This window comes from Cheilinus undulatus, linkage group 19, assembly GCF_018320785.1.
Source record: "Cheilinus undulatus linkage group 19, ASM1832078v1, whole genome shotgun sequence".
Lineage (NCBI taxonomy): Eukaryota > Metazoa > Chordata > Actinopteri > Labriformes > Labridae > Cheilinus > Cheilinus undulatus.
Genome location: NC_054883.1, coordinates 12,246,439 through 12,313,693, shown reverse-complemented (window position 1 = coordinate 12,313,693; position 67,255 = coordinate 12,246,439). Strand labels below are relative to the sequence as shown.

The 67,255-nt window shown below is 39.3% G+C and overlaps 3 protein-coding genes across 3 annotated transcripts; 1 reads left to right on the top strand and 2 right to left on the bottom strand.

Annotated features, from left to right (window-relative positions):
• Positions 1-11,939: 11,939 nt before the first annotated feature.
• On the bottom strand, positions 11,940-19,447 carry LOC121527664 (chymotrypsin-like elastase family member 2A). The gene is made up of 8 exons (XM_041814693.1): positions 19,414-19,447; positions 19,204-19,298; positions 18,967-19,073; positions 18,743-18,871; positions 17,418-17,554; positions 15,314-15,459; positions 12,298-12,447; positions 11,940-11,951 (listed from the first exon to the last, which is right to left on the bottom strand). The coding sequence occupies exons 1-8, from the start codon at positions 19,445-19,447 to the stop codon at positions 11,940-11,942; spliced, it is 810 nt and encodes a 269-aa protein (XP_041670627.1).
• A 2,702-nt stretch (positions 19,448-22,149) lies between these two features.
• Positions 22,150-25,560, bottom strand: LOC121527331 (chymotrypsin-like elastase family member 2A). Its single transcript, XM_041814262.1, has 8 exons — positions 25,488-25,560; positions 25,277-25,371; positions 25,027-25,133; positions 24,803-24,931; positions 24,375-24,511; positions 22,984-23,129; positions 22,324-22,473; positions 22,150-22,234 (listed from the first exon to the last, which is right to left on the bottom strand). Exons 1-8 carry the CDS (start codon positions 25,519-25,521, stop codon positions 22,223-22,225), a joined length of 810 nt encoding a protein of 269 aa, XP_041670196.1. The 5' UTR covers positions 25,522-25,560; the 3' UTR covers positions 22,150-22,222.
• Positions 25,561-29,097: 3,537 nt separating this feature from the next.
• On the top strand, positions 29,098-37,215 carry LOC121527356 (Golgi reassembly-stacking protein 1-like). The gene is made up of 9 exons (XM_041814292.1): positions 29,098-29,281; positions 30,067-30,147; positions 30,735-30,938; positions 31,255-31,341; positions 31,439-31,569; positions 31,658-31,796; positions 31,897-32,014; positions 32,121-32,243; positions 36,233-37,215. Exons 1-9 carry the CDS (start codon positions 29,216-29,218, stop codon positions 36,496-36,498), a joined length of 1,215 nt encoding a protein of 404 aa, XP_041670226.1. The 5' UTR covers positions 29,098-29,215; the 3' UTR covers positions 36,499-37,215.
• The last annotated feature ends 30,040 nt before the right edge of the window (positions 37,216-67,255 follow it).

Below are 67,255 nucleotides of genomic sequence, written 5' to 3'. Positions count from 1 at the left end.
AATGTGATATTATTCCAGTGGTATTGCATAAAAACATTCATGGTAAGCAATCTATTCATTCTTTTTGCTTGCCGACACAACTAGTTTTTTTTTAATCAGAATTGGACCACTGCAATGTAAAACATCAACATTTTTATGCTTGTTTTCTACTTTTTGTGTACTCAAATGATCTTTTATTCTTAATTGCAGAGGTGGGTATACATAATGAAGCATGCAGCTGGGCTTTAACCTTGCAAAGCCTGTTTCTGTGTTTCTCACTGGCTAATCCATCTAGCGGTGCAGTTGTGGCAGAAGACATTAGCGTGGATGCTGCTAAAGCACCAGTTTTATCAGAACTTGACATTTCTTCATTAAAAGAAGAACAAAGAACAGCCGTGAGTTTTCTTTTCAAGAACGCCAAAAGTTGTGTACTGACATGTCTACAGTCGCCATTGTTCGTGTTATGCAGTTCTCATAGAGTTTATTCCTTGGTAGCGGCTACGTCACATGTTTTGTTGCTCTGATTGGCCCATAAAGATGTGACAGACATAACATTCATCCAATCACCCTCCAAGTTTTCTTGAAAGGCTTTTACCTATCCCAATCGCTGTCTATAAGCGGTTCACCAGATGTATGTGTGAAACACATCTATCTGGCGTGTCAGGTTAGCTGGGCTTATCATCAACAAAGGTGTTAACTTCAGTTGCAAATAATCAGTGAATTCTGTTATCAATTACCTAATGTTAATCTTGTCATCATTAACTGGTATATTTTAGAAACACATCTTTGTAAGACTGTTCTCAAGATCACTGTCTACACAACACTGAATCACTTTACATGATACAACACCTAAACAAGAGTTGTGCATCTAATATTGCATGCATATGTGATTATGCAGGCAACAGTAAGTTTATTTGTTTTGGAAACATTTCTCAACACTCCCTCCTCTCTATTTACGTAAAATGGTTCAGTCCACCTGCTCCATCAGACAGGCTGCAGAGCGCTTACTTTTCACAGACAGCGAGTGGAAGTGGAGACAGCAGGATGCCTCAAAAGTCAGGGAGCAAAAAAAGAAAAGAAAAAAGCTCAGACAGGAGAAAGAAGCAAAGGTTCGACATTATGTCACTCAGTTCTTTCATAGGCAAGGCGGGTTTGTTAGTGGTTCATGTGATGGAAAGTTCTGGTACATTAGCCTGTTGTCTATTCCTAACTTTGTACATACTTTATAGCTAGCTCACTGCTCATATTCAATCAGTTAAAAAATGACTCATGTTCTCAACAGACACATCAAGAGGAGCAGCAACAGCAGCAGCAGCAGCTGTCTGTCAGCCCCCCGCCCCATCTGAACAAGCCCAAGTACCCCTGAGGAAGGAGGTGAGCAGCTGTGTGTTAAATTAATCGATTATTATGGAGAAAAACATTAAAGAATAAAAAATCCTTTAGTCCTTTAAAAAAGCCTTTAGTCTGTATTTATTTCAGAACGAATTTAATGGTTTAAAGCATCAGCAATCTCTGAAATATAACGTTTGGTCAGTGGTTTGTGACTGATCTTGTTCTATAGATGACAATCTTCAAATTACAATAAATCATGAAAGACAATTGGCTATTTTGTTTTTGATGGTGTTTTTTTGCTGAGATTTTATTTGTTTCGCCACAGATTATAACTGCATTTCATTTTAATGGAAGAGGTTATTTTGTATTTAAAACATCCTGTACAAAATATTCCACTTAAAACAATAAGTTTTCATGGCGTGTCACCTCTGTTTGCATTGTTTTTAACAGGCACCTGCACAGTCACCTAGCTATATTTTTTTCCAGGTAATTAAGTCTTTAAACGTACTTTTTGATGCCCCAAACACTTGTCACGTGACAAGATACGTGTTGGTCTGCGCACACATAGTACCAACAGTCTCCATTATGTCCTCAAAAAATATTCTCCAATATATTCATCTTGTTCTGTAACTTCAGCAAGTCTTAAAAGTTCTCTTGTCAACTGTGCTGCCGCCATGTTTCTCCTCGAGCAAGATTCCTTCTGCACCTGCGCACAACGACATTCCTACTGCACACATTTTTTTCTGTGCTTATTTCCTTTGTTTTTAAAGCGACATTATAACGCGCATTTAATGTAGGCAGTTAAAGCAACGACAAAGTAGTGTTTAATGTGCGCAGTAAAAGCAACAATAAAGTTGCTAAAAAGCTATGGTAATTTACTGATCACAATGTTGAATTAATGTGCTTTATAAAAGAAACTTTTTTTTATGATTTTATTTATTTATCTTTATATTTCTACTTTTATTAGCCTTTTCTTTTATGGATTTATTTTTTGATTAATATTGCTTTATATAGCCACATTATTTATTTTTTATTATATTTATAAGCACATTTCTTCTTCTTTTTTGAAATTATTTTATTCATTTGTCTTTATATATCAGCTTTTAGTATCCTTTTCTTTTATGGATTCATTTTTTGACTAATGTTGCTTTATATAGCAACATTATTTAGTTTTTTATTTTATATATATTCGTCTTTATATTTCCACTTTTATTTGCTTATTCTTTTATAGATTTATTTTTGTAATTTGGCACTCTCACTACTCCATAATTTAGAGCCCCTTAGCAACAGGATCCTTGGGAATTCCAGAATCAAAGCCAGAAAAGTGGGCAGGGCTTTGAAATGGTCTTTGGATGTCACATATCAAAGCACATAACTGCTAATTTAGGAGTCTTTAGTCTGTTAAAAGAATTTAGTCAGTTACTACTAACACCTGCTGGCAGGTCAGACAATTCAGACACCCACAATCTGTCTAGAATTTTTCAGTTACTCAGAAACCCAAAATAGTTTGCTGTAGAACCAACCATGTGGAAAAATATTTTTGCATGTTGTTGCTGTTGCCTGGGGCAAACAAGTTTTTTTGGTATTGAGGTATTTGGGAATACCATGAATAGAGCTGATGGAGAGAATAATTCTGAACCACCAGCTCCAGCTATTGTGACCACTAGCTTAGCCAGAGCCCAAAGAGTAGCAGGACATAGTTCAAGTTTACCCCAAAGATCACCAGAGGTTGTTGTGGATTTCTCAAGGGCCACCACGCTTGCTGGGAATTCTTTAGACCAACAAGTGGAGATCTTTTCGGATGACCAGGACCAATCTGTTCACGATAGATCTGATGAAGAGAAAAATCCATTTTTTGATGATGAGGTGGCTGTAGAGGATCAGCCGCTCAAAGATGAAGGGAATGGGAATCAAGTGTTTGTGGAAAGAGCTGAAGAGGTCACCAGCATGCTTGCTGGGAACTCTTTAGACCAACAAGTGGAGATCTCTTCGGATGACTGGGACCTATCTGTTCACGATAGCTCTGATGAAAAGATCAATCCATTTTTTGATGATGAGGTGGATGAAGAGGATCAGCCGTTTGACGATGAAGGGAATAGGAATCAAGTGTTTGTGGAACGACCTGAAGAGGTCACCAGCATTCTTCCTGGGAACCCTTTAGACCAACAAGTGGAGATCTTTTTGGATGACTGGGACCTATCTGTTCAGGATAGCTCTGATGAAGAGATCAATCCATTTTTTGATGAGGAGGTGGATGAAGAGGATCAGCTGTTCAAAGATGAAGGAAATGGGAATCAAGTTTTTGTGGAAAGAGCTGAAGAATTCACCATCATGCTTGCTGGGAACTCTTTAGACCAACAAGTGGAGATCTTTTTGGATGACTGGGACCTATCTGTTCAGGATAGCTCTGATGAAGAGATCAATCAATTTTTTGATGAGGAGGTGGATGAAGAGGATCAGCTGTCTGCAGACGAAGGGAATGGGAATCAAGTTTTCAGCAGCTCTTCTCTATGTTGTTCAGAGGCCTTAGGTAAATCCAAAGACTTTGATGTGAAAAATAGTTACATCTTGTGCAGCAGCACAAGACACTACCTTTTGGAGGATTTCACTGGTGAGGGGAGTTTTGGCAAAGTTGCCAAGTGTGTGGATTTAAATTCATCACAGGCAGTGGCGCTCAAGATCCTCAAAACCAAAGACAGTGAAATCATCAATAGGGAGATTGCCATGCTGCAGAAAGTGAGCATTCTGGATCCAGACAGTAAGAATGTGGTGAGATTTCTAGAACATTTTGAGCACAAGGGACACACTTGTCTTGCTTTTGAAAGGCTGGATAGAAGTCTAAATCAACTCCTGGTGGACAGACGTCTGAGACCTCTTTCTATGAAAGAGATAAGGCCCATCGCAATGCAGTTATTGACAGCCCTTGATGCCCTTAAAGATATTGGTATCATCCATACTGACCTGAAAGGAGACAACATAATGCTTGTTAACCATGCAACTGAGCCCTTCAGGGTCAAATTAATCGACTTTGGCCTGGCCTTGTTTACATCTGAAGTGAAACAAGGAATGTGTGTTCAGCCACTGGGTTACAGAGCACCTGAGGTAATCCTGGGTCTCCCCATCTCTGAGGCCATAGATATGTGGAGTCTTGGCTGTGTGCTCATCCTCTTGAGCTTTGGGAACCACCCATTCTCCATAGGTGGAGAGTATGAAATGCTGAGGGACATTTTTAAATGTCTTGGCCAGCCAGCTGACTACCTCCTCGATACTGGGGACTACACCAGAAATTTCTTCAAGAGGAACAAGTTGCGGACAAGCCCCGGGTGGTCGATGAAGACGCCAGGAAAATACCAGCAAGATACCGGCCGTGATTTACCACTGAGCTGTGAGACATCTTTTAAAGGCCTTGAGAGTCTGATTTTACACTTTCCCAAAATACAAGAAGCAACAGAACTGGAGGATGAATGGATGTTTTTGAGCTTCCTTGAATGTCTTCTGGAGATGGATCCTAAGAAAAGGATCACTCCAGAAGAGGCTCTCAAGCATCCCTTTATTACAATGTCTCACTTGCGGTCTCTAGTTACCAACACCATAATGTATACTCAAGAGTCCTTGGCCTTCATGCAGGTCATCCCTATGGATAATGGCAATTATTGTTCTCCTAATGTAGCATATAAAGAAAATCAATTTTTTGTGGACAACAATGAAGCAATGTTTCAACCTGGTGTGGTTGAAAAAGTACCAGAAGTATTCAGGCAAGGTTCAGCTTCATCCAGCAGTTTATCAGAGCCCACTGTATGTTGCCCAAAGGCTTTAGGTAGATCCAGAAACCTAGAGTTAAAAAAAGGTGATATCCTGTACAGCAGCACAAGATTCTACCTTACTGAAGATTTCACTGGTGAGGGGAGTTTTGGCAAAGTTGCCAAGTGTGTGGATTTAAATTCATCACAGGCAGTGGCGCTCAAGATCCTCAAAACTAAGGACGATAATGTTATCAAAAGGGAGATTGGCATGCTGAAAATTGTGAGCATCCTGGACCCAGACAGAAGGAACGTGGTGAGATTTCTTGAGGATTTTGAGTTCAGGGGACACACTTGTCTTGCTTTTGAAAGGCTGGATAGAAGTCTGCATGACTTTCTCAACGAGAGACGCAGGACACTCTCTGTAAAAGAGATAAGGCCCATCGCAGCGCAAATATTGATAGCTCTTGGTGCCTTAAAAGACATTGGTATCATTCATGCTGACTTGAAACCAGATAATGTAATGCTGGTTAACCACATGAATGAGCCCTTCAGGGTCAAATTAATCGACTTTGGCCTGGCCTTGTCTACATCTGAAGTGAAACAAGGAATGTATGTTCAGCCACTGGGTTACAGAGCACCTGAGGTAATCCTGGGTCTCCCCATCTCTGAGGCCATAGATATGTGGAGTCTTGGCTGTGTGCTCATCTTCTTGAGCTTTGGGAACCACCCATTCTCCATAGGTGGAGAGTATGAAATGCTGAGGGACATTGTTAAATGTCTTGGCCAGCCGGCTGACGACCTTCTCGATGCTGGGGGCTACACCAGAAATTTCTTCACGAGGAACAAGTTGTGGACAAGCCCCGGGTGGTCGATGAAGACACCAAGAAGATACCAGCGAGATACCAGCCGTGATTTACCACTGAACTGTGAGACATCTTTTAAAGGCCTTGAGAGTCTGATTTTACAATTTCCCAACATTCAAGAAGCAACAGAACTAGAGGATGAAAGGATGTTTGTGAGCTTCCTTGAATGTCTTCTGGAGATGGATCCTAAGAAAAGGATCACTCCAGAAGAGGCTCTCAAGCATCCCTTTATTACAATGTCTCACTTGGAGTCTCTGATGACCACCACCTCGATGTATACTCAAGAGTCCTTGGCCTTCATGCAGGTCATCCCTATGGATAATGGCAATCATTGTTCTAATGTAGCATATGAAAAAGATCAAATTTTTGTGGACAACAATGAAGCAATGCTTCAACCTGGTGTGGTTGAAAAAGTACCAGAAGTATTCAGACAAGGTTCAGCTTCATCCAGCAGTTTATCAGAGCCCACTGTATGTTGCCCAAAGGCTTTAGGTAGATCCAGAAACCTAGAGTTAAAAAAAGGTGATATCCTGTACAGCAGCACAAGATTCTACCTTATTGAAGATTTCACTGGTGAGGGGAGTTTTGGCAAAGTTGCCAAGTGTGTGGATTTAAATTCATCACAGGCAGTGGCGCTCAAGATCCTCAAAACTAAGGACCGTGACGTTATCAATAGGGAGATTGACATGCTGGAAATTGTGAACATCCTGGACCCAGACAAAATGAATGTGGTGAGATTTCTAGAACATTTTGAGTTCAGGGGACACACTTGTCTTGCTTTTGAAAGGCTGGATAGAAGTCTGCATGACTTTCTCAACGAGAGACGCAGGACACTCTCTGTAAAAGAGATAAGGCCCATCGCAATGCAAATATTGATGGCTCTTGATGCCTTAAAAGACATTGGTATCATTCATGCTGACTTGAAACCAGATAATGTGATGCTGGTTAACCACATGAATGAGCCCTTCAGGGTCAGATTAATCGACTTTGGCCTGGCCTTGTTTACATCTGAAGTGAAACAAGGAATGTGTGTTCAGCCACTGGGTTACAGAGCACCTGAGGTAATCCTGGGTCTCCCCATCTCTGAGGCCATAGATATGTGGAGTCTTGGCTGTGTGCTCATCTTCTTGGGCTTTGGGAACCACCCATTCTCCATAGGTGGAGAGTATGAAATGCTGAGGGACATTGTTAAATGTCTTGGCCAGCCAGCTGACTACCTCCTCGATGCTGGGGACTACACCAGAAATTTCTTCAACAGGGACAAATTGCAGACAAGCCCCGGGTGGTCGATGAAGACGCCAAGAAAATACCAACGAGATACCGGCTGTGATTTACCACTGAGCTGTGAGACATCTTTTAAAGGCCTTGAGAGTCTGATTTTACACTTTTCCAACACTCAGGAAGTAACAGAACTGGAGGATGAATGGATGTTTTTGAACTTCCTTGAATGTCTTCTGGAGATGGATCCTAAGAAAAGGATCACTCCGGGAGAGGCTCTCAAGCATCCCTTTATTACAATGTCTCACTTGGAGTCTCTGAAGACCATCAGCAGGTATGCTAATGAGTCTTTGGACATAATGAAGGTCATCCCAAATTAATGATGACAATCAGTCAACCTCCACTCAGCTTGAGCCCTTGAGAATCAGGGACTTCTTTTAACAGCCAGTCTTTTTTTAATAAATAAATAAAAAATAAAATAAAATAAAATAAAAAGGATTCTTGTGACTATGTTCTCTACAAGGCACAAATAGAGTGGTGCAGTAATTTTGTAAGAAAAACCTGGAAGTTGGTGTTGCACAGGTTCCTTCAGGATGAGATTTTTCAATGTTTTCTATACAAGCTTTTTTTTTAATATAGACAGCATAGTATTTGATTCATAAATATAATTGATGAATGTAAAATGCTAATGGTATGCTATATTAAACTATACAGATGTCATCACCTACATGTCTTGTGCAAAGACACCAGTGAAAGGCAGGCCCAGTTGCCGAGCTTTGCTTGATGACGTGTAATGGTCCTGAAAAACGCTGTATTCCTAGTTAGCTGCCCTTCAGAAACTGCCTTTATTAAGCTGCAATAAGATATAAAATTCAAAAGTAGGACACTTTTCAGATGTATTTTATGTCATAGAAAAAAATAAAAATGATATCTCCTGAGCTTGTGTTCACCACCAATGTCATTTCAGGCATTTTACAAAAAAAGAAAAAAAACATTTGAAAATCTCATAGATGTCTAGATGAGGCAGATGGAAGTGCTAGCTAACTTTCAGGTTTTAGGACTCGTTTTTGCACCACTCTAATGATATTTCAATAAAAATGCATCCAATTAATACGAAAATGTGTTCCTCCTTGGTTTTACTATGAGCATATTATTGAATGATGTCAGAGCTCCCAAATTAAGGGTGATTGTTTTTCTCCTCTAAAAATTTTGTTGTGATAAAAGTATGAGCTTATTTGCCATGATACCCATTTTTATTGTCCTACAAATTTACAGTATATAAATCCCTTTTCTTGGGGTCTCACAACCAAAAGAAAACAAAATAGGGTAGGAATCAAAGCAGCTATTCTCTTCTGTCAGTGTCAGCCAGAGGTGGTGTTAACCAAATATTCTCCGTCACTGACAGATTTTTTAAAGGATGACAGAGAAATTTGAAGGCTGTCCGTCATTTTGACAGACTGGAATCATGAGGATGACCCTGCATTTCAGCACACACACAGACAGATGCATAGACCTTTTCCATTTTGCAAACATGGACTATCAAGGAGGTCATTTAATCTATTCAAAAAACTTGTAGCCAGTGGGTTCTATCACTGACCTCAACGCTGTAAATCACCGATCATTAACTGGTGGCCCGGGGGCCATATCAGGCCCCCCAAAGGTTCCTGTCCGGCCCCCAGAAGATTGTTAGATTCAGAAAGGGAGGAAAAGAAGTTGTTGTGGTTTTAAGAGTACCCCTTGGTGTTAAATGTCTGCAGCTGTTAAATCAATCCCACAAACAACTAATATTGGAATAACTTTAGAATGACTTAACATTTAATCTGTTTTTTGCTGAAATTTACTGTCATAATTAGTAGATATTTAAAAAGTGTTAAGGTTGGCAGAAGTGCTGCAGAAATGGCCAGATACAGTGGTGAAAAGGGGTTAGAGATTAGCAGTGGTAAAATGGGTTTGGAGTGGCAAAAATGGACAAAAATTGGCAGAAAAAGTGGTGAAAAGAGGTTAAAATGTGGCAAAAATTGACTAAAGAGAAAAAAGGGGCAAAGGTATCAAAAATTGGTTACAAATGACAAAAAATGTGCAAAAAAAGTAATGAAAAGGGTTTAAAAAGCGAGAAAAGAAAGGTGGCAAAGTGGAGAAAAGAGTGGCACAAAAGGGACATAACATGCAGGAAAAGTGGTTTAAATGGGTTAAAGAACGGCAAAAAATGTGTTATAGAGGCAAAAAGTAGCTAAAATGTGTTGAAAGTGGCAAAAATGGTTTTAAAAATGCAAAAGAGGTTGAAAAAAATTAACGAAAAGGGGTTCAGAAAGTGGCAAAAATTGAAGAAAAGTGGCAAAAATTGATAAAATTGGCACAAAGGGGATAAAACAGGCAAGAAATTTGGTGTCAAAAGGGGTTAAAATCTCGCAAAAAAAATTGGTTAAAGAGGCAAAAAGAGAATGAAAGGGTCAAAAATGAGTTAATACTAGTACTATATCACAACTGTGGAAGGCCCATTCTCTGGGATTTTCAGGGGGCCAGCCAATTCTGTTGTCAGGCTCCTTGGTGTATGCTGCATTATAGATAATAGGGATAAATCTCACAGATAATTCCTAAAAATGTCCTGCATTTTTGAAAGAAAATACAAACACTACCACACTGTTCCATATTTTCATCCCTCACCTCCTACTCTGCCACTGATTGGTTAATACTTACAACATAGAGCCAATCAGAGGCCAAGTAAGGCGGGTCTTCTCTTCACAAAACGTGGAGCGGGAGACAGAGGTGACAGCTTATTATCATTATTATTATTATTTTTTCATTATTATTGGTTGAACACGGGCAGTCACTCTGGTCCACACTCCAACACAGTAGGTGGCGGCAATGCACCTTAGAGCTGGTTGCCACCTGCCATCAAAAAAAAAAAAAAAAAAAAAAACAAGAAGAAGAAGAAGCGGTGACAGCTTCAAACACTCGTAGCGCAGAAGCCTTTACATATATACGGAAGTGAGGGGGAAAATGGAGTACTTGGTTGGACAGCAGCAGTGAAAAGTGAGTAAAATTCCAAATGCAGTGTGTGCTAACAAGTGTTTTCTGCAGCACATTTACCTGGCAGACATAAAACCATGCTTCCAGAGAGCGACACAGACACAGGGTCAAAAAGAGCCAAACTGTGATGTTGCAGTTCTTTATTCCCACAAATCTCCTGAGGCTGATACAGTAAACACACCATTTTAAGACTGTTTCCATGGGAGTTCCATTCATGGGACATCATGAATCTTTGACAAACTTTATAAAATCATGAGTTTCTATCTGTCAGCCTGTGAAATCTGTCACCCTGGTATGATACAAGTTTAAACAGATATTTCTCTGTATTTTCCATAATAATGTAAAAGTTTAAGATATTCAAAGGATTGATTTGGATCTCTACATTCAAATTTTTAGAAATTTAATTATATTTCTTTTTCTTAGTTTATAAAAGGGACAGATACATATTTTTGTTCAAACTATTCTCACTTTGCTGTTTTAATTTCTGGTTTAAGGGGGAAATAGTGAAGACTGTTGCTTGTAAGTAACCCTACATTGAGTGCTACTGAGCTAAAGGCAATGGAACTGCCCCAGAGCTCTTTTTCTTTCTTTTTTTTTTTTTTTGGTCAGACAGGGGGAGTAATTGTGGATACCATGTCCACGGGATACGTTTGAGCAAGGTTACAATCCTCGGTCTGTCCCTTACGTTCAGCTGACTTTTTGAATGAAGGCTTTTAGCACATTTACTCACAAACTGTGGTCCTCTGGCTCAGATATGGTTTCTGCATTTACCCAAAAGGAAATGCGGATTTTGTTATTGTCATGTAATTATTCAAGTGCAATGAAACTCATAAACCGTGGTAAGCTTTAATGGGTGTGGTGTAATGGTTGAAAGGGCTACCGTGTAAAATGTAGCTGAATGCTTCCTTCGGCTAATTGTGGTGTCAAACTCTGAACAAGCAAAGTGTACAAATAAATAACTGTTACACTGTTTTTCTTCATGAAAACCAATCAGATAGGACTTTAATAAAAGAGTGAATGAAGTGCTTTTTGCAAGGAGGACGTCTTATTTCTTACACAACAACCACTTACGCATTCGGCTGAAAGTCGCCAGTTAACACAGTAACTTTTTAAACCACAACACCATACACGATGAAGTTGCTATATAAGCTATATAAACTGTTGTTGCAAAATTTAGCAATGTAGTTTAATGCTGGGACTGGAAGTTTAAAGCGTAATTTGTAAACCTGCATATCAAACTCATAGCAGTGGTACAAGACTGTCACTTCTAGGACCCCCAAATTTTGGATGGTGTAATACTTTTCTGTATGTCATCAATTTAAATCACAAATGTCTCACTCATTTCAGATTCAAGAGCACTCCCCAGCTCTAAAAGCTGGTCTGGAGTCATTCTTTGACTTCTTCTTCCCATAGGAAATACCCGCCTTGTGAGTAGACTCCCATGATCCTTTAGTCAAGGCTGATCTAATGTAACCAACCAAGTGTTAAAACAGAAATTCCAGATGGGCCTGTGACTATGGCTCATGTTTTGCCACAAATGACTAATCTAGTCAGCAGGTAGATATGTTTTTTGTTGTTTTTGATTTTCTCTTATTCTAGCTACTGAGTTCACATCAATGCCTCATTACCAGTGAAAGCTTTTCACCCTTAAATCTGTTTGGCCTTTGGGTTGAAAGCATCCATAGTATTTCCATTCACTGCTTTTGCAGTTTGCAAGATCAAAACATGATTTCTTGAAATCCTTTTCTACTTTTTCTGCTATATGACCTATTCTTTAGCTGTGACCCTGTTTACAAAGAAGCATGAGGACAAAAGCCACCCACTGAGCAACACATTTCTGAGAAACTAAAAGGGTGGTTGGAAGGACATCAGAGTCCAGCATGCTGGTGTTTAAGCTACACATGAGGCACTATCACCACCTTTCGGTTGACTTAGGAGTTACATGAAGACTTCAATGAAAGAATTACAGCAGAGAATGAGATGATTTTAATTTAATTTCACGGCTTCCATCAGACAGTGGGGAAAACATTTAAAGATTTGATCAGGAAACCTTAAAAACAGAGAAATCAAAGTCAGGCAAAATGAAGCAGGCAGATAAAATAAGACATTTTCAAAATCTGGTCTAGACTCACAGAGTAGATCCAGTCCATGAAGAAGGAGACACTGGTGAAGACGGTGGGTTTCTTGTATTGGTTGCACATTCCAGCTGGACCGTAGCTGACAACGCCGTGGACCCTCCAGGCTCCGCCAGTGTAGCAGTTGAGGGGTCCTCCAGAGTCGCCCTGTTAAAGGAAGAGGAGACACGGGAGGAGTTACAAGAGTCCAGACTAATATAACAAAGAAGACATAACCTCTGCTCAGCCTCTTTTCTCTCTTTTCCAGAGATCTGCTGGGTGCCAATAAGGATTTAATAAACTGCTGCAAAAGAAAACCTGTAATACTGAACATCAGTACATATATGATTTACCTGAAGAAAAGATCACTGCCAGTTTTCTCCACAACAGCCCTGCTTGAATGTGATATTACTAAAGTGGCATTGCATAAAAACAGTAATGGTAAGCAAGCTATTCTTTTTTCCTGCCAACACAACTAGTTTTTTTAATCAGAATTGGACCACTGCAATGTAACACATCAACATTTTTCTGCTTGTTTTCTACTTTTTGTGTACTCAAATGATCTTTTATTCTTAATTACAGAGATGGGTATACATAATGAAGCATGCAGCTGGGCTTTAACCTTGCCAGGCCTGTTACTGTGTTTCTCACTGGCTAATCCATCTAGCAAAGCTCCTGTCTTGAACCGTTTGGGCCCGGTTAGAAAGTGACAGGTCCAATCAGCGACGAGGGGCAGTACTTTTGGGCGCGGCGGAGTTGTGACTTAAACAAGCAGCAACAAGAGGCTGGTTATGGCGGAAGACATTAGCGTGGATGCTGCTAAAGTGCCAGTTTTATCAGAACTTGACGACATTTCTTTGTTAAAAGAAGAACACAGAACAGCAGTGAGTTTGTTTTCTTTTCAAAAACGCCAAAAGTCGTGTACTGACATATCTACAGTCGCCATGGTTTGCGTATGCAGTTCTCTATGGAGTTTACTCCTCAGTAGCGGCTACATCACATTTTGTTGCTCTGATTAGTCCGTAAAGATGTGACAGAACGTTCATGCAATCACACTCTTGAGTTTTTTTTTTTTTTTAAGGCTCTGCCCTATCCCAATCGCTGTCCATGAGTGGTTTACTGACATGATGATGCATGAAACACATCTCTCTGGTGTGTCAGGTCAGCTGGGCTTACCAGCAACAAAGATGTTAACTTCAGTTGCAAATAATCAGTAAATTCTGTTATTGATTATTGGATGTTAATCTTGTTGTCAAAATTAAATGGTATATTTTAGAAAAACATCTTTGTCCAGGTCTATCCTCAAAATTTGTTTTCTTATGTGTTTTCTAAAACTGAAAAAAATACTTCTGTTAATTGTATGGCTAGAAATGTATCAGCAACATGGAAAAAAATGAAGAGTCTTTTAAGGGAATCTATAACACTGCCAAAGCATACTTCATTGTGGAATAATCCTTGGATAACTCTTCAGAATAAAGTGTTAAACTGGTCTACATGGAGGGAGAGAGGTATAGAAACGGTGGAGGATTTAATGAATGGTAATAAATTTATTTCCTGGACTGACTTTAAAAGCAAAAATGGTCTGTCCAATGGGGATTTTTTCAGGTACATGCAGCTGAGGAGTTTATTTCAAAGTTTTGACCTTGAATCTTTGGGACAACACAGTGAGTTAGAGGAAGTTATATTCAAGTCTGAAACATGTAACAAACTGACAAGTAAAGTCTATAAAATCTTGCAGAAATCTTATTTGGTTGACGCTTTGTTGAAATCCAGAATGTGTTTATGGAACCAGGATTTAGGAAGGGAGGATATAAATTCCAAGTGGGAACAATGTTGGAACATAAATGATATTACAGTCAATGAAAATCTACGTTTGATTCAATATAAAATAATGTATAGAATTTTTTTGTACCAGAGATAAAATGCATAAGTATGATGGGAAGGTTTCAAAGAACTGCTTAAAGTGTGGAACTGCAGGTTCTTTGTTCCATGCATTCTGGCAATGTGGTAAAATTCAGACAATATGGTCGGAAATAGAGAATTGGCTATCAGAGGTCCTCGGTACGAAGCTTAATTTCCACCCATCACTTTGTATCTTACAAGACGTTTCAAACAATAGTGTGCAATTTCCACAAAAATGGATCATTCTCCTTTCCTCGTTGATATTAAAGAGAATTATTTTAAAACAATGGAAATCTACATATCCTCCATCCCTTAATCACTGGAAAAATGAATTGTCTTATTATTTGAATATGGAAAAGCTTATTGCCATTGAAAAAACAAAGTGACTCAATTTGAGAACATATGGGGAAAAATAATACAAGTGCTGAACTCATAAAGTTATACATTTAACAAATAAGTAGTCTGTGTCTTACTAGTATAGCATTTCGGTACTCCCTGTGGGTGAATGAATTGTCTGTGCTGATGATGGAGTATTTATTTATTTATTTTTAGTTTATTTATTTATTTTTAGTAGGTTGAATCAATAGCAATGCCTGATATATGGAAATTTATATGAGTTGTTCAGAGAGATTAGTATATTAATTTGTTGGATTATAGGGATTATAGTGATTAAAGTTATGATAAAGGACATGAAAGGAGGAAGTTGAGCTTTTTTGTTTTTCATGTGGGTCTGTTGTATTTCTGTGTTGCATATTTACTTATTTTTGTGTAATGGTTTTGTTGGTTCTTTTTTTTGTGTGTGTGTTGTTTTGTTTTGTTTTTGTTTGTTTGTTTCCTTTCTTGTTTGGGTTGTTTTTATGATAATTATATATTTCTGTTGTCGTCTGTGTAATTTTTGTTGCTTGGAAAAGAAAATAAAATTATAAAAAAAAAAAAAAAGAAAAACATCTTTGTAAGACTGTTCTTGAGATCACTGTCTACACAACTCTGAATCACTTTAAATGATACAACACCTAAACAAGAGTTGTGCATCTAATATTTTATGCATATGTGATTATGCAGGATTCTAGGCAAACTGGTTTCAGGACAAAGCTTCCAGCATGAAGCAGATATAAACATTTGTTTGCTGTACCTGGCAACCTGCAATGACTCCATCCCCTCCAGCACACACCATGGATTCAAGAACGTGGCTTCCCCACCACTCAGGCTGAGAGCAGACTGAATGCTCCACCACATTGATGGGAGCCACCTGGAGGATGTCAGGAGTGCTTCCATGAACTGTGAAAAAAATGATGACTGAAACTTTGTCTTGTATCAAGAGCATGAACATGGATATTAAACAAAAACATAAAGATACACCAGTATCGGGAAGCATTGAGATGTCAAGTAGCAAGCATACTGCTTTGATCTAGTTACCTTTATGTCAGGATACAAATCATGCACAATCTGTTTTCACATGATCTTGCTACCTAGTCAAACTATCTTGTTCTATTTGTTTCTAGTTAGTATTCTGGATGATCCTGCAGTTCCTGAAGGTCAACTGCAGCAACATTTCACTAGACGAAATAAGTAATGGAGCTAAGACCAGTCCAGGGTGTACCCCGCCTGACCCCAGCCCTCCATGACCCCCAACGGGATAAGCGGTATAGAAAATATATGGATGGATGGATGGAAAGGAAAACTATTTTATGAAACACAAAAACAATTGGTGTGAGAAGAAAGAACAAAATATCTGTTTTTGCATTTATGAAAATATTTCTACACTTTAAAAATGTTTCTGCATTTGTTTAAACATTTTTGCAATTTGTTGAATTTTGCAGTCATTAAATATGTTTGCACTTTAATGCTACAAAATCCACGTATTTGAAATGTAGTGACTTTTTAGAAAACGTTTTGTAAAGTATTTTTTTCTGTCATGCAATATTTTCAACATTCAGTGGATTGTTTTTTTTTTCATTTCTTGAAATGTTTTGCAAGAAACCTCAATCTGCCTTTTATAAATATATTTGCATTTCATCAAATGTTTCCTTTATCTTTCATGAAATATTTCTGCAATTCATTACTTTTTGCGCTTCAAATATTTCTGTTTTGAGAAAAATGTTTGTATATTATTAAATTTTTTGTGCTTAGTTAGATGTTTTGTTTCATGAAATATTTTTTTAAACACATTTTTTTTTAATTTCTTTCTTTAATTTAGTGCAGTGTTTATGCAGCTGACTCTAAGAGACGTGACAGAATGCTACACTGATACTGAATGCAAAAGTCAGTTCACTTTTAATTTAACTTTTGTTTAATAATTGCAGCGTTAAAATGCCCAAATTTAAGCTTCTTTGCCTTGAAAATAGAGATGCTGCTAAGCCTTTGCAGGTGGTGTTAGCATTCCAAGTTATTCTCAATACCTGCGCCCAGATAGACATCCTTGAAATTTCAGTACCTGTGCTGTTCATTACCAAGGGGGCTGGGCCTGACGCAGAGACCATATGAGGCCCTTTACTATTTAGCTACAAGTAATCACTGCATAAACTAAATATTTTAAGGCATCTTTTTTTGTCAATTAAGCCAGAGAACTGCAGGACATACCCTCATCTAAAATATAAATACCCAACAGTGCTTGCTATTATTATTTAAACTCCCCTCGTCTGAAAATTATAACATGTCTGTAGGTCAGGTATAGCTTATAAACATAAACGATGTGCCTGTTGATGTGATATCTGCTCTTCTGACACAATTATACATATTTGTTATTGCTTTACATTTAGCTACACAACGATCCAGCAATTTGTTGTTTCAGTAAGTCCATAGGAATCTACTGAATTATAATTTGCATTATAAGAAGACATTTGGGGCTTTTTGAGGGATTTGACCTTGCTGTTGGGGTCAGGGATGCTCTTAAGGGACTTTTTGGGATAATCAAAATCTATCCTGATGCTATCTTTCCCTCTTGGTAGGTTATTTACAACAAAAATAATGCCATAATTAATGAAAGTAATTTTAGATGTATATTTCATTATTTGATGCACGCCTGTACAACTGTATCTTGGGGTTCCTTGAAGCATCAGAGCCCAGGCAATCGCCTACCTCTGTCTAATGGCAAAATTACCTGTGTTCATAACTACAGAGAGGAACTTCCTCTATGACCACTAATTATTTCTTTAGAAGTGCTCATGTGCAGCTCAGCTGCAGAGATTGCATTGGAATAACAGTGTGAGTATCTGTATGTGTGTGAGCTTTCTCACAGTCCAAAAGACCCCAGCCGGTGATGTAACAGGTGAAGTCATGAGGTAGAATCTGTCCAGGGGCGGGCATGTCAGCGATAGCCACGTAGCCGTTGTCATACACAGGCTCAGAAAGTCTCAGGATAGCAATGTCATTTCTAGAAGATAGCACAAGTCAGTCAAAATAATCTGATCATCTCAAAAACAAAACAAACAACAAACTCATAAACATTTACATGATATTACCACTTTTCAAACATTACAGACAAAGCAACATTTCATAGATGAAACAGAGAAAAAGTGAAAGGTCTAATCCTTGATTTAGACCCATGTTTGAAGTAGTTACACGAAAGGATAGCAGTTACCAACAGTGTAACTGTCTGCACCACTAGCTACGTAATTAACGTGACTACAAATGTAGCAAAGTAAACATTAGCAACATAAGCTTTTGCAAACTTAATTAAAGCTCACATAGTGTGTTGATAATGTAGATATATAGCTTACATAGCTGCTTGCGAACTTAGCTTTAGCTACGAGAGCTATGTAGCACCTTTACCTGTAGCTAAATGAGCTTTAGTAAGCAAAGCTTTAGCAAGTGAAGCTTTGGCTATAGATTTTAGCTACATAGAAAACTAGATATGTAGATTATATAGCGTCTTTGTGAGCTGTGTTAGCTATGTAGTTCCGTTATCCAGATAGCTAAGCTTACGTGAGCTTTAGCAAATGTAGCTAAAGCTAACTTTGCTATGTGGAAAATGTAGATACATAACTGTCAGCTAAGCTGTAGCTATTGTAGCTATGAAGCTACAATAGCTACATAGCTTATGCAGCTAATGGGGCTAATTAAGCTACATTTCTGTGTTAGAATGTTTTCATGGAAGACAAGCTTTTTTCCTGTTAACAGACTGTATGCTTGGTTTTAAACAGCAGTGTTAACAGTTATCAGGTTTTGTTGGTCAGGTTTTGAACTTTTGGTAAGCCACCTTATCGCTAAATGGAAGTTTAATAACGATTTTTTTTTTTTAGAAAGCTTTAGCTGGTATTTCCATTCTCAGATGAATGGCTTGTGAGAGTGACTGTCAGAGATTAACGTTCTTCAGCCAGACTGTAACATTTTTATGAAAGATGAACTGTTCTGACTTAAAGATAAGAGAGGAATGTAGTACAAATTCCCTATTTTTGTACTTGTTCCTTCACTCTCAACTTGTACAACAGGATTGCTTAACATAAGTGCAGATAACCCTTCATATGCTTCTGCTAGTACTGTGTATTTTTTTTTTTTTATCTGTTTCTCTTATAAAATGGGCTTTTATTAATAGAAGTGGTCTGACTTGCTGTCATGTTACCCATCAGCTAGGTCTCCAGTCCATCCAGGGTGGATGTTTATCCTGTCAACAATGATGAACTGCTCACTTCCATCATATTCGTACAGGTTATATTCACCAGCAACCACACGGTACGCACTTGGAGTCAGACTGAGTGAGAATTAGAGAAAAAAGAGACAATTTGTTCACAAGACCAAATCAAAGGGTGTATATACATGTCAATAGACTGTGATAAGTGAGCAAACCTGAGGATACAGTGAGCTGCTGTCATGACATAGAGAGCGTCGATGATGGTGCCTCCACAGATGTGGTAGTAAGAGCCGTCATTGGGTGCATCATATTGGAGAGAGACCTGAAAGGAAACAGACACCAAACACACACTGATAATGAAAGTTTTGCACAATGGGGAACGTTAAAAACCAGTTCTAAATTGTCAATGAAACCAGTGTGACACAACTATGAAGTAGAGCTTAGTATTTTACCTGCCATTTCCAGGTGTAGGGAATAGCATTGCTGCCTCCAATGATCCTCTCATTGTTCACTCTGTGGTTGAAGGGTGTTTCAGCCCAAATGAGCCCTTCATTTTATGCAAACATGAACAAAGAGCATAGTGATAACATAGAGTTATATCCACTTTCAGCTTTGAAAGATTCTATAATAGATTGCTTTGGTATATTTCTCTAAGAACTTACCAATGCAGGACAAAAATGCCACAAGCCCAATCATCCTGAAGCAGTAAGGAGCATTGGCAGCTTGCTTTTAACTGTTTATATACCTCTGAGACTGGAAGACCTTCAGGAAAATGTTAGGCAACCATTATGTTACTGCTAACATCAGCAACTCAGGTGGATAACTCCTGAATGGATTGCAGACCATTCCAGACCATGTTGTCATGATGAACAGGCAATACCTTGAGGAAGTCTTTCTTCCTAGGTAGTCTGCAATCACAGTCTTTCAAAATCCATTTACGTAGTCCTTGAGTCATTGTGTTTGTAATTCAGTTTTAATATGCATAAAGGGACTTTGAAACTGCAGTTCATATTTGTTATCATGGTGGGAAAGAGCAGGTGTATTCACATGCAGGCAAATTCAAAGAGAACATCTGTAAAGAGGGGAACTCAAACACAATTCTGCCTTCAGATAAGAGTTGAACCTGATCAACAACTGGAACAGAATGTTCCACAGCCAGCTCCCAGTATCTTATTTTGTAATGTGTAAATCTGTTACCTCCTTAAAAGATTATAATATGCGTCTAAAAGTATGCAGAAATTTGTTTTGCTGTGATGATGTATTTTGGTGTAATTGTGAATGAATTATGAAGTTGTGGGTGACTTAAAACATACTTGAGATACTTGTTCTGTCAATGTATTTCAGTGTTGCATGTTAATTTAGCATGATTTATTATTATTATTTGTATGGCACATTTTAAAACAACCAGATATAGTCAGATTTAGCCGGAGCAATTTGACTTAATAAGTAAAATTGACTTAATAAAATCGAATAACATTTTAGGGTTAGGGACGGTTTTAACCTTTGATTAGGATACCAAATGGTTAAAAGTTAAAAACCTGACATGCAAAACCTAATTTCTAACCATTTAATAAAGGCGAGGAAACAGTCTGCTTACAGGTAAAAAGCTTGTCTTCCATGAGCACATTCTAATGCAACAAACCTTGAAAGCGTAGCTCTGTTAGCTGCGTGAAATATGTAGCTAAAGCTAAGCTCACAAAGAATCTACATTCCCTAAATATCTAAGTTAGCTTTAGCAATGTTTTCTAAAACTCACAACTCAAAAATCTTGCCAAAGCTAACTCAGCTATAGATAATGTAGCTCATAGAGCAGCTACGTAAACTACATAGATCTTTGCTTATCCCTGAAGCCTGCTGCCACTCTCCCTCTGCTACTTGTATCTGCTTCCAGTAATAACTTCTTTCATCTCTCTACCCCCCTGACATTGAGTGCTACGGAGCAAAAGGCAATGGGGCTGCCACAGAGCTGTTTGTTTGTTTGTTTGTTTGTTTTTTTGTTTGTGTTTTTGTCAAACAGGGAAGTAATTGTGGATACCATGTCCACGGGGTGCATTTGAGCAAGGTTACAAACCTCGGCCTGTCCTTAATGTTCAGCTAACTTTTTGAATAAAGGTTTAGCATATTTAACAGTGGTCCTCTGGCTCAGAAATCGTTTCTGCTTTTATCCAAAAGGAAATGTGGATGTTTGTTTGTTATTGTCGTGTAATTATTCAAGTGCAATGAAACTGATAAACCTTGGTAAATTTTAATGGGTGTGGTGTTGTGGTTGAAAGGGCTACCGTGTAAATTGTAGTTGAATGCTTCCGTAATTGTGGTGTCAGATGCTGAACAAGCAAAGCGCACAAATGAATAACTGTTATTTCTACACCGTTTGTCTCCATGAAAATGCATCAGATAGGACTTTAATAAAAGAGTGAACAAAGTGCTATTCGCAAGGAGAATCTCTACATCTTATTTCTTACACGACAGCCACTGACGCATTCAGCTGAAAGTCACCAGCTAACAAGGTAACTTTTTAAACCATAACACCATCCACGATGAGGTTGCATGCCAAAGCTATTTATATAAACTGTTGTCACAAAATTTGGCACTGTTGTTTAATGCTGTGACTAGAAGTTTGCAGTGCAGTGGTGCAGGACTCTCGCTTTGAGGACCCCCAAATTTTGGATAGTGTAATACCTTTATCTGACACAGGGGGCGATAAAGTATTTAACATTTTTTTTGCATGTCAAATCAATCTAAATCACAAATGTCTCACTCATTTCAGATTCAAGAGCACTCCCCGGCTCTAAAAGCTGGTCTGGAGTCATTCTTTGACTTCATTCTCTCCATAGGAAATACCCGCCTTGTGAGTAGACTCCCATGATCCTTTAGTCAAGGCTGATCTAATGTAACCAACCAAGTGTTAAAACAGAAATTCCAGATGGGCCTGTGACTATAGCTCACATTTTGCCACAAATGACAAATCTAGTCAGCAGGTAGATATGTTTTTTTGTTGTTTTTAATTTTCTCTCATTCTAGCTACTGAGTTCACATCAATGCCTCATTACCGGTGAAAGCTTTTCACCTTTTAATCTGTTTGGCCTTTGGGTTGAAAGCATCCATAGTATTTCCATTCACTGCTTTTGCAGCTTGCAAGAGTAAAACATGATTTCTTGAAATCCTTTTCTACTTTTTCTGCTATATGACCCATTCTTTAGCTGTGACCCTGTTTACAAAGAAGCATGAGGACAAAAGCCACCCAGTGAGCAACACATTTCTGAGAAAGTAAAAGGGTGGTAGGAAGGATATCAGAGTCCAACAGGCTGGTGTTTAAGCTACACATGAGCCACTATCACCACCTTCTGGTTGACTTAGGGGTTACATGCAGACTTAAATGAAAGTACTACAGCAGAGAATGAGATGCATTTTGATTTTATTTCACTGCTTCCATTGGACAGTGAGGGGGAAACATGTTTCCATCTGATGATTTTATCTGGAAATCTTTAAAAAACAATCAGAGAAGTCAAAGTCAGTTAAAATGAAGCAGGTAGATAAAATACAACATTTTCAAAATCTAGTCAAAGACTCACAGAGAAGATCCAGTCCATGAAGAAGGAAACTCTGGTGAAGACGGTGGGTTTCATGTATTGGTTGCATCCTCCAGCTGGACCATAGCTGACAACGCCGTGGACCCTCCAGGCTCCGCCAGTGAAGCAGTTGAGGGGTCCTCCAGAGTCGCCCTGTTAAAGGAAGAGGAGACACAGGAGGAGTTACAAGAGTCCAGACTAATATAACAAAGAAGACATTACCTCTACTCAGCCTCTTTTTTCTCCAGCCGTTCTGACATCTTTTACAGACTTTTTTTTTTCACGGCTGACATCATGCATAATGCAACTGACTTTAGTCAACACAAGTGACATGAAGGGAAACCTTGCACACCCACAGTAGTGTTATATTTTGTCCAACTTGTTCTACTCTGCAATAGCACATGTGTTATTCCCATTGTAATTATCAAATCACTTTGTCGGAAGTAACTACATTGTCATACTTTGTAAGACTGTTCTTGAGATCATTGTCTACACAGCTCTGAATAGTTTTGAGGGACATAAAACCTAAACAAGAGATGCACCTCTGAGGGTGTCAAACCGTTGAATGCATAAATATGCATGTGTGATTATGCAGGATTCTAGGCAAACTGGTTTCAGGACAAAGCTTCCAGCATGAAGCAGATAAACATTTGTTTGCTGTACCTGGCAACCTGAAATGACTCCATCACCTCCGGCACACACCATGGATTCACGAGCGAGGATGCCCCACCACTCAGGCTTAGAGCAGACTGAATGCTCAACCACGTTGATGGGAGCCTCCTGGAGGATGTCGGGAGCGCTTCCATAATCTGTGAAGTTCATGAATAAACAGATACCAAAATCAGCAAAAAACTACACGGGATAAACAATGAAACTGAAATCTTATTAAGCATCTGAAAGTTCCAGGCTACAAAAGGATGGGGTTTCTTTTTTTGTCCTCATCCTGGCAGTCTGTACCTGAGCCCCAATCAAGACCACATACTCAGACTACAGGGAGCGCTGTGAGCTAGACTTTATATGTGTACCTGTCCGTCAAGTAAGAATTAATGCAAATCTGTTTTCACATGATCTTGCTACCTAATCAGTGTTGCTCTATTTGTTCTAAATTTGTATTTTTGGATCATTTCTATGGTGGCCCTGAAGGTCCTCTGCAAAAACATCTACTACTACTTCTACTACTGTGCAATTTCTATGATTGTGTCATTCGTGTGGTGAGGCAGAGACCTTATGAGGCCCTTCCCAATTTAGCCAAAAGCGATCATAACAGGAACAAAGTATTCTGAAGCATTTTTTTTCAGGTAACAAAGTCAGAGAGCTGCAGGGCAAACTCAAATGTGAAAGTGAGCTGAGTGGAAGTTCAAACAGGAAGACTGTTTCTACTCATCCAGTCATCCATATCCATTCTTTCTCTCTTCCTGCTCTGATGATCAGCCTACAAGTGGCGCTCACTCTGTTAAGTACTCAGCTTGTCAGATTCTACCTCATTTGACTCATCATCATGCGTGTCATATTTTAAATCTCAGCCTGTCATTTCAGTGTGGATGCTGCAATCCTTCTCCACCCCAGCTACCTCCATTCAGTTCATCGGCATCAATTCCAGATCCTCACAGCTATTCTGCTCAACTAATTCTGCATAACTCAGTCTCTTCTTTAAAGCCACCTGATTGGTTCCTGGCTTAGCTTCTCAGAAGTGTACTCCTCAACTGATCCTGCATCCCTCATGAACACCACCACCAGTGTATAGCCACATAGTGGTCTGGGCCTTGCTGTTGGGGTCAGGATCCTCTTCAGGGACTTTTTGGGATCATCAGAATCTATTGTGATGCTACTTTTTTCCTCTTGGTGGATTATTAACAACAAAAATATATGCCTTAATCAATGAAAGTAATTGTAGATGCATACTTCATTGTTTGATGTGTACCTATAATAATTGTCTCTTTAGAAGCACTCATGTGCATCTCAGCTGCAGAGAGTGTCACAGGAAGAGCACTATTAAATGTGCATCAATAGTGTGTATTTATAAATACAGTGTTTGTAAGAGTGAGCTTTCTCACGGTCCATAAGACCCCAGCCGGTGATGTAACAGGTGAAGTCATGAGGCAGCGTCTCTTCAGGGTAGGGCAGTTCGGCGATAGCCACGTATCCGTTGTCATACACGGGCTCAGAAAGTTTTAGGATAGCAATGTCATTTCTAGAAGATAACACAAGACAATTAAAAGAGTCAGATCATCTCAAAAAATAGGAGGATTCTCTTGTCACTTAAAGGACAACACATAGACTAAAAGGGGGAGAAAAACACACAAAAAACTCTGTTCTCTTATTTTTCTGCAAGTCCTTTCACTTTCAGCTTGTACAACAAACCTGGTAAATATAAACACAAGCAGCCCTTTATCTGCATCTGCTAATAATGTTGTGCTATTGTATTATTTCTACATTTTTGTACTATTGATTGTTAAAAGTGGTCTGCCTTCTGTCATATTACCCATTGCCCAGGTCTCCAGTCCATCCAGGATGCACGTCGATCCTCTCCACGCCAATGAACTGCTCACTGCCATCATACTCGAACAGGTTGTACTCACCAACGGCCACACGGTATGATTTGGGATTGGTGCTGAGTGAGAGGAAAGTAGAGAAAAAATAGAGACGTTAGTTTGTTCACAAACTGGTTTCACAAGACCAAACCAAAGGTGTTGAAAGTGAGCAAACCCGAGGATGCAGTGAGCTGCTGTCATGACATGGAGACCATCGATGATGGTGCCTCCACAGATGTGGCCGTAATAGCCCTCATTGTATGAGTCATACTGGAGGGAAATCTGAAAGAAAACAGACACCAAACACACACTGATAATACACACAGATTTTACGCACTAAATGTTCAAAATCCTGTCTAAAATAAAAAAGGTAATTTAATGTGAAGCCAACATCAATGGAGCAAAAGTAGTGCGTAGCATTTTACCTGCCATTTCCACTTGTTGCGTGGGGCATTGCTGCCTCCAATGACTCTCCCATTGGTCACTCTGTGGTTAAAGGGCACTTCAGCCCAAATGAGCCCTTCATTTCATGAAAATATGAACAAAAAGCAGAGTGATGACATTGTTTATTAACCACTTTCAACACTCATAATAGGCTCTAAAAGATTGCATTAATAAATTTCCCTAAAAACTTACCAATGCAGGACAGAAAAGCCACAAGCCCAATCATCTTGGAGGAGTTCGGCGCAGTCTCCAGTTTGCTTTTAACTGTTTATATACCTTTGAAATTGGAAGACTTTCAGAAAATGTTGGGCAACCATTGTGGTACCTGCCAACATCAGGAACTGATGGAGAGAACTCCTGAGTGGATTCCAGACCACGTCATGTTGTATGAGGAGGTCTTTATTCATAATTAATCTGCAACCACAACCTTTCTAAAGTCATATGTAGTTTTATATCATTTATGAATAATGCTAGCAATTTATTTTTTAATTGCCAAAAAGAGATTTTGAAACAGGAGCTCATGTTTGTTATCATGGTGGGAAAGAGCAGGTGCATCCATGCGCAGGCAACTTCAACTCTAGCATCTGTAAAGAGAGGAACTCAAACACAATTTTCCCTTCAGATAAGAGTTTGAACTGATCAACAACTCGTGGAAATAACAGAATGTTCCACACCCGGCACCAATTATTCTATTTTGTGATGTGTCTAAATATGAAGCTGTGGTAAAAGATGATTATAGAAGGTCTTTTTATATGAGACTTTGCTGTATCCTTGCCATATCTACTTAAAATGTCTATTTCTTAGAGTGATGATGTATTGTGGTAAATTAATTAAGAAATTGTGGATTATTTTAAGTTAGAAAAGGATTTAACAGCTGACTGAACAAACAAGAGTTTGTCCACATGGTGTCCACATGTTCATCAGTGTAAACTGCATGCTAATGTAGGATCATTTAAATCAAGCCTCATTGCACATTTTTTGCAGTTTCATGTGTAATGTGTACAAGAATAATTATCTTTTTGTTGGTGTGATTATGAATTTTTAGGGTATGTAGTTTTACTATTGTCACTAACTGGAGCTTGCATATAACAAGTCTGGGTTTGTTGAACGTGGCATTGCTGTTTGGACTGTGATGGCCATGTGATAGGATAAGTAAGATAAAGAATGTCTCAGTGTTGGCATGGTGGGTTGTGGGAGCTGGCTTGGACAGAACTGGATCTGGGACGCTGGGGTTCCCAGTGAAATGTTGGCGTCTTGCTGCCCATCGGTCACAGTTAACAAGGGTTTCGAGACATCTTTGCTTTCCCTTTGTAGAGCACAAGTATCTTGCGTTTACTTCAGACGGACAAGGCATAATAAAAAAAATGAAGAAATTTAAATGATGGTGATCACTTACAAACATAATAACACTGAACAAAGTAAATAAAGACTGAATGAATTTCAAATCATACACTGCACTGCAATTTTACTCCATTCTTCTTTGCAGAACTGCTCGAGCTCTGTCAGGTTACCCTTTTCAAATCCAGCCTCAAATTGTCTTTTGGACTGAGGTCTGGTCTTTGACTTAACTACTCCAGAACATTCACCTTGTTTGTCTTTAAACCATTTCTGTGTAGCTTTTGCTGTATGTTTTGGGTCATTGCCTTGCTGAAAAATAAATGTTCTCCCAAGCTGTATTTCTCGCAGACTGAATAAGATTGTCCTCCAAGATTTTCCTCTATTTTGCCACATTCATTTTACCCTTTACCTTCACAGGCCTCCCAGGGCCAGCTGCTGAGAAGCATCCCAACAGCATGATGCTGCCACTGCCGTTCTTCAGCACGGGGATGATGTGTTTGGTGTTTGCTAAACATAGCATCTTCTCCGATGACCAAAAGCACCATTTTAGTCTCATCAGACTATAAACTTTCTTCCATTTGACCATGGAGTCTCCCGTATGCATTTTGGCAAACTCTTGTTGAGATTTAATCTGAGTTTTCTTCATCAGTGGCTTTCTCTTTGCAACTCTCCCATAAAGCTTTGGCTAGGCAACAGTTGTTGTATGCAGAGTTTCTGACTTTTAGGTACCACGTATATAAATTCTACATTTTGTTTCAGAAATATGTGACCAACTGACATCTACGGGTTGAAACCTGGCTACTGCAACTACATTTTTCTAACGGCTGATCTGGTGTCAGGTGTGTTTGTTGTACCAGTTTTCATCACAACAAAGCTTAATAGTTACTGTTTATTTTGTTCCCTACGACTTACTTCAGTAGTAACAGCAGACAGCCTAAATCCATAGGTAACAGTGAGCTCAAATAATCAGAGACATTGCTGGGACACTATTGGACTGTGGGTAGTGTATTTCTGTCCCCCAAGATTATGAATAAACCATGTTTTACTCAAAACGAGGTTGATAGCATGAACTTATGTCTTTAACATGAGCACATGCCATCATTTCACACTCAGGATAAGTTGATGATTTGACTATGTGGCTAATAATCCAATTCATTCAAAGAGCATAGGCTGTATGATGTTGTGGCTGATGGGGACAGTGCAAAGGAATGAGTGGGAATGTCTTACCCCTCCCACCTCTCAGCGCCGTTCATCTTCAAAAGGCTTTTTTTTTTTCTGTTCCAGGGTAGATGCACTTCATCCAAAACTCTGGGGTTTAGTTACTCTTTGAAGATGTTGAACTAACTTCAAAGGCCAGGGAGAAGGTGGGTTTTGACTGTGCTTAGAATGAATGTACGACGTTTGCACATCTGAATGGGGAGAAGCAGTTGCTTCCACAGACTGGGGCCTGCAGCTGAAAATCATGAAGTTTGGGCAAAGTCGAACAGGAGAGACTGCTTAGAGGACCCAAGTGATCACAGCAAGAAGGTTATAGGATTAAAAGGCCTGATAAATAGGGGGGGGGGTAAACAACAGGGTGACTTATAAACAAGCAATGCAATTTAATAATGAATCAGTATGGAGCCAGTGGAGGAAGAGGAGGGCAAAGTTGATGTGCTCATGGTTATGAGTACCAGGGTGGGAAATTAGAACCCACCACCAGCCAAATTCAGATAGTAACAGAATGATTTTGTGATGGAATTTTGAGTCCCTGTTCTCATTTGTTCCTACCGACTTTATTAGAACCGAGCAGACCTTTATCCTCACTGACCAGTGCCCTGCTTCCTTCTCTAAATATTTTCCAAGCTCACTTTGCAAGACAAACTGGTAATTAGCAGGTTGCACTATGAGCTAAAAGAATAACAATTGTACAGTCCCTGTTGTCTACTGCTGTGATCATTGTCACAATGCTTGACTTGAAAATGTTTTAAACTGTAAACATTACTGCCTACCTGCTGTCTAATTATCTTCTTTGGAACATAATGCAACCCAAATGGTATGGTGAAGGCCTTCATGATCTCTTTAAAGAGCTCAGTAAAATCACCTATAGACCTAGGCTGCCTGCCAGTTATCACACCATTTTTCAAATTAGTTTCTGCCTCATGGTTTTAAAATAGAAGAGCTAGAGGCAAGGCTCAGCCTACCATCCGGAGCAAGGGATTTTTCCGTTTGTCTGCAAACATCCTCAGATTTTTAGCAGTAATGCCTGAAGTTTGGTTCAAAAGAATCACATAGTTTGTATTACTTTTTATGAATTAAATGTTAATATTCTTCCAAGGAAAAATTTTATGAATGAAATTAAAGCTTTTACATTTACACTGTGTATTAAGGCGACCGTGTTGACCCTCGCCCAGGACGGCTAATCGAACACTGCACAGCTCTACTGCTCTGGCATCTCTATTTATTATCTTTGCCTAGCCCTGAAGCCTGCTGCCACTCTACCTCCGCTGTTGGAGCTAGCTTGAATCAGCCGAATAGCTTCCAGTAATGACTTTTTACATTTCTCTACCTCAGTGACATTGAGTGATACGGAGCCAAAGGCAATGGGGCTGCCACAGAGCTCTTTTTTGTCCGACGGAGGGAATAATTGTGGATACCATGTCCACGGGGTACGTTTGAGCAAGGTTACAAACCTCGGTCTGTCCCTGACGTTCAGCTGACTTTTTGAATGAAGGTTTTTAGCACATTTACTCACAAACGATGGTCCTCTGGCTCAGATATTGTTTCTGCATTTACCTGAAAGGAAATTTAGATGTTTGTCTGTAATTGCCATGTAACTAATCAAGTGTAGTGTAACTAATAAACCGGGGTAAGATTTAATGGAGTGTGGTGTTATGGTGTAAAGAGTTTCCGTGTAAACTGGCGGCTTCTAGCTGAATGCTTCCGTGTTTGTCGTGTCAGATGCTGAAAACGGAAGATGCTCAAACGAATTACTCTTTGGCTCTTTTTATAATGTTATTTCATGAAAATACATCAGATATGACTTAAGTGAAAAAATGAACGAAGGCTTATTCGCTAGGAGGACGCCGACGTTTTCGAAATCTTTTGCACGTACGATAACCGCTGACGCATTCGTCTGAAAGTCGCCAGTTAACACGGTAACCCTTTTAACTGTAACACCACCCATGATGAGGTGGCATTCGGCACACGCCCAAACTATTTTATTAAGGTGTAGCTGCTAAATTTAGCACCGCCGTGCAATGTTGTAACTGGAAGTTGGAAGCATGAATTATAAACTTGCATATCAAACTATTCACCATGCTGTGGTGCAGGAATCTCGCTGCTAAGAGCCCCTATCCTGGATAGCGTAGTACCTCTAAATGACACATGGGGGCGAGAAAACACAGTTTTCTGTGCGTCTCAAACTAAATCACAAATGTCTCTCTTATTTCAGATTCAAGAGCACTCCCCGGCCCTCAAAGCTGGTCTGGAGCCATTCTTTGACTTCATTCTCTCCATAGGAAATACCCGCCTTGTGAGTAGACTCCCATGATCCTTTAGTTAACGCAGATCTAATACAAGTGACCGATTGTTTAAACCCCAGTACATAAAAACTACTCGGATTGAGTGAATGGGTTGCAAATAAATTCTGAAATTATTTGACTGAGAAATAAGGGGGTGAAATAATGTAGTTTGTAGAAAGTATTTTGATATTTCCAGTGAAATATGAGCAATAAATGTTGATAAATCCTTGTCCTGTCATTTTATGAAACTTTTCTACCTACTTTTATCTATGATTCCAAAGTTGTAGAACCTTTCGGCTGTTTTTATGAAATCCTCTGACCTATCAGTTGCCACTTGCTTTAGTTTATGGCATGATTTTAAAATTTCATGTGAACATTGTTTAATATTGATTTGTGGTTCTGTGCTGTTTTTCCAGCAAACAAAGTTTGACAGAATGATTTTTCTCTCCCCCACAATGAAATTGAAACATTGGGCATGAGTCACAGCTTCAGGAGATAAATTTGCTCCACAGCCGGTCTGACACAAACCAGACACAAAGCTGGTTCTCTGTTTCTTCTTGTCACAGCTGGAGTAGTTCTCATGTGTCTATTCCTCTAGAATAAAGAAAGCAACTTGCTGAAAGACCTTCTCAAAGCCAATGTAGAGAAAGCGGTCAAGCTGGAGGTGTACAACTCTAAAACCCAGCGGGTGAGGGAGCTGGAGGTGACACCCAGTAACATGTGGGGTGGTCAGGGTTTGCTGGGTGCTAGTGTCCGCTTCTGCAGTTTCGAAGGAGCCAACGAGAATGTTTGGCACATTTTGGTAAGTCAAGTTTGGCCCGAATCCAGGCTGTTTATCATCTTTCAGTGTACTGAAAAAGATTGCAGATTTCACCTGATAGTGCATTTACATTTGAGTCATATATTTGTCAGTTTAAATGAAAATAACAAAGGAGAGGGAGGTTTCAAAAGCAGTCCTGCCTGGTTCTTAGAAAGTTTTTTTTTTTTTAGTTGATGATAAAAGTTGCATTCTTGTAGAGTTGAAAACTCCAATTGTTGGTGTTCCCCTCATATATAAAATATTATATAAAATTAAAACGAATTTATTCAGTGATTTTAATATTTTCCATCTTTTTTAGGATGTAGAATCTGGCTCCCCTGCAGCTTTGGCTGGTCTTCAGGCTCACATTGATTTCATTGTTGGAGCAGACCAAGTGTTGCAAGATGTAAGCTACCCTTTGTGTTTTATTAAAATAAAAAATAGCTACAAAAATAATATGAGCAAGAATTCAAGTTCTTCCATTTTTGTGTATCCCTTTGCAGTCTGAAGATTTCTTTTCTTTGATTGAAGCCAATGAGGGGAAACCTCTGAAGCTGCTGGTGTACAACACACTGACTGACCAGTGTAGGGAGGTGGTGGTGACTCCAAATGGAGCGTGGGGAGGAGAGGGAAGGTCGGTATTTTGCTCAAGTTGCCTCAGGAAAAACAGTCATTATGAAAATTTTATAGTTACACTCTTGACCCTTTGTCTTTAAAATCAGCTTAGGCTGCGGCATTGGCTATGGCTACTTACACAGAATCCCTACTCGCCCGGCTCAGCCCAGCATCCAAAATAAAACTGTCCCGCAATCAGCTGTGATTCACAGCAAAGAAGAGCTGCTTCCAAGTGAACAGACCGAGGTGCATATCATTACATCTCTGCTTCACTAAATGTTCTTTGCCAGAGACATCTAGTTAATTTATTTTTTTCTGCTTTGACATATAAATTCTCTGATCTTAGGTGCCTTCTGCTGCTGAGCATAACCCCTCCAGTGTTGGTGAAATAGATGTAAATCAAATCAAAGAAGCCCTGGAAGACTTGTGTGAAACTCCACCCACACAGCCAGCTGTAGACCTAGGTAACCAGATCTAATTTTAAGGAGGAAGAATTTGTACTCTGTGCCTGATTCAGTTGCCATGCAAACATGCAAGAGAACAAATTTGTTTGTCTTATGTAAATTGCAGATGTCTCAAATATACCTGAAGCGAAGACTCCAGATTTGTCAGACATGGTCTCCAACAATGATGCTCTCCAGAGCTCCGTTCTTGCTAATTATGGAGATGACTTTTGTGATCAGAGTAGCCCCAGTAAGTACCTTGATACGCTCTACAAGTGATTGCATTGTGCCCTATAATTATGTTGTTTTGAATGCCCTCCTGCTTTAAAAGGAAAAAAGACAAACAGATGAAACCAGCTTTTGTTTGTCTGACTAACCGGTCTGGGTTCATCCATCTCTATTTACAGATTCTACATAGAAATGTAGATTCTGTTCATGGTGGTTTGGATTTTTAGCATCCAGCTATAGTGCTTTTGTAAGCCAGGTTTTATTGACCAATTACACATTGTCAGGTATAGGTAAAACAATCTGTTAGACAGCAAAAAAGGGCACTAATAATACATCAGCGGTAATCTCCCAATGACTTATTAATCTCTATAAAGAGATATCTGGATTAAAGTGAAGCCAGATCAAACAAATCTGCTTAATGCTTTGTTGTTGAAGCCAATCACTGTTTAAAGTCCTCAACTCGAAGTTATCAAAATGACCTCCACTTCAGTAACGCACATTTGAAAAGTTATTTTCTTCTCCTCATCAAGAGACTTGGGAAAGCTTTCATGTTTATTTTTTAAGAAATCTGCATCATGATGCTGTTATTTTGGCATAATCTGTGGGAACTGCAAGTAAATCTGTTTCTTTTTTGGCGCATACCACTGAAGTGAGCCAGAAAGGGCTGCTGTGTATACCCGGCTGTAAAGGGAGACAGAACATATGAACTGGCTCTACTCCTGGATGTGCTGGACCATGAAATGCTGATGTTTAAATGGCAGATTTCAACACCACATGGACCAGGAAGTCTTATATGGGAGTTGTTCAGTGCTAACCACTAACTTCTCCAGAATTACCCCCAATATCCTTTTATGCCGTCCACACATTTGACAATTTTCCAGTCGTAAAACATCTTAAAAATGTGGGAGATCACAGATATGAGGACAGTATCAAATGATTTTCATTGCCCATATGCAAGATCTCTTTAAAATGTGTGTGATCAAACATGACTTCAGAAAAAAAAAAAAAAAATGGAGGATGATTGAAATTCTCAACTGGCTGTCCTGTCCTGTCCTACGGTTGCAGCAAGAATTTTAAAAATGAGGAAAAGTATAGGGGAAAATCCTGGCTGAAATGAAGGTATAGCTGTGTTTATGTGGTGTAAAACTACACAACATCCACAAGTTAATACCTTTAAAGTCTCATAAGTTGGATTTTTTTGACCAATGAGAGGTTTTAAAGACCCTGTAAAGTGATAATAAATCTGTATTTAGGTTTGTTGTATGACAGGTCACTGTGTTATGAAGCCCCATGTCAAATTTCAGTCAATAAAACATTTCTAAGTTTATAAAATTAAGCTTCCATAACATGTAAAATGAGGCAGCAAAATCTGGATGGATGGTGTGGGCGGGGCTGTAGAATGAGCTGAAGCCACGCCCACTCAGGAGAAAACCAATCCTCTGAATTTTAAATCTGAATGGAGAAAAGCAGTCACGCTATTAGCCCTCCCTTTGACCTTACATTGACCTTATGATTGGAGTGCATGTCTGGTTCTGTGCCAGAGGAGAGGCAAAATCATTTTCAGGCTCAAATCTCTGTTATTGAACAGAAAAACAGCATTTAACTGACTGTTAACTTAATAAAGGCAGTGAATCAGCTAACAACAGACTGTACTGAGAATAGCTGATGTGTGGTTTTATATTGCAGTGTTAGAGGGGCAGTGTCATTTCCCACCGTGGGCTGGTGACATTTCCGGCCCACATATTTGGTTCGCCCAAGTTAAACCCAGCCAGGAAAGAGGTGAAAAACTTTCTAACAGTCTCAATCCAAAACTCAGTCACATGTAGATCTCACTGTTTTCACATTTTTACAGCAACCATATTCCAGCCTATCTAGAGTGTTAAGACACAAATTTTGAATCCAGTTCTCTAACATCTCAGCTACCAGGTTGCACACTTAAAAATCCATGTAGCCCACTCTTATTTCACAGGCTTTCCCAAACAAAAACATTATTTAGCTTTTTAGTTACTAAATTTTTTAGAATCACCTGCACCTGCTAAAATGCTCAGTATCAGTATATGGCATATAGATCGATAGAGGAATTAAGTGAGCGAGAAATCATCAAATTTGGATGTTTATGACCAAAAAAATCATTCTGCCCTATACCATTTAAAATTTCATAAACAGTTCATTAAACCATAAAATTCAGCCCTGGTCCTGTGTACCGAGAAATCTCAGATGCCTTTCATATTTGATCATTTACTGTGCAAAAAGTGGTATTGAGTTTTCTCACTGCAGGTCTTCAAAAGGTCTTTAAAAGTCTTAAATTTAATTATTAAAAGCACATAGGAACCCTGCATCCAGTTGGTGATACTCACTCTCATTTAACCTTTATATAACCAGGTTAGTCCCATTGAGACCAAAGATCTCTTTTTCAAGGGAGACTTGGCCAAGAATGGCAGCAATACAGTTTCAAATATCAAACACACTCAATCTCACACAGTTCACAGAGTTTTCACTAAAGATTTAAAATATTCAGAGACACCAGGTTCTGCAGTTTAAATTCAGTTTGCACATTATTCCAAGCAAAAGGAGCAGAAAGCCTTCTTGTCTAACTCAGTTCGGATTTTGGGAACAACAAACTGCACAAAATAAAAAAAAAAAAAACGCAGGTTGTGCAATCCCTCCCTCAAGATCAAAAGAGAGGAAAGGTGCTCTGGAATTTTGCCTACAATGCCTTTATAGATGAAGACGTACCATTACATACTCACTGGATGTTATAGGTATCCTGATGCAGTCTGACCTGATAGTTTGATATTTTTGTAAATGACACCTTAAAACAGTTTAAAAGAGAAAAAAAAACAAATGAACAGCAAGAGAAAAATGGTATTTTTCATCTGCAAATACTTGAGCATCTCAGTTTACATGACAAGGAGGATAAATTTATGTAATCCTACCCTTTTAAATTCTACTAAGCTCTACAATACTTCCTTACTGAAAATATAAGTTTGTCTCAATTTGACATCAATTTTAAAACTTGTACTCTGAATATACAGTATATTACTAGTACAGAAAAAAATACAAGTGTTTTTACATTGACACATACATGCTAACTGTAATTATTCATCATGTTACCTCTTGAGAATCATTTTTTATACATTTTTAAACAGAATTTTGCTCCACATTCGGTGGTGTCACTCAGCACTCAGTCTGTTCCACAGTTTAACTCCGCAGTGATGCAGAACCTTTAGATTTGACTTTCCTCTTAAATTATAACCTCCCTCTCTTTCACAGAACATTAACTCAGTATTTCCTTAAAGCAGATTATTCCTTGCTTGGTAAAATACTTGAGCTGTTTTGAATTCCACCCAGTCAAAAAATGTAAAGTTTTAGATTTTAAGAATGAATCATTAGTGTGTGCCGGAAAACCAACATTATGAACTGTTCTCATTGCTCTTTTGTGCAGCATAAATAGTGGTTGAATTGAGGTGCTTTGAGTGTCCCCCCATACTTCTGCACAGTAATTTGAATAAGCTAGATTGTACAAAATGTGGAGTGATTTTTGATCCAGCACATGCTAAAGAGTTAAAAATGTCAAATGTATTTGATATTACAAATTGAGGTCAGGGAGGCTCTGATGCAATGCAGAGCAATAAAATAATTACATTGGGCACCATGCACTCCAGTATTATTTGGACAACATACATTTGTGATGAACCTAGACCCAGGACACACTCCCATGACCTCCTGAGTTTGCAAATCTGATCTAAAGTGGGCCTTTAAATCATGCCAGCTTTGGTCCAGCTGTGCAGCGTTCTCTTCATGCTCCTGTGTGCCGCAGCAAATTCCTCCTTTTCTAGTCAGTCTTTAGATTTCCACAGCTCACACTGGGGTCTGTGTCCGATGCCTGTCTGAAGCACTCCTTTCCAAAGCAACATATTGTTTATATGTTTTTTCCCCCAGACCTAACAGCAGAAAATAAACTATCCTGAAATAGCACTTTCCTTTAACTTCACTTTTTTACTGTTACAGATACCTCACTTGACCAAAGGCCTCCGTCTTCAGAGGCAGAAGAGAAAGCAGAGACCCTGGAGGCTGAACAGGGAGGTGCTACTGACATGATCCCTACCACTTCTCCAAGCACAGAAACATCGGTCAACCTTGTAGGCCTTGAAGTCACCACGGAGACCTCGAGTGGCACAAGTATCCCAGAGGTGCAGGGTACTATTTCTGAGCCCTCAAGCTCAGCCAATATCATGGAGGAAGTCACGCCAGAGAGCGCTGTGCCAGAAAGCTAATACAGCACAGCAGCAGAGAAAAGCAAGCTTTCACACTTATAACTGATGCTTATTGCACTGGAATAGTTGCAGAGTGCACTATGATACTGAAAGCTTCCATTATGACTGTAAGTTCATCACTGGAGCGGTTTTTAGTTTCTAAAAGATTTATTTATATGCAGGTGCCATTGCTGCATGCTTGATTGCACATTTAAGGAAGATAGTATGCTGACTGTAGAAGGCAAGATGGTTATTTTATCTGAATGTATACTAAAGCTCCCAACATGAAGCAGGATGAAGCCTTAGCTGAATGTTAGCTGCTGTTGAAAGTCATCCTAGTTTGCACTAAAAAGCTAAAGGTTAGAACGATGTTATTCTGCCTTGCTCTCATACCATTATCGGCTGCTTATGATAGAAAACACTGTTAGAAGAGGAACATTTGGGCTAGAGTAGAAGTAGATCCATCATGGCGTTTTAGGTTTTTAGTTTTGGGATAATGGGATTAGTTTAAGATGTTTTAGAAAGTTTTTGAATCTCAGGCATGTAAGCCTTTTGCCTTATGTCTCATTTTACATACCTTCATAAGTTCATCTTTTATTGGTGTTAATAAGGGACGCGTGTTTGATACAGCTCTCTGATTATGTTCTGTTTGTTTCTGTTTGTCTACGTTTTAAATGGATCATGTTTCAAATTTTTATGGGGGAGAAAGAGTATTGAATATTTATAAAAAATAATTTGTTCAAGACAATCATGATGCTGTCAGTCTCATATTTTATTATAAATGAACATATTTATTTATGTAATATAGCCTTCATTGTACTAAGACAAAAAAACTAAGACATAAAATCTCTTTACAGGAGTCCTGAACTAGCCAGATGCACTAAAGTTTCACAAAACACAACAAAAGACCATAACAAACACAAACCATTACTTAATGAATTAGCCAAATTAAGCAGTGACAGATGTTCATTAACTGATTGAATGATAATTTACTCTGGTTTTAAAATCATCAAAGTCTAATAAATACACTAGTATGAAAAATCTTTGCAGCTCAGCAGTAATAGTGGAGCAAAAAAAATTACAAATATCTCATTAAGATTTTTTAGAAATATTTTTTCTTGAGAAAATATAAGTGAAACTTGCAGAATTGTTTTGACCTGTGATCTCAAACTGATGGGGGGATTTTTCTGATTGTTGGTGGGATTAAGGACAGGCCAGGAGCACAGGGTTTTGCTAGAAAAGCCTGAAAATGTGTATTCTTCAACTACGATTCAACTTGTTTTCAGTAAAATTCAGGTCAAGCAAACCCTTTTTTATTGAACTTGACACTCTGGCCTTTAAAAATTCCTAATTGCTCACTTATTCTCCTCTGCAGCTGTTTTAAAGCCTAGTTTTATTGTGATGCATGATGTGGAAAAAGGAGACAAATCATAGAATTGCAGGTGTACAAAACATACCTGCCCTGGTGGCAGGGGCGTGGCTAGGGATTTTGGGCCCCCCTTAACCCGATAGCCAAGCAACAAATATTGTGTCATTTTTAGAAATATCTTTGAACCATTATTTCCCCATTTATGAGCAATATTTTTAATATGGTTAAATTAAATCTACTTGCATTTTTTGCAGCGCTTGACTACACCATTTGGAAATTTTTAAGAGGAGCAGGGGCCCCCAGGATTTGTTTTGTATTCTATTTGACACAAATTTCAGTGTGTTGACTGATTCATTTAGTCACTTTTGATTCAATAATGGTACTAATTACTAAGAAAAAATAAATAAAAACACTTTTTATTACAGGCTTCTTAAGGGCCCCTCCTTACTGTGGGCCTGGGTAATCAGTAACCTTTCCCCCCTGTGCTACACTCATGCCTGGTGGTGCTAATAGAGGCAAAACTACTGGAGAAAAATGATGAAAACTGGAGAAAAAAGCCAATCCGAAAGCCTTGCTTAAATGTAAGCTGTGTGTATTTGCATGCATTTTTCATACACTGGTGTGTAGCAGCAGAGCTACTGTTTTCAGACAGCAGGTGTCAGCAAACACCTCATTATTGAAACAAAATATTTAGGATTAAAAATACCTCTAATTAGGTCTGTGTTATATTTTCATAATAAATGGCAGTATTAAGAGTCACTGTACAATATTCTTGTGGAAATCATATCTTCTTAATGAGCTCTTCAGTACAAGGGTAGGTTTTTTATTGTATTAAATGGAATAGAAGCAGGTTTTTAGTAATGACAGAAATTTACTGATGCCTCAGACACTGACACTCTACATAATTTTTACACATTTTATGCTGCATATATGTTTAACTAGAGCTGGGAAATACCTTTCTTCGAAATCAGAGGAAAGTAGGGCGCATGAAATATCAGAATATAAAAGCAATTTGATTTAGAGCTGATATTGAGGAGATCCAGAAAATGAAAAAGAAAAATCTTAGCAGTGAAGCTTCAGTGGCAGCAGAGGAATATGCCTCAATTATTTACCAGGGCTCTCCTCAGTTGGAGGGGGGGATGGGCATGAAGGGAGAAAAGACTGTGTGGGGGGAAGAAAGATAAGAGGGAGGTGGATTTGGCTTTATCCACCAAAGAGTGACTAGTGCTCTTAGGGAAGCCTCCCCGCGGCACACCTGTATGCACGTGTTAAACAGGCTATTCTCACATGAATATGTATTAGCTCACTGGATCTGCCTACACACAATCTTCACAGAAGCACGGCTGAAATTTTGAGGAAAGAACAACCTAGAGCAGGTCAGCATAGGGTTTGATTGGACGTTTTTCTGATTTCTTATACGTGACCTCAGGGTGGATATGTTTTTTTGTTGCCTTCATGTTAGCTTTGTAATATCAAGATAGCTTTGTTTGAAGAAGCAGCCTGAGGCAGAGGCCAGCAGCTGCGTGCAAAGGAGGAGCCAAGAGGTGGAGTGTAAAGGGGGGGCCACCTCTGGACATAACATGCCTTTCCTTCATTTCCTCCCTTTTTCTGAGGCAGTTTCAAAGGACAGTGTGACGCAGCTGAACCCACTTGTCAGCTTAGCTTTATCTCAACCCCTGAGAGGCTCGGCTCACAGGCACCAGCATAGTGCCCGATGCCTCAGCGTGTCGTTGCTGCATGACAAATTGTGAAATAGAATCACTACAGATAGAGAAAGAGGCGGGGGAAGACATGGATGGAGGGTAGGGATTAAAAAGGTGCAGAGAGGAGGCTAAACAGTGGCCACACATCTCCACGTTGCTTTATTAGAGTGAAAGAAGCAGAAGGTAAATCATACATGCGATGGGTGCAACATTTCTCACTTAATGTGCTGGCAAATTTCTCCTCCTCGCTCTCTGACTTGTTCTTTCAGATTGTTTTCACCTTCTCGCCCTACTCACAGATTTCTAGGCTCAATGTGGCCTATTTTTAGAGGTGTTTGAAGCTGAATTTGCATACAAGTATCACCATGTTCTGTGTGAACAGGAGAGGGGGAATAATCTCAGTAAGTGCCTATCTGTGTTACCGCCAATGTACATGCTGTAATTACATTCATTCATGCAACAGGGCTGTCACTGTGAGCCAGCAGAATTTATTAGGATGTTTTCATCATTTTAGTCTTTAGAAAATAGGTCCCTGCTTCTCTGTTTTCTTTTCTTTCACCTGAATTTCCTTGTTTTAATATTATGTAGGCAATAAAATTACGACAGATCATTTCATCATGTGTAGAATGGTAAAGTCAGAGTTACAGTCCACAAGAAAAAATCTGCAAGCCCTCAGTAGAGTATAAGACTGTATTGCTTGTGGCTCAGAGAAGCTGTAATGAGGCAAAGTGATGCTTTTAGCAAAATGCTAACGTCAGCTTGTTAGCGTGCTTCCATCAGGAGCTCATATATGTTCCCATGATATGTTACCAGAGTCCAAGTCTGCCTGCACAATATACGGTTAATATAACACATAGGAGTTAACCCATGTTCCCCATAAATTCTTTAATGTCTTGTTGAAGTGTATGTTTCCCTGAGCTTAAAACAATATCAACCTATATTTTAAAACGTACTGATTTTGTGATCTTTGACATGCACGCCTTCATATCTGTGGGCAAGAAGTTTGCTTGGCTAAAGATCAATATATACCGCTTAAGCTGAACTTTTTAGACTGCATTTAACATCCATATTCCTTTATTTACACTGCCTATAAAAAATATTCACCCCCTGGATGTTTGAACCTGTTTTAAACTTTTATAAGTCAACCATAGTTAATACAGTATAATTTGGCTTTTTTTGACATAAAAAATACAAAAGAAAACCTCTTAAGTGTTGAAGTGAAACAGAATTCTACAAAGCAATATCAATTAAACAAAAATATGTAATGTAATATTGGAATGTAATGATGATTGTGGTATAATACGTCACTGGTTAATCAGTATTCCTGGTTACCATTACACCATGAAGTCAAAAGAACACTTCAAACAACACAAATAAAATGTTATTGAAAAATATAAGCCAGAGGATGGATACAAAAAATCCAAGGCACTGAGCATCCCCAGAGTTCAGTTAAATTTATCATCAAGAATGGGAGGAATATGGCACATGTGTAAACCTGCCAACAGATTGTTCTCACAAACTGAACTACCGTGCAAGAAGGAGACTATGAGAGAAGACACCTATGACAACTCTGAAGGAGTTGCAAGCTTCAGCAGCTGAGATGAGAGACTCTGCATACAAAGAGAAAGCCAATGATGAAGAAAACCATTAAATCTCCACTATAGTGCTGAAAGGCTTGATGGAGAATCCATGGTCAAGTGGAAGGAAGTTCTTTGTTCAGAAATGGTGTTTTTGGCCATCAGACGAGATGCTTTGTTTGGCAGACACCAAACACCCCACATCACACGTCATCCCCACTGTGAAGCACTGAGGTGGCAGCATCATGCTGTGGGGATGCTTCTCAGTAGCCCTAGAAGGCTTGTAAAGACAGAGGGTATGAATGAATGCATCAAAGAATCCGAAAATTCTGGAGGACAATCTTCTTCAGTCTGCAAGAGTACAGCTTGGAAGAAGATTTATTTCTAGGCAATACAATGACCCGAAGCATCCAAGGAAAGCCACACAGAAAAGACAAAATCTGGAGCGGTCAGTCCAATAGGGAATTTGTGGCTGGACCTGAAAAAGAGCTGCTCACGCCCTGAACCAGACAGAGCTTGAGCAGTTTTGCAAAAAAGAATGGAGTAAAATTGTAGAGTCCAGATGAACAACCCTGATTGAGACCTATCCACACAGACTCAGTGCTGTGATTACAGCCAGAGGTGCATCTACTACTGACCGGAGGGGGGTGAATATTTATGCAGTCAAATGTACATTGCATATTTTTTTAATTTAACTGATATTACTTTGTAGAAATCTGCTTCTATTTTGACATTAAAGAGGGTTTTGTTTTTGTATTTTTTCTAAACCAGCCAAATTATATTGATCATGACTGATTCTAAAATCAATGAAAGGGTAAAACATCAATATCACAACTAATAACATTACTGTCTGTGTAGCAGTGTGACCACAAAGATAAATACTCTCTACAAGCCATTTAAGATAATTATTTTTCATCTAAAGAGTGGACTCCTTGTAACTCACAGAATTGTCCCTGTCTCATATTTCATCCAACACCAGCTCTCCTCCTACTTTCAAATGCTAAATGACATCCTTTAAATCAGTTAAAACTCCAGCTAGATTCCTGCTGACAACAGAACAAGAGATAAGGGAAATAGAACAAAGCAGTCAATATGGAGGTTAAGAGAGAGTGTCCTGCTTTATTTCCTGTACTAATTTCCATCCAGCAGGAGTGAAGAGCTGACCATGCCAGAGAGAACACGCTGTTCTCCTGTCAGGATGACCCTGCTGATGTCAAGGCTGCATCCGCCTGCTACTCACTCCCATTCTCCTCAGCAGAAAAGCACGACATCTTATTTATTATGCTGCACACATATAAAAGCTACGCCATATGTATACATGAGATTGCTCTGTTCATTGAATATTTTGGGTGCTGGTGTAGCTCGGTTGGTAAGACAGGTGTTCCATGTACTAAAGTCACACTTGTCATCATGCTGGATGCAGTTTTGACTCCCAATCTTGACACTGGTCAGTGCACCCACTCTCTTTCCCCACATTTACTGTCACCCCATAGTATCCTGTTAAATTAAAGCCAAAGACTTTTAAAAAAGTATTTATTTTGACTCAAACGTTTTAATATAATTTCTTCATGAAGCAAGGAAACCCTGAGCAGACATTCATCTGAACACTAGCATTGTCCCATCATTTCCGCTTGTTTTCTCAGCATTTATTTATTTATCTTAACATCATCAGATGAGACTGCTGGTTTTCCCTTGCCAACAATTATTTTCAGTGGTTTTCTAATGGTCTCAATTATTTTTTTCTCTTTATCTTGACTAGTTCACCCATTAAAGTGCATTATTTTGATCTCATTATCTCAACATAACAGGCCTGGTTTTGTGACAATTTGATTATTCCCTATTTTTATGAGAAGAGAGAACAAAGAAGAGGAAAGTCTTTCCCTGCTTTTCTTTCCCTTGAAATGGTATTAATTCTTCTCATCCAAATCACTCTGCTTTTAACAGCTGCAGTGCTTCCTGATTTCCTCCTTTTTTTTGTACATTTGTCAAACTTTACAGTTTCAGATCACCAAATCAAATGTGAACATCACATAAACATAGCCTGAGTAAATACTAAAAACAGTTTTTAAATAATAATTTCATGTATCAAAGGAAAAGAACAACATCATTGACATCTATCAGTCTAGAAAGGGTTAAGGATTTGGGACTCCAGCGAACTGCAGTGAGTGCCATTATTGAAAAATGGGCAGAAAATTGGTGAAAAGCGATTAAAAAGTGTCAATAAATGGATTATAAGTTGCAAAAATGGTTTACAAGAGGCAATAAAGAGCAAAACTTGGATGAAAGAGTGAACAGGGGTTAAAGAACAGCAAAAATTGTTGAAAAAGGGCAAAAATGGGTGTATTGTGGAAACAAATTTGGTAAAATGTGAATAAACAGTGATGAAAATGGGATTCCAAAGCAGCACAAATATATAATTTGAACATCAGAACTGAATTATGACTTGACACACTTTTTCGCTCTAAAATGAGGTAACTTTACCCCTGAATTAACTGTGATTAGCCACATTTTTGTGGAACGTTGAATTCAATTTCACTAGCCATGCCTCGGCCTGATTACTGCCAGACCTATTGAATGAAGAAAACCCTTAAATAGAACCGGTCTGACAGAGTGAAGTAGATCCCAAAAGCAACACACCATGCTATGAGCTAAAGAAATTCAAGATCAGATTAGAAACAAAGTCACTGCCATATATCAGTACTGTAAAGGGTTTCAAATCCATCTCCAAGTCTTTGGGACTCCAGCAAACCTCAGTAAGAGCCATTATCCACAAATGGAGAAAACTTGAAACAGTGGTGAACCTTCCCAGGAGTGGCCAGCCTACCAAAATTACTCCAATAGTGCATCAACGAGTCATCCGAGGGGGTCACAAAAAAACCCCACAAAAACATCCAAGGAACTGCCGGCCTCACTGGCCTCAGTTAAGGTCAGAGTTCATGATTCAACAATAAGAAGGAGACTGGGCAAAAATGGCATCCATGGGAGAGTTCAAGGTCAAAACCACTGCTGACAAAAAGAACACAAAGGCTTGTCTCACATTTGCCAGAGAACATCTTGATGATCCCCAAAACGTTTTGGAAAATATCAGGTGGACTGACAATAAAACAACTGCACAATCTGGAAGGTGAGTCCCATTACATCTGTTGTAAAGAGACATCATACCAACAGTCAAACATGGTTGTGGCAGTGTGACGGTCTGGGGCTGCTTTGCTGCTTCAGGACTAGGACCACTTGCTGTGATTAACGGAACAATGAATTCTGCTGTCGACCAGAAAATCCTGAAGGAGAACGTCTGCCCATCAGTTCATGCCTTCAAGCTCAAGAGCTCTTGGGTTATACAACAGGACAACAACTCGAAAAATACCAGCAAGTCCACCTCTGAATAACTGACAAAAAATAAAATAAAAATAAGGTTTTGGAGTGGCCAAGTAAAAGTCTGGACCTAAATCCACTTACAATGCTCTCTGCCAGAAAAGGAGAATGCACGACTCAGTTTGTGACCTCAAGCTCAAGCTCACTTGGGTCATGCAGCTGGACAATGATCTGAAACAGTCCACCTCTGACTGGCTAAAATAATAGGACAGTTTTGGAGTGGCATAGTCAAAGTCAGGACTTAAATCTGACTGAAATGCTGTGATATGACCTTAAACAGGCTGATGATGCTCAATAACCCTTTAATGTGGCTGAATTAAACAAATCTGCTCAGAAGAGTGGGCCAAAATTCCTCCACAGTGATGTGAAAGACTCATTACTGCAAACAGTTGCTTGCAGTTGTTGGCACCAAGAGGCACAGCCAGTTATTAGGTTCATCTAAAAACTGCTTTTGTATTTACTCAGGTTATCTTTGCCTTACATGAAAAATATTTTGATGATGTGAAACATTAAAGTGGGACAAATATGGGAAAAAAAGAGAGAGAGAGAAATGGATGTAGGCAAATACTTATTTTCACAGCACCGTAAATCTGGCATCTTCCTCACTGTCTTATGCAAATTCTGTCCCCAAACTCTCCAAGCAAAGAGACAAAATAAAAAATGGATGCATTTCTACTTAGGGCGTCTGTACTAGTGAAACCCTCCTGGAATTAAAGGAATATTCCACCATTACTGTTGGAGGGCAGCTTCAAGTATGATTTGTTTTGGCAGCTGCGTATATAAACTACACAGATTGCTGAGAGAATGTCAAGCTGCTGCAACTTTATTTTTGCTCGCTCATTTCTCACAATTTTGTCTGGCTGATCATTTGCTCTGGTGAGAAGCAGCAGATGAGACAGCCGGATAAAGGTTTGGCTCAGCTTCTTAAACTGTGTAGGAGTGCATGGAGAAACACAACTCAGCACGTTCCCTGCTGTTTTTATTTGTCCCTGACATATTTGCTGTGACATCCCCACCACTATCCAGGCTCGGGTTTGAGCCGATAAGGAACTGTCTCTTAGAGTTAACCTCATGTGGCAGTTAACCATGTCCCCCACGGGGCAATGCATGCCAGGCTTTGACCCTATATAATCCTGCACACGATATAGCATGCTTTGCAGTGAAAGGCCCATAAAAGCATGAAAAAGGAGAATTTGCCGGATAAAGCTGAATGTCGTGAACACTGGGGGAAAAGTTTGTCATCTAGAAAACATCACAGTCATTCTTAGATAAGACTGAAGCACCACAGAAATATCAGCATGCTCTCTTACATGCAAGAGTAAAATTTTCTGTTGCCCTCTTACTCAAATTGCACCTACTTTTATCTCCAATTGTAGCTCTTTCAATCAGTTTTGCTTTGGCTCTACGTGTCTGTCTGTGTGGAATGGATGACAGCCTGAATTTGGAAACACAGCAGGTGCATCTCTCCGTTTGTATCAGGCCTGAAATGCACTGATCTACCTCCCGGCCCTGAGGAGGTATGATTCTGCTGGGTGGCACTGTCAGTATGGTGGAGGGGTATGAACTGTGTCAGCTTTTTCAGAGCAAAATGGAGGCATCGTGTCATACAGCCTGCAGAGAGAGGGATTACAGATGGATGAAGCATGCAGGAAAATGATCCAGTGGAGCTGTCAGCAGTGTGGAGATGGATGGGGGTGGTGGAAGTGGTTTTATGCTTCTTCTTGGGTAAATCAAAAGAAAAAGGGTTAATAATTCATTCAAGTAGATCACTACCAACTTATAATCTACACATTTTAAGTTATTCATCTCTCCAGTCCATGCACTGCAGATTTCACGAGAAGCTTCTGTCTCTCTATAGTAGGCCTCACATGCATATCAGAGCAAAAGCCAAGCAATGAGGTCAAAGGAACTACCTGCAAAGCTCAGAGACAGGATTGTTGTAGAGTGGCCTCCATAATTCTCAAATGGAAGAAGTTTGGCAAAACCAGGACTCCTCCAAGAGCCCGTCATCCAGCCAAACTGAACAAACAGAGAGCACAGAGAACACATGAAAGTCCACTAGGAGTTTGCAGAAAAGCACCTGAGGGACTCTCAGACCAAAAGAAACAAGATTCTCCTGGTTTCTCTGAAACCAATTGAACTGTTTGGCTTCTGTTCTAAACGTTATGTCTGAAAGATACCTGGCTCCACTCATCATCTGCCCAATACCATCCAAACAGTGAAGCATGGTGGTGGCAGCATCATGCTGTGGGGGTGTTTGCCAGCAGCAGGGACTGGTAGATTGGTCAGGGTTGAAGGGATGCAGAATGGAGCAAAGTGCAGATGACCCTAAGGGCGCTTTTACATTAGGCCCAGTTGTTTCAAACCACGCCATGGCGCGACCCCCCCCCACCGGCTTGCTTTCACACTAGCAACATCAAACCGTGCCAGGGCACACTTGCATATTTACTTGGTCTGAAACAGCAGGTGGCGGTATACACGTAGATGGTTAACAACCCCACAGAGGAGGGGAGAGAAGAAGAAGCTATCATAACAAACACTGGGGTCATGACCCGAGCAAAGATTATTTTTGTTTTGACCAGGCAAAAAAGTCCATCCTGCAGCCATGGATGATTTAAAACCACTTTTAAGATACCAGCAACTTCGCTCTTCGTATCTGCACATCTACTACAGCTCAGAAGATTAAATAGGCTCATGCTGCGCAGATACAGCAGTTTTTGAGGTGACAGGAGACTTTTATTGCATTTGCACCTCATCTCACTGACTCCAGCTTGTGTTCATCTGTAAGGTGAGTCACAACAGACCGTTTATTGGCTGGATTCTGATGATTTCTGCCCTTTATTGAGGAAAAATGTGAACAAACTGTTGCACTGTGGAAAGAACTTTTTTACGATGATGTCATAAAGCTGATACAACGCTCTGTCCCGTATCCGAGCGTGGTTGCATTCACATCTCATCCGAACCGTGCCAGAGTCCACTTGAATCGCGCCCGAGACCACCTCCCCAAGTGGGCCCGGGCCCAGTGCCAGGGCGCGGTTCATTTGCATTCACACTACCCAAACGAACCGGACTTTGGGCTCAAGTGCACTCGGATCCGGGACCAGGCCCCTGGTGTGAAAGCCACCTAAGACGAAAGCCAAGAAAACACAGGAGTGGCTGTCCCCATCCAACCTGACTGAGCTTGAGAAGATTTGCTGAGAATAATGGCAGAAAATCTTAATGCTAATTTAATTTAACCATAGTTAAAAAATGCTGATAAATGGGAAAGTTATGGTTCAAATATACATTAAATTGCATAGCTATTTGTAAATATGAGGCAACGTTTGTTGCTTAGCTAGCTGGTTAAGGAGGGCCATATGGTACTGGTACTAAGTGTAGAGTAATGAGAGAAAAATATTATTTAGACAACTTTAGCATCAGGCTGCAACATAACAAAACTGAAAATATGAAGGAGGTCTGAATATGCCAGGAATCAGTGTATATGCATTGCTTTTGTGTTTCATGAAGTACTTTAAAATCTGTCAGCTGTTTAAGTATTTTACACTTTTTTTGCAGTTCATAAACTACTCTTGCTTTTCATGATTTTTCACAAGTTTTTTTTAATTACTTTTGTTTTTTGCTCAATATTATGTGCTTTAAGACATGCTCTTGCAGAAAATACTTTTTAAAGTTGACCTTCACAGCCACCATAGTTACAAGGCCCCCAATAAAATTAACATCACAACACAGGGTCTCTGCAACAATGGTTAAACTGCAAGACAATCACATAATGATACATCAAATAGTCTGGTGAGGTAGAGAAGATAAACTGCCTTTATGGGCACCCTTTGCATTACCATAATTAAACGATTGTTTTTGCTATTGGAAAAATTCAAATGCTTTCTGAAAGCTGGGAAGTGCTTCACAGCCAATGTGGTTATTATGATAATTTTACATTTTCTCACTAAAACTCTGACATAAATTTTAGTTTTTTTTTGTTTTTCTTAATTTAAACCATTAAAACACGCTTTTAACATGCAGTAAATTGAAAATAACTGCCAGATATTGAAATTTCTAAGTGTTCTGGAGAAATGGGCCAAAGCACTTACTTACAGGACATTTGGGCCTTTTAAGGTTAACCCTTAGAGGTCCACTGGCTATTTTGCCATGTTGTTAATTTTGTTTTGACAAAATAAGCCACTCAGAAAATGTATACCATGGTATAATGTTTTTCAGCACTCAACTTTATAAAATGAAAACTATATTTTCCTCTGTTTAATTTACTGTATTAAATATAGGGCCTCCAAAAAAACACAACACCCCACAAAATTGATTTTTAAGAATTGTTAAAATGTTAAAATGATTATATTTCCTGTTTTACTTGGCCTATTGGCATCAAACAAAAAACTGAAAGAAAGCCTATAGATCATGCTTTCCACATGAAGTGATTGCAATGCAAAATGTGGCTTTGTCTTCATGCTGTCATGTGACAAATGTAGTGCATGATGAAATCAGGCCAGTGTGATCATGGACCTCAAGAACTACAATATTAAAAAGAGTCCAGAGGCTCAGGTGTTAAAGGGTTAATGCAGTTTGGAGTCATTTCCCCCTGTTTTAATGCTTCATCTTTGATCTTCTTTACCACTGTGTGACATTATCCCGCTGTCAGCTCCTACTTCTATCTCACTGTCAGCCTCATCTTTGGTAAATTAACATCCGATTACATTACCTTCATTAATGTCATAAGCATTTCTGTGAGGAGACATTATGTTCATGTGTAGTGAGTCATTCTAGGAAGAAAAGTGGTTAAGATCAGTGGTTCTTAACTGGTCCAGGCTGAGGTCCCACCACCTCCTCCTCAATGAGAAATTGGGACTCAGAAATTTTAACCAATCATAGATTTGATGAAAAAAGTTGCAGTTTGGTCCTAAGATGGTACAAAACAATGACTGGAAAAAGAGACAGGACGAATCAAACATTTTTAAAAAGGTTCTCATGACAGAGGCCCTAAGAAGTCAGGCAGGTGATCCTGACACCTGACACTCCAGCTTTGTTATCCTATGATAAGATAAAACATAAGTCAAGTACACAATCATAATTTACTTGAAATCCCAGCAAAACTGCAAACAGGAAAATATAGACAGTAGATGTCCACTTAATGCTTTCATACATCATTGACTATAAAGCACTGTTTTTTTTAATTCCAGGCACATTTAAGATCACTTTTGGGTCCCAACCCACCAGATTAGAACCACTTTCATGTTATTCTTGGTTATTTGGTACCAGCATTTTGACATTTGAATGGCATGGATGAGAACAACAATAGAATGCATTTCAATACTTTGTCCCTAAACCTGAGATAACCCTTGTTGAGATTTGGTGCCATATAAGTAAAGTTACAAATGCTGATTTATTGATTGTTTTGTGTATGGAAAATTACATAAAAGACTGGTTTTTATTGAGGACACTCAAACTGTGAAAAACAAGAATCTCTAGTCTGGTGATCATCAACTGGCGGCCCATGGGCCACATCAGGCCCACCACAGCTTCCCATCTGGCCCCCAGATGATTTTTAAAATCAGAAAATGTGCAGAGGAAAAATATTTTGTGGTATTTATGGTATGTAAAATCCACAAAAATCAACCCATCAGTCATTATTAGTGAATATTATGCATGATAAAGACATACACATGAATTTGTTCTTGATTAAAGCCGCTGTTTTCCATGTCAACTTTCCACTTTATGCACTTTGAGAGTTAATTTTTTTCCTGCCAGAAAACCACCACTATAGACCGGTTTCCTGACCTTTTCACCACCAATCACAACACAGCATTTAAGCATCAAACCCAGTGATAACATACCAGCCCTAGAAATATATATAGCCAGAACACTGCAGTCCCCCCCAGTGGTAGCTGCAGTTTATGGGGTTGGTACTGATCTCACTGCCTAAGGCAAAAAATGTTTATGAAGGGAAAAAAAAACAAATAATTCTATGTTAATTGGGCCAAATTTTTAGTTAACTGTAGATTTTGGGAAGTCCAGCCCCTTCAGTGTCTTCCAAGTAAAAACTGGCCCTTGTGCAGCTGTAATTAATGGCCCATGCTCTAGTCTGATGAAACAATATTGAACTGTTTAGCCTCAATTCTAAACATAATTTCTTAAGAAAACCAGGCTCTGATCATTACCTGTCCAATACCATCCCAACAGTAAAGCACTGTGGTGGCAGCATCATGCTGTGGGGGTGTTTTTTAGCAGAAGGGACTGGCAGACTGGTCAGGGTTGAGGGAAATGGAGCAAAGTACAGAGACATCCTCAATGAAAACTTGTTCCTTAGCTCAGATTTGCAGATTTCTAAAATTCTGTTTTCACTGAGTGTAGATTAATGCAAGATTCTGACCCAAACACTGAATTCTAAGCTCTATAGTCCACTTTAAACAAACAGGAAGCAGAATATATTTAGGGAAAGATAAATTTCAGCATCCTACATGACTAATATTTGAGCTTCCGCCGGCCACAGATTCTTATGTAAACACCCAAAGCCTGACCGGGCTGGATTTTTGCCGCAGAGCCTCTGACTGAAGCTCTTGTGTACACATTATTTTGAAAAATCTGAGCCCCCCAGACATTCAGAGTGTCATATTATTCAAACAGAGAAGGGAGGCTGGTGAAAATTGAACGGGGACACAAAAGAGAGCCAACGAAAACAATGTCCAAAATAAAAGCAACCCAGTGGAAAATTCTCTGTGTCTGCGTGGGTGCGTGGGATATGCGCAGCATGAAAAGTGGAAAAGTGCTGTTATCAGGTTAGGCCAGATCCACATTCTGTAACAACAGCTGAGCCGCTCACACATGCACTCTCAGCCTGCCCCTTGAGATTTCCCCTTTTTTTGTAATTACTTTGCAGAGCAGTGGAGGAGGGTGGGGTGGAGATGGCTCTGCTTTTCTCCTGCTGGGTGAAAGCCGTACCTTCCTCTTCCTCCTGCTTTTAAACGCTGCTGTGGAGAGCTCTCAATTCAGCCAGTCATCCACGTCACTAATGCATCTCTGAATGCAGCATGAATCAAGGACCATTTGTTATGCAAGTCATTAAATCTCTATTAGGGTTTACGTGAACGGCTATCAGTTGATTGCATTAACAATCTTTCATAATTAATTTCATTGTATGAATGGGCAAGCGTGGGGTTTGCAGATAGTGTAACACAAATTTCCCGACGAGTAGAGGCGGAGATTGTTGGTGTTTTAAAGCATGAAATGAAGACTTTATTTACCCAGCCAGAAGCAAACAAAGAGGCAGGTGGGTCCGGCCCTCGGCCCCCACCTGTGTGACTACAATTACAGCGATAGATGGAGATGACAACAGAGAAAAAGCAGAGCGATTGCTTAATCTAATGATGAGTCACAAGTAGCAGCTTCTGTCAACACCAGTCAGTCTAGAGATATACGATTTTAAGGGCAGGGATTGGCGTCAGCACATGCATCTGGACGTCTGTGCTTGTGCTGATTCATGTTCGTGTGTGTCCGCATGTGTGGGTGGATTTAAAGCTCTGATGGCAAGTTTCCACTGTGGTCACCCAGCGTCCTCTGACAACGTTTCCCAGCTCCGCCTGGAGGCACATGTGTCACACGGACATATATAAAGACACACAGAAGAGCATACAACACTGATTAGGATGGTAATTTCTCCTGAGTACATTGTGTTCCCAGCATGCACTTCACCTCTATGGATCAGGCTTTATTATATAAAAGAGTTTGAGTGGAATTAAAGGTGGAAAGGTTAATTAGTGTCTTTGCATTAACATTAAATCTCTTGAAAATTTAAATGAGTCTGTCTTCCAGTCAAAATTCATACAGAAAAGTTACGGCATGTTTTGGTTATATAAACTTAAAAAAAGAAAGAAAATGAAAACTCAGTGGGTTTAATTGTGCTGCAAAGTGTTTCAAAACTGGATTGTTGGAGAAATTATTCAAAAACAAGCCAGCATTTTACATTCAACCCAGTTTAACATCCCAAAATACCCCCAAACCCATGCCCTGTAGATTAGTGGTTCTCAACAGGTGGGTTGGGACCCAAAAGTGGGTCGCTGAACAGTTTTAGTGGGTCATGAATGGTGGTTGCAAAAAGTCTATGAAATACTGAAATCCCTAGTGGGCATGCAGTGATACTAAGGATGCTCCTAAGCATCTATTTCCATATTCAGCTAAACGTGCATTTAAATTTCATTTAATCGACTCTACTCTGAAGAGGAGAAAATCCTTAGAAAACTATCAGATTCCTCACAGGGTCATAGTGTCAGCAGGTGTGACATTAGCCTGATATACTCTCTACAGCAAGGCTAACATTACAAGCTAGCACTGCCACCCTTCGTTTCTCTTTTCAGATTAACATTATGCTTTGACACGTGGCCTCTTTTCACTTCAGGTGGTGGTTAAAGGTGCAGTGTGTAATATTTAGCCTAGTAGTATTTAGCAAAACAAGCTTGGTTGAAATGAAACATAACATTTATAAGTAGATTGATCTAAATTAGTGTTGACATCTGATAACACATTTTTTTAAATTTATGTTTTAAATTAACTCAGAATAAGCCTTTTATTCATACAAAGGGAGGGTCCCCTCCGAGGACGCTGCCATCTTGGATTTTTGCATTTTGCCTGTTTCTATTGCACCATAGAAGGAACCAAATAACAGTTAAGCATGAATTGATTTTTAAACTTCACTGGTTCCCACAGTTATCACCAGTGAAATGATCATCACACTCCAGAAATTACTGTTAGATGTTGATAGTCCCAATTTTACACACTGCACCTTTAAATCCGAGTTCAACCCTCAACAGCCTACATGCCACTTTATTTCCATTTACTACTTTAAAAAACTGTCATACCGCGCTGTTCCACTACATGCTAACTGCTAAGCCACCACTGAGCTTCTCATGTGTACATCCATGAAGTGCCGGACAGAAAGGCAGTGTCCATTAACTGAAGCTACAGCGGCCTCTAGTGGTGGGAGGCTCATTACAGTTTAAAAGAGCATCATAGACCAGGATTTGAAGCTTGTGTTTATAAAAATTATGGGTAATTTGTTAAGCCAACTCGTAAATCCCACGCTGGCTAATTTGATAAACGAATTTAACCGTTTTAGCGATTAACCGCACACATCCCTAATAATACCCTTTTATTTTAACTTGTTTTACTGTGTGATTGGGTAAATCTAATGTTTCATCAATATTTCAACTCATTTATCTCATTTTTTGCAATGAAAAAGCTGCTTTTCCACTGATACTGAATTAATTTCTCAAGATCTCTGCAAAATTGGCAAAAATGTGCACATAATGATAGGGAAAGGGGCTGCAAAAAGTGTCGGCTTTGTCTAACCTCTTCTTTCGAAAATATATTTGCAACATATTCAGTTAAATACCCGTGCGTTGTTGAAAATTTTGGAAATTTGGGTCGCAGTTTGTTCAGATACAGACTGGTTGGTCCTAAGGTTAGACCTGCTGACAAGCAATGCTCTAGATCATTGTAAAAATGACATTGCAACATTCATCCATTTTATCTTTTACCCAGAAAGCCTCTGTGTTTTTGTCGTTTTTTTGCAATGCAGGCTTTGGCCAATGGTTACGTGCTGTTGCATTGCAAAATAATGTCAAAAACAGAAAGGCTGAAAAACAAAATGCTTAAACTTGTTTTGATAATGAGTCAACATACTTTTGTGGCTCATTTTTACCAAACACTTGCTTAATTCCAGGGAGAAACTGTACCCATCTGTTAGACTGTAAAGCCTAGTTCTCTGGCTGGTACAACCATTGAGGCCTTCTTAAAGAAGCAATGCTCACTGAAATCCCTGGAGGCTAATACCACAACTACTGCTGTGTACCTCATGTGACTCAATAATACTCAAATATCCCTTTAAGATAAATGCATCCACTTTCTAATAACATCACTTAGGTTTAGTTGACCGTGGAATATCCAGCAAGCTCACTTCTATCGAAACACTGGGGCGGTTCATCGGCAGAGAGAGGTAGTGAGCAGCAGCAGTGGGAGAAGTAGCCTAGTAGTAATAGAGCTACTGGGTAATTTCAAACATAACTGATAAGTAGCATAAAAATAGCACAAAGATAACATAATGCACCATCTCAGTCCAGAGAAACAAAGGACTTAACATATTCAGCTGGTTTAAAAGCTGGTTTAGTTCTGTGATTTTTGCCTATAGCAATGGTTCTCAGCTGGTCTAGCTTCAGGACCCACCAATATCTTTGATGACAAATCACGACCCAAATTTCTCAAAACTGTCAACAATGCAAGTTTAAGTAAATAAAAAATGTTGCCTTAAGGTCTTAGATGGAACAGAACTTATGACAGGAACAAGAGACAGGACAAATCTCGCATGTTTTACACCCCCTTTTCCCTATGATAACGTGTAAAATTTAGCCAATTTTCCAGAGATCTTGAGAAGTTACTTCATCAACATGGGCAAAAGCAGCTCTTTTATTGCAGGAAAAGGAGAGAAATAAGTTAAAATATTGATAAAAAATTTAAATTTACCCATTAACACAATAAAACAGTTAAATGAATGGTATTTGTAGACTTTTGAAACCATTTTTTCCAGATACACATTCGCAACCCACAGAAAACTGCTCCACAACCCACTTTTGGGTCCCAACCCACCAGTTGAGAACCACTGGCCTATAGCATATGGGACCTTTTTGTCACTAGAGCCTCTACTTTTGTCACGCTGGTCTTGTACTTTTGCAGATTGCTGTCAGGGTTTCTCTCCCGATACTGAAAACAGGGGTTACAGTCTAAATAGGGACTTTTTCATCTTTGATAGCTGATACAGGCTTTAAGTCACCAGTTAACATAGGCACATATTAAACCATGACACCAGCAGAGTGTTAAAATCCCCTTTTGTTCATTCATTGATGAATAAGCTTGGTGTATCTTTATGTTGGGGGTCCAGCGTTTGAAAATATGCTCATCTGCTCAAAAGCCAATGAGATATTTGACCTCTTTTCAGTTCCAAGTCAACTTATGACTCATGTTGTTGATAGCCTAGTGTCTCAGAGGTGTCCCACAATGCAAAGCGTGGTGTAAGTACAGCTGTGTGTTGGTGTAAGCTTCAGCTTTATAATATTACAATGTAAACACAAAACAACCTGAGGGAAAAATGCAACAATTCTTAATTTAACATCTAAATCTGAGCAGAGCAAACAAGCCATATGTGTGAAAACAGCCTTAGATAAGCTTCTCTAAACCCTGCCTTAAAGGGTTCAATGGTTTTTCAGTCATTTTGGTCTCCAGCAGATCACCATTGTTTGCTCTGTCTCTCTCCCTGTTGAAACTGGAAATTACTGAGGAGGAGATAATTACAGAGTGCCACCAGTTATCTGAAAATTGTATTTTTTTTACACTTCCTCCACTTGTTTCTATGTATGCCCTGCTTGGATTGATCTGGATATTGATTTTTTCGTGCCTGGCTAAGGCTGCAAAGTGCACGGTATCCTTAAACGCCAACACCACAAAAGGGACTGGAAGGAACCTATAGGTGCTCTCGCATGCAGGGAGGTATATAATAAAGCTTTTTTTTCCCAGTAACACCATAATGAAGCACACGATGTAGGCGTGACTACGGCTCTGTGCCCTGAAGTTATCCAGCTGGCGGCTGCTGCTTCTTCTCTCCATTTCAATTGCTGTTTAGCTGTCCTAGATTACATCATGACATTTCAGGCAGCATGTAACTCCAGAAAGAGATGAGAAAAGAAAACGTGAGCTGATGTTAACAGCTCTCATAGACAACAGTCTCTAGGTTGTTAACGGCGTTGCAAAGTGTTCATGCCTCTGTCAGACACCTTCTGTTGGTTTGACGGAGCAAGAATAGATCCTGATGTGTGGTGTATTCAGTCAACGCTGTGGAACGAATCTAACTGATTAAAGATGGATTAATAAATGTCAGCTTTTCTCTGAAGATTCACAGATCTGCCGTCCCTTCTCACAAAAATAACTCAATCCATTATCCCCATGACTAATTCAACACAAAAAACAAAACCTTCAAACTGATGCAAACGATCACCAAAAATACCCTTAAACAGTGTTGTATAACTACCACAGTACCTACCTCTACATGCTGCTTTAACATTTCCCACTGAACTGTGTCTACCTCTGCTTCCCTTTCCTGCTGACCCGCTGGTAACCTCTAAGAACTGGCTGCTCTGTCCGTCAGAAACCATCAATTGATTGAAAAGGCTAAGTAAGATCCATTTGCAGCAAACTAATGGCTTGTGGCAGATTGCAGCGGTTTTATTTTCTGCATGTTCCTCAGAATGCTGGATGCTTGAAGCCGCATCAACCTCTATGTGGTTAAATATGTAGCATGAACAGCTGGTTGTTTCCTCAGAGAGCTATACGCTGTAAAAGTGTGAGCTAGAAACACTCCATGAAGCTGAATCATGCATGTTGGTATGTGTTCCTACATTATAAGTGATTTTACACCTGCATATTTTGCTCTTAAACCTATTTACACTTTCAGCTTTGATAGTGCCTTTCCAGCTGCCTGCACCATAGGTACTAATGCAACCCCATACAAGATATGCAGGCTTTAAACTGTGCGCTGATAACAAGCAGGATGGTCCCATTCCTCTGTAGTCATCAGGACTACATGCAAAAGTTTGGAGCATCATAATTTGAAAAATCCAGTGAAGAAGACACAGGACTGTTGAGCAGCTAGAATCCTACACTAGACAAGAATGGGACAGCATTCCTCTCCCAAAACTCCAGCAACTGGTCTCCTCACTTGTCAGGTGTTTATAGACTGTTGTTAAAAGAAGAGGGAATGCTAGCCAAAGGTAAACATGGTCCTGTACACATACTTTTTTGAAATGTGTAGTGGCAATCAAATTTAAAATGAGCTCATATTTTTCATGAAATGGTAAAACATCTTAGTTTAGAAAATCATTGTATTGTTTTTATTTACATCTTGTAGGTGTCCCAACTTTTGTGGAATTGGGGTTGTGCCTCTACATCTGCTGTTCAGCTCAGAGGATGAAATGGGCCTGTGCTGTGCACATTTTGAAAGGTCATATGATGCATAATACACTTTTTCAGAATTTTCTAACAAAATATGGGCCCCTGGCCTGTCCACAATTCCCTTAAGTACCAGAAAAATCCGTCCTTGTCTTTCTCCACCTTTCAGAAAATGTGTGCTGAAACAAGCCGTTCTCAGATTTTCCCCTCATGATGTCATGTGGAGAGTTAGCACCACCCCCAAGTTCAGCTACCGAGGAATAACGCGGACCATGGCGACTGTAGACATGTCCGTACACAACTTTTGTCGGTTTTGAAAAATAAAAAAACTCACTGCTGTTCTTTGTTCTTCTTTTAACAAAGAAATGTTTGTTCTGACAAAACTGGCGCTTTAGCAGCATCCACGCTAATCCTCTTGTTGCTGCTTGCTTACGTCACGACTCTGCCGCACCTGAAAGTACTGCCCCTGGTCCTGTCACTTTGTATCCTGGCCCAAAGAGTTCAGACAGGAGCTTTGCGAGATGGATTCGCCAGTGAAAAACAAGGAAACTGGCAAATTAAGGTTAAAAATCCAACGCTGGCGTGCTTTTCTCAGAAACAAACTTCACAGGCATGTTTTTTGGGACTTCTGAGACCAGTATAAATGTGTCTTAAAGGGGTAAAATGTGTGACCTTTAAGGCAAAACCAACACCATTTGCTTTAATTTCCTAGATGTTGAAAAAATGAGTTGTTCTTCAGAGTAATCTGTGACCTTCAGAGCTGGCTCTGAGAATAAATAAGACATTTGTAATGCAGCTGAGCTATTTAATGCACTTTTGTAGTTTCATTTTCACGCAGAGGAAGGTAGTGGGGTATTACAGTCAAACATCTGGAGGTAGCTCATGTTAATTGGCTGTGATTGGATTTGTGCGATAATGTTGTGATAATGTTGCCCTCTGAGTGCTGTAAGGGGCTTTAATCTGCCATTCAGCGCCTTTTATATATCCTGTTGATGTAATAATAAAAATGACTGCAATGTTTGCTCACCATCAGACATACAAAAAACACAATACAGTCTGCATCTGTGAAGAAAATGTATGACAGTGAATGAAATCATTTCTGTGTTATCAACACCAAAGCACAAATAAAAGTCAGATATTTATCATTTTCATATTCATTCATAGGTATTTCATGGCGAGAGTTTCCAGCTCTATTACCACATATTTGTGCCAGTTTCTTAATTCAAAAACAGCAAAATATCCACATTAAATAAATATCTAAGATCCATTCCTGCTGTTTGTTCTGCAGAGAATCCTACAGGGAATTTAAGCACAACTGTAACTGCTCCTCAGAAGAGCACACAAAAATAAGCTGCTTATTTTCCTGCTTGTGATTCACTACATTTAACTCAGTGCATGAGCCAGCTGCATTTCTAATCTCAGTCATTTTTACATCTCCAGGCCTCCATTTTATCTTCTAAATCCATGAAGAAAAAGGATCACGACTTGGTAGAAAAATGGTCACGACTTGGTTGGAACATTGCTAAAAGTGGTAACAAGATTTCTCAGGTGATGTGTTTTATATAAAGCTAATGTTAGGGAACAAAAATTCATCTTTACTCTGACTGACTCCAAATCTTAGTGCAGTTTATTCCTGAGAAGTTGAACCTGGATGAGACTTGGCTTTTTGTGTAAGACAGTGAATTCCTCCACATAATAACGTATTAACAATGCTTGCAATTTAAATGGTATTTCTTGCTAATACTCAGTTTAGTCAGGAGCATCCTTTAAGTATTTCTTGCTAGATGTAATTTTGCTTTGCCTTGATTGATCTGCTTAAAAAATGCACTGTGGGTCAACTAAGCAGCATGCAGTGATTTTCCAGGTAGTGCTAAGCTAAACCCACCATATACATTTATTTAAGCCACTAAAAACACCCTAGATGCATATGAGCATACAACAGAAGCATAATAGTCAGTAGTCTGATGATTTTTTTTCACATCCCTAAAAAGATTAAAAGAAATGTGACATGAACCACATGTGCTAAATTAGTGGTAATTTCCAAGTTTCACACCTCTGAGCAAATATGAAGTTAAAATCAAAAGTTAAAGCAAAACACATTTCTTAAGTCTGCTACCGAAATAGTGTGATAGCTCAGAATATAGACCTAGCTTAATGGTTTGATGTACTGATGACACTGTGCTGTTTAATTAACAGAGGAGCTTGAACAGATGAACACATTACCTTTAAAGTGTAAATAAATTCACAGAGTCTTTCCTCTGGCTTATTTATATGTGTCCAAAATAAACCTTAATACCTTTAATATATGCATTTTAAATCATGTCTGTAATTATCATATTTCAATGATAGCTAGGAAGAAGCTGAATGCTAATGTTAGCTGTGATCTGGCTGTAGCTAAAGGGTTGTTGAATATGAAATGTTGTCTGTTCTCCAGATTTTGACTAGCCTTTGCCTTGACAACCAGGGAGCTTTTAAAAAACACCGCTATCTCTGAGTGGTTTCTACATTTATATGTCCAACAACCTGTTCTAGAACATAACATTGTGGTATGAAGATAACAGCTGAGTTTATTTACCAGCTCCTCTGTGGATCAATAAACTGTTCCACAATTTAGGAGCATCTTTATATGAGTCTAAAATTAGGCCCTCATGGAGGAATTGGATTGGACTGACCATCTAGCAGTCTGGGTTTTGTTTAGTTTGCTGCAGGATGGTACAGTACGCTCTGATCGTATTTGCATTTCCACAGCCAACCTTGTCCTTACTTCCTGGACCGGGGTGTAAGTCAGCAGTGCTCCACCTTTTGGTGTCAGACAGGTATGCTTGGTGCCCCTACTGAAGGGTGCCAAAATGTGGGACGATGCAGATTGGTTATAAGTGAATGTGTCTCAAATGATTGTAGTGTAAAGACACCTGTGTCTAGAAGGTCCAGTCACTGGTTCATCAGTATTCCTGGCTACCATTACACCATGAAGACAAAAGAACACTCCAAGCAACTCAGAGAAAAGGTTATTGAAATGTTTAAGTCAGAGAATGAAAACAAAAAACATTTACAAGGCTCTGAACATCCCCCGCAGTTCAGATAAATCCATCATCAAGAAATGGAAGGAATATGGCACATGTGTAAATCTGTCACAATCAGGCTGTCCTCAAAAAATGAGCGACCGTGCAGGAGGGGACTAGTTGAGAGGCCACCAAGACACCTATGACTACTCTGAAGGAGTTCCAAGCTTCAGCAGATGAAATGGGAGAGACTCTGCACACAACAACTGTTGCCAGGGTTCTTCACCAGTCAAAGCTTTATGGGAGAGAGAGAAAGCCACTGTTGAAGAAAATGTGGATTAAATCTTCAAGAGTTTACTAAAAAGCCTGTGGGAGACTACATGGTCAAGTCAAAGAAAGTCATTAGTTCTGATGATACTAGAATAGTTCTTTTTGGCCAGCAGACATGACACCAAACACTGCACGTCACCACAAACACACCATCCCCACTGTGAAACATTGCAGTGGCAGCATCATGCTGTGGGGATGCTTCTCAGCAGCCGGCCATGGAAGGCTTGTAAAGGCAGTTAGTAAGATGAATATGGCAAAATGGAGGAAAATCCTGGGGGACAATCTAACTCACTCTGCAAGAGAACCTGGGCTTGGGAAAAGATTCTTGTGTAGCAAAAGCTACACAGAAATGATTTAAAGACAACAAGGTGAACATTCTGGAGTGGCTGTGTCAAAGCCCAGACCTCAGTCCAACACAGAATTTCTTGCTGGACTTGAAAAGGACAGTTTATGCTTTATCCCTGGCATCCCGACAGAGCTTAAGCAGTTTTACAAAGAAGAATGGAGTAAAATTGCAGTATCCAGATGTGCAAGCCTGATTGAGACCGATCCACACAGCCAAAGGTGCAACTACTAAATGCTGACTTGAAGGGGGTGAATATTTATGTAGTCACTTATTTTACATTCCATATTTTTATTTAACTGTTAGTACTTTTGTGAAAATCTATTCACTTTGACAAACATTTTTTGTCAAAAAGCCAAATTATATTGACCATTATTAATTTATAAAATCATTAAAAGTTTAAACATCCAAGGAGGTGGACTCTTTTTATAGGCAATGTACAGCCATTGTTCTTTATCAGCTAAATGAATGCACATTTTATAACTCAAAATTATACTACTCTGGATTTTATTGCATTTCCCTTTAACCGAACCCTTACTGAAGACCCCTAACTGCAGTACGGGCTGAGTCATGACCTCTGTAAAAAGTGATAACCCATCATAAGTGGTCTAGCTGGACTGTAAAATTGCAGATTAACAAGGGATGAAGGGGTTATATCATTTAAATGTTTCAGTCGATCCTTAAATGGGCAGGAAAGTGCATACACTTTAATCCCAAGGGAATTTTTGTAAAGCAAATCAAAGTAGGAAAGAAATTCTGATTGAGAAAAAACATCCATGAGCAGCTAATTATTTTTTTAGTTGACTAGGGCAGAGTTGACGTTTTTCAATAATGGGAATAAATGAGATTAGCCAAGGCTGTTTAATCCACCCTTTGGCTTTACAGAGCACATTATGTTATCATAAGTTGTAGTGGTGTCAAACTGCCTCGAAGACTTGGTGAAATAAAATGAAAAAACCTTGAGGTATCTTTTGATTTTTTTCCTTTTAACATAATCTTTCAGATGTCATACAAAAAAAAAAAAAACAAAGATCCACCATGTGGTAACAAAACCCCCCAAAAAGATACCAAACGAAAGCTTTCTCTCGCAGAAAGTTGGCTGTCAAAAATAAAACATTTCAAAGGCTTGAAAATAAAAAAAAACATCTGCTTGAGGGAGATAACTGCTCATCAAACATCCAGTGAAAAAACATCATAAAAGTGACATATGTCTGAGTGTTTCAGCATTTATCGATCCACGATTCCTGCCTCTTTTTATCACATGAATCCCTCTGCATGTTCTCATGCTGCCTGCTGACTCCGGGTCATTGATTACATGATACGGGTGCTGCTTACCTGACCCATCCACCACCTACGTCATCATTTGACATGACTCATACCTCGATTTGTCGTGACTTTCTATCACTTCTCCCTCTCTAATGCTCCCTTTATCACTCCCCCTCCTCCCTTTCTGTGTCCCTGTCTCTCTCACGAAGCCATTTGTAAATACGTTACAGCCCACGTCGACACTCTCTGCCCTTGTTCCTTTTCATTACATGCTTCAGGTTAGCACAAAGGTGGAGAACTGTGAGAAAAATGGTGAGGTGAGAATAATGTGATATTTCAGGGGTTGTATTTTGGTGAGAGTACAACAAAACAGCATGACCTGATTACACGCCCACTGTGCGTCTACGCTGTTCAGTACGTGGCATGACTTATTCTCTCCTGAGCTTCCTTTTGTATTCTGTGGAGTCCCAAAAATAGCATTTCACATTTCAGGCTCCTCTGCAGTCTGCCAGGCCGTCCTGTTGACAGCTGCCTGGTCACATAAATAGGATCCCTCCGGCCAGATCAAACGGCTCAGAGAATAAGAGACAGAAACAGGATGATAACAGTTGGTAAGGCGTGGATCCATCTTCAGTTAACATGTGCTCAGGTCGCTTTGTGATACCGAGAGGAGGTGTGCCAGAAATGAGGGCAGGCACAGCTTCAAAAAACATCTTTGGAGAAGCCCAACGCTTCTTTGTGTTGAGAGTCGGTTTCAGGAGGAATGTTTCTGCCAAAGAAGAATCCTCTCTAATGAGGCCATTTTAGGATGAAGTGGGAGATAAATCAACAAATCCTTTCACTGACAGAAGCCTGGCTCTGACTAAATCCTCTGTGTCTCTTCTATCGCAGGGTTTCCTTCGCTGTGAGACACCTTAAACCTCTCCTTTTTGTGCACTCATAAATATTTAAATACTACTTTCAGAGTTCTAACAGTGTCTGAAAGATGCTGCCCCTGTCATGATACACTCCCGTTGAGGGCAGATTTAATGCAAGCGAGTGGGAAGACACTAATCCACACAACAATCTTGCGGTGAGTGGGCCAAAGCCTGTGAGATAGTTATGCAAAAAACAAACAAACAAAAAAGCTTTAAAGATGAAAAAAAAAAACCTCCTGACAGTGAATAGCAACAGAGAGAATTATTTGTCAAGGATGTTTCCTGACTTCTGGGCCCCTAGAATCAACTTCTTTGAAGAAGACAGAAGCTAAACTAGCCGGGCGGTTAACCCGCATTTTTGCTTTGAGCTTGCTGTTGAAATGAGCATGCTAATGTGCTCATTAGAGCAAGAGGAAAAATAAAGCTGAAGCTAATTGTGATGTCATTAACATGGAAATTTGTTGATCATGGTTATAAGCTAATTAAAATCTTAGCCTTGTGAGGCTCAAGATGAGAAGACACAGACCCCACATCTGATTTAAAGTAGTAAAGTATAAAGTAACCAAAATGTGTGTCCCAACACACTAAATATGTTGGATTACAGTAGCTGTAAACATGTGAAAACACTGAGATCAACATGTGACTGAACTTTGGATTTAGACCGTTTAGACTGGCTTGCTTTAATTTGGGCGGGGCAAATATGTGGGCTGGTGATGTCACGAACCCACAGGGGGGAAAGACCACACCCCTCTAACACTACAATATAAAATCACAGGGCAGTTCATCTCAGTACAGTCATTAGCTGATCTCACTGCTTTTATTGAAAATTAACACCCAGTAAAAGGCTGTTTTTTTGTTCATTGTGGGGTAAATTTGCCAAATCTATCAGCCACAGCGGCCTATGGATCATTTAAAGCAGGGGTGTCAAACTCAATCTCAGCAGGGGCCGGATTCTGGATTCAGGTCTAACCTGTGGGCTTAACAGGGTCAACCTTGTTTCACCAGTAATAAAATATGAAAAAAAAACTTAGCACTGATGATAAATGATGATGATTGAAATTTAAAAAGTTACAAAGATACGTTTAAAGGCTTACAATCTGAGAAAAGTACATTTATTGGTTCAAGAAGTTCAAAACATGAAATTGAAATTGAAAAATAATGTTTTTAAAGGCAACAATATTAGAAAGAAAGTCAACATCATGAGTCTTAAAGGTCAAAATATGAAATAAAAATTTCTAATCATGAAATTAAAAGACAAAATGTGATTCAAAATGTTAAATTGTGAGTCTACAAGGTCAAACTATGGGATTACGAAGTAAAAGTTAGGTGTTTAAAATATGAGATAAAATACAAAATAATTGGTTAAAAGGTCAAAATGTGACAAAATTTTAAATCATGAATCTTAGAGCTCAAAATATTATATAAGAGGTCAAACTCTTGAGTTGAAAGGGTATGAAATTAAAAGTCAAAATCCTTAGTTTGAGTCCTAATTGTGAGATGCAAAATTGAAAATATGAAATTAAAACAAATGAACTTCTTTTTAGTTTAGTTTACATTTTTACACTTGAGGAAATCTGCAAACCTCATACTGATGGACCAGTTATAACAGAAATATGAGATTGTCTTGTTGGATTTGAGCGGATCATATTTCTCCTGAGTGGGCATGGCTTCAGCTCATTCTACAGCCACGCCAACATCATCCTAGAGCAGATTTTACTGCCTCATTTTACATGTTATTGAAGCTTAATTTATAAACCTAGAGACATTTATTTGACTGAAATTTGATGTGGGGGTTCATAACACAGTGACCTGTCATACAACAAACCTAAATACAGATTTATTTTTACTTTACAGGGTCTTTAACAGTCCCTGTGCATTGTGCAACTAAGGCCCTGTTCATATTTTACATTAATAATCCATTCTGGGCATTTGGAAACCAAGTGGCCTCACTCTAGTACACTCCACATTATGCATTAACAAAACGCAGTTGAAACCCACCTGCCTGGCATTATTTCTGTGGTTCTCAGGGTCGTAGTGGCGAGGTATCTCTGCATGCTACTGCCAATAAAAATGAATTGAAGTAAATTAGCTGCAAGCTAAGAGGCTAGCAGCACGTCTTGTAAAGCTCTTCTCCATAATTTTGTCATAGATATGCTTTTAAAGGACACAGTGATATACAGCCCAAATTCCAAAAAAGTTGGGCCGCTGTGTAGGGGCTGTAAATCTCATAAACCGATATTTTAATCACAATAGAAAACGAACACACCCAATGTTGAAAAAGAGATGTTTAACCATTTAATTGAAGTGACACAGCTCAAAAGTGGCTTGAGAAGCATTTTGCCTCTAATTAGGTTAAGCCTTGGAACAAGCTTGGAGCCAGTTTTTGCTATTTGTCCGTCTCATTCATTACACCAAAATTTCTGTAGAATCTCAACCCTTTTAAGCACAATTAAGATATAGATCATTTATTTTTCATGACAACCTGGACTATCAGTATAATTGTGCTGTAAGGATGTCCGATGAACGTATCAAAAGTCATATGGCCAGAAAGACCAAGTAAAAGGACAAAACTGAAACTGCATCTCATAGAACTCAATACAAATCACACCCAGATCAACAACGACCAGGCCTTTTTGCATGTGCATTTGGTTCCATTTTTTCTCCTTCCTATCAGGAGAAAAAATAACTATCTCACAAAAACCCAACAAAAACTATCACTAGTAACTATCTCTGTAAAACTAATTCAAATTTTGCATGTTATTCCAGTGTGTAAAATATGCATGAATCCCATTTTAGGAACACAAATGCCGTTTTTTCATACTTGGGCCATAGAGGACCATTTTTTCTTTCCTTTCCAAAGTGGCAGATAAATATCTTGTCTCTTGTTGATCTTCAGCTGGCCCTGATTGTTCTCTACCATTAAGAAAACAATAGAGGAAGAAATTGGAGCATTGTGGTTAGCCGAGAGGTTAACAGGAAGTTGTTATCTTTTACATCTGCTGTCAAAATTAAGGGCTGATAACAAATCTGCTGTTTTTTAATTGTGAAAAACATAATAGTTACTGATATTATCATGGGTTTAGTGATGTGGATTTGTAGCACCAAAGCTCTGAATAAACACCAGGCTTTGTGCCTGGATTAAAAATGTTCTGGAAGGGATATAAACACCAGGAGCCATCTGTAGATCAGTAAAAGAGTCAGCTTCAGATCACAGTTTACTCCATAGAGATACACTTATGGTTCCTGGTTAGTGTAAACATGCACTACTGCTTGGAATTGTCAGCAATTCAGCAGGGTTCAAGGGGTGAATTGAAACAGGTCACTACTTCGACTAATATATGCGTGAAAAAAGAGCATTTTGGATGGGCAGAGGTTCACCAATCTGTGAAACACTGCATCTAAAAACTGTGGAGCAATTTCAGAAAAATGTACCTCAATGTAAAATTTTGAAGACTTTGAATATCCCACCATCTGCAGTACATCCATCCATCCATTTTCTAAACTGCTTATCCTGTTGGGGGCCCATTTATGCTCAACGTTAAATACGGATACAGACGGAGCCTTCTGTCCGTGCTCTGCGTTCATTTCGTCCGTATTTCTGCACGTTTCCTTAAAGCTTACGGATACGGGCCAAACAGAGCAGTACCACTGGAAACTGTGGGGGCAGTGTTGCTGTCACTACCCGATACGTAGCTCTAGTGAGACACGAAGAAGAAATAACAACGGCAGAACTTTTTGAGGAAAAGTTGTGCAAGCTGGTTAGAAACGCTGCCTCCGTTTTTGTCTTTTATGCAAGAGGTACATTATCAATACCTCCTCCACAGTCGCCATGTTTGTTTTTGAGTTTGTTGTTGTCATAAACTTTTGACTCTGGGCTGCCCCCCCTGGTGGATGTATTGGTTAACA

Coding starts and splice junctions, on each gene's coding strand:
- LOC121527356 (XM_041814292.1), top strand. CDS start 29,216: ATGGGGCTGCCACAGAGCTCTTTTTTGTCCGACGGAGGGAATAATTGT. Junction 29,282..30,066: donor GTGGATACCATGTCCACGGG/GTACGTTTGAGC, acceptor CTCTTATTTCAG/ATTCAAGAGCACTCCCCGGC. Junction 30,148..30,734: donor CCATAGGAAATACCCGCCTT/GTGAGTAGACTC, acceptor CTATTCCTCTAG/AATAAAGAAAGCAACTTGCT.
- LOC121527331 (XM_041814262.1), bottom strand. CDS start 25,521: ATGATTGGGCTTGTGGCTTTTCTGTCCTGCATTG. Junction 25,372..25,487: donor GGCTTTTCTGTCCTGCATTG/GTAAGTTTTTAG, acceptor CATGAAATGAAG/GGCTCATTTGGGCTGAAGTG. Junction 24,512..24,802: donor ACTGGAGACCTGGGCAATGG/GTAATATGACAG, acceptor GTTATCTTCTAG/AAATGACATTGCTATCCTAA.
- LOC121527664 (XM_041814693.1), bottom strand. CDS start 19,447: ATGATTGGGCTTGTGGCATTTTTGTCCTGCATTG. Junction 19,299..19,413: donor GGCATTTTTGTCCTGCATTG/GTAAGTTCTTAG, acceptor CATAAAATGAAG/GGCTCATTTGGGCTGAAACA. Junction 18,872..18,966: donor GCAGCTCACTGTATCCTCAG/GTTTGCTCACTT, acceptor ATTCTCACTCAG/TCTGACTCCAAGTGCGTACC.